At 37.5% G+C, this 55,638-nt stretch overlaps 1 protein-coding gene across 2 annotated transcripts; it reads left to right on the top strand.

The window, feature by feature from the left end:
• The first annotated feature begins 14,275 nt into the window (after positions 1-14,275).
• Positions 14,276-55,418, top strand: LOC121313610 (insulin-like growth factor 2 mRNA-binding protein 3). 2 transcript variants are annotated; one of them, XM_041246323.1, is made up of 15 exons: positions 14,276-14,912; positions 15,986-16,046; positions 22,751-22,799; positions 31,961-32,012; positions 32,114-32,177; positions 32,787-33,077; positions 33,682-33,816; positions 34,090-34,212; positions 34,305-34,440; positions 38,005-38,136; positions 48,325-48,444; positions 50,867-50,941; positions 51,451-51,582; positions 51,919-52,032; positions 54,721-55,418. In XM_041246323.1, the coding sequence occupies exons 1-15, from the start codon at positions 14,738-14,740 to the stop codon at positions 54,817-54,819; spliced, it is 1,758 nt and encodes a 585-aa protein (XP_041102257.1). In that variant the 5' UTR covers positions 14,276-14,737; the 3' UTR covers positions 54,820-55,418. The 2 variants fall into 2 exon arrangements, with proteins under 2 accessions (XP_041102257.1, XP_041102256.1); XM_041246322.1 differs by having other exon boundaries at positions 48,322-48,444.
• The last annotated feature ends 220 nt before the right edge of the window (positions 55,419-55,638 follow it).

The raw sequence follows: 55,638 nt of genomic DNA, 5'->3' as shown, positions 1-55,638 counted from the left end.
ACGACTAAGTGAGGGGAACTTGTTAATCAAAATGCATGTTAACAAGATCAAGAAAAATTAATGGAAGCATAATTTGCTGTTATGGAAACTGCTACAGTGAGAGAGCAGTATTTGCGAACAGCAGCTAAATGGAAATTAAATAAAAAATAATGGGAATATCTATTTTGTGTATAATTTGTAAACTTAATTTAAAATTGTGCATTTTGTCATGCTGAATGTACATTTATTTAGATAACTTCACATATACAATGCTGACTTATGATTATCTGGTGTGTGCATAAAAATCGGACGGCACAGATTTAAAAAAAAAACGTTATTTATTTTTTGGATGGGGCGGGGGGGGTAAGCTACCTGTCTATATTGGTTGGAATTTGTTTTCTGTTGACTTTTGTACATATTTTAGTATGTACGATTGTAGGCTATACATACATACATTTGAAGTGGTGTTTGTAGTTTTTTTTTTTTTTTTTTTTTTTGGACGACACAGTATAGGTTACCTTCATTGTAAATAAAAAAACATGATTTGGTATAATTTAATGCTAACATTATTAATAATAAATGAATCGCAATTATAGCAGCAGTTTTTATGTATTCTGGAAATATTTCGTCTAATACTTTAAAGTACAATATGGGGCTGTCAGGGCTTGTTTTCAAAAAAATCAGCACGGACATTACATACAAACCAATGGAATACCGTGTGTGTGTGTTTAATAGAGAATACATGCATGTCTCCAGTCGTGTGGTTTTCATGCTGCACACAGCATCGAGATCGAGATGGCCCTTAACCCTAACCCTAACCCTAACCCTCCCATCATAAGATGATGGGAGTGCATGGCGAGGGACAAGTAGAGATACGGGAGGAGATGTGGGAGTCAGAGGGGTGAAAGGAGAGGAAGATCTGGGCATCATCAGCATAGAAATGACACGAGAAGCCATGGGAGGAGATGAGGGGACCCAGGGAGCGAGTGTAGAGAAAAAACAGAAGGGGTCCCAGGACTGAGCCTTGGCGGACGCCTGTAGAAAGAGCAACAGGCAGAGGGTGAGCCACGCCAGAACACCCGGTATGTGCGATTAGAGAGATAGGAGAACCAGACAATAACAGTGCCAGAGAGTCCCAGGTCAGTGAGGGAGGACAGGAGAATAGATTGGTCAACTGTGTCAAAGGCAGCAGAGAGGTCAAGGAGAATTAGGACAGAGAAGAGGGAAGTGGCACGGGCAGAGAATAGAGAGTTGGTGATGGAGAGAAGAGCAGTTTCAGTGGCGGGCGAAAACTGGATTCCCATTATGGCCTCGGGAATACTGAGCTAGCCAGCTGGGCCACTGCTTAATCGAGGAGGCCCAAGCAGCCTACCAGACCATGACTAATGAATAGGCCTGCCATGCATTAGTGGACTCAGGGTGTGCGCAGACCTTAATTCGGATAGCTCTCTTGGGTGTTGTGTTGTGGCAGCCACAAGGCCATGTGGCGATCTGCTGTATCCATGGAGACGTGACGTGTGTGTATATATATATATATATATATATATATATATATATATATATATGATAGATATATAATATAGTAGCCATCCTAGTTACGTCGCATGGAGGAGACCGACACCCCCACCACCTGTCCGGTCTTATAATTTGTTAATTAAGCAGCGTCACCTCCTGGTGGGGGTGGTGGACAGGCCAGAATATAAACAATTAATTAAAAAGGCAGTCCTGACCATACACGTAAAAATGGCAGACAAACAAGGGGAAACAATTGGTGAGATTTTCCCCTTACAAGCTGACTTATTTTCGTCCTACAAAAACAAAGAGAGACGGATTGAAAAATGGGAAGGTGCATCAATGAGATGAGGCCGGGGTCTGGTGGGAAAAAGCTTGGCTGGTATAAAACGCCAATTAAAGGGAGTTGGAATGCAGTGTGACTGAGAGGGCGAGGGAAAGGGCCATCCAGGCTAGAAGTTACTCCGGCCCATCTCAATGTACCAGACATGTGGGACCAAAGCGCAGACCTAGTGTGGGACCAATACGACCCACACTGGGGCACACTTGGGGACAGGTCCAGTCTATTGAAGGTAAGGATGTTGAAGGGGCTTGGGTGCCAGTATATCCACACTTCATTATCAAGGGGCAATTATTATATAGGGTGAACCCTGCCACGGACACAGGACAGCCTGTAACACAATTGATGGTTCCTCAGTTTTATCAGCTCGAGGTCATGAAGCTAGCACATGACATCCCTTTTGCGGTACACCTGGGAGCTGATAAAACTAGGGAACACTTTTATGGGGTAGGACTTCATAAGGAAGTGTTAAAATATGTAGCCACATGCCCAGACTACCAGCGAGTAGCACCCCACCCCTTTGATCCCACTGCCAATAATTTCCACTTCCTTTGAATGCATTGCAATGGACTTGTAGGCCTTTTGCTAGTGGTAGATTATGCAACACGATACCCAGAGGCAGTTCCATTGTTGTCTACTAGTGCAGCTGCAATAGCCAAAGAACTAGTGCAGATTATGTCTAGAATAGGGATCCCCAAAGAGATACTGACTGATTACACTATGTAACACAATTTTTGTTCCTGGGTAGTAAGTGTTATTTCCTAATTGCTTATGCCTCAAAAGTATAGAAAATGGCTATTATTCCCCACAAACTTTGCTTTTGTGACCAGGACAGTGATATTTCAAAATATCACTATTTCCAATGGGAAAACGGGCAAATGTGTGTCTTTTCGTTCACATAAAGTCAGAAAAAAACAACATGAATCCAAATTAACATGTATTTCTACTAAAGTAATACAAAAATGACTACAAAAGATTTAGAAGTGAGTAGTTTTTCAAGATTTACGATTATACTGTAAATTTACAGTATAATCGTAAATCTCGAAAAACTACTCACTTCTAAATCTTTTGTAGTCATTTTTGTATTACTTTAGTACACATACATGTTAATTTGGATTCATGTTGTTTTTTTCTGACTTTATGTGAACGAAAAGACACACATTTGCCCGTTTTCCCATTGGAAATAGTGATATTTTGAAATATCACTGTCCTGGTCACAAAAGCAAAGTTTGTGGGGAATAATAGCCATTTTCTATACTTTTGAGGCATAAGCAATTAGGAAATAACACTTACTACCCAGGAACAAAAAAAAATAAAAATGTTTTGTCTCAAACATTACAGCAAATGTATAAAATATAAAAAATACTCCCCATCCAGACATCTGTTTATCTCAAGACAGAGTTTCTGCTAATGGGAGCTCAGTAAATGTTTCTAAAGATTGTGTTGCTCTAGTTGTTGTTTGGACTGTTAATTACAATACAATTGCTGCTTGTTTAGCATGTAAGGTTTTTTGGTTTTTTTTTTCAGTTTCATGTTCATTTCTGTTCAGATACATGCCCACCTCAGGTATTCACGGGAATAATGTATAATGCCAACATCTATGCTGATTCCTATGTTGGTCACCAAATCAAACTACATATCACACCCTCAACATCAGACTAGGGATTATATATTAATTTTGGTCAGAAAGCAGATGTGATAATTAGGTCTTTAACTAATCTCTCTCATACAATTGAGGGGTATTTCCATCTGGTACGCAAGCATTTGAATCTGCAACACATTTATGTATCACATACATTTATTTTGTTTCTACTGTGGATTATGAAGGATATGAATTATAACCACAACACACAAAAATGCATTGAAAACATTTCAAGTAATTCAACCAAATACTGCATAATCTATATTGTCAACATTTTAAGACCAACAAATCTCAAGGTTTTTTTTTTTTTTTTCAAAGTCAATACGTATAAAATAACTAAAAGAAATATTAAACGGTGTTTCTTGTCACATGAAGTGGCCTAAGAAATCTAAGCTCAATGTTTATTACATTGCATGGAAGGGCCAGCTGGTTAAATATAGGAAGAATAATATAGGAATATTATTCTTATTTAATTGAAACAAATAAAAATAATCCTAGATGTCTTTTTACTACCCTAGATAAATTAATTAATCCTTCCCATGATAGTCCTACCCTTGACATTGGCTCCTCTCACAGCTGCAATGACTTCTTACATTTCTTTAAAAATAAGATACTAGACATCAGAAATGAGATTCCACAGGCACCTTCTATTAAGAAAGAATTCAGCACAATTTTACGAACTAGGTGGCTTTTTCTTTGATTACCTTACAGGAATTGACAGAGCTAGTTCAGCATATGAGAGCTGCTACATGCTCTCTTGATCCTATTCCTACAAAGCTATTAAAAGATGTTCCTGGTGTTATTAGTACCCACATTTTAAAAATTATAAATGGTTCACTTTCCTCTGGTATAGTCCCCTCAGCTCTTAAGGTCGCTGTGGTAAAGCCTATGATTAAGAAACACAATTTGGACCCTAAAGCCCTCAATAACTATAGGCCAATCTCCAGCCTACCATTTTTAAATAAGTTTCTAGGAGAGTTGTTACAATTCAATTATAAAAATGTCTAACTCTTAATGGTATATTCGAGAAGTTTAAGTCTGGTTTTTGTGCCGCACACAGCATCGAGATGGCCCTTATCAGACTTGTGACCGATCTGCTGATAAACTGACTGTGGTTTTCCATCAGTATTAATTCTTCTTGATCTCATTCCTGCCTTTGATACCGTAGACCATTCCATCCCACTGAATTGTCTTGGAAGCACAGTAGGACTGTCTGGCCTTGTCCTATCCTGGTTCAAATCTTATCTTTCTGATAGCTTTCAGTATCAGTTTGTCTATTGGGGAGGTAGCATTGGCATTATCGGAAGTTGTCTGTGGTGTTCCACAGGGCTCCATTCTAGGTCCCTTGCTGTTGTCATTATATATGCTACCGTTAGGTGACATTATCCGCAGACACAGAGTGAACTTCCATTGCTATGCTGATGATACCCAGCTATATTTATCCCTAAATCCAGGAATTTCTTCTGCTCGAGTGTTATTAGCTACTTGCCTTACAGACATCAAGCATTGGATGCCCCAGAATTTTCGTTGAATTCAGATAAAACATATTATGCTAGTAAGCTCACAGAACCAACTTTGCAGTCTCTCAGCAAAACTTAAACTAGAAATTAAAAGTTTGGGGTCATCTTTGATCCTGATCTATCATTTTGAAGTTACTAAAGTATCTTTTTACCTTTTGAGAAATATAACCAAACTTAGAACAATTATTTCTGTATCTGATACCGAGAGACTAATGCATGCCTTTTTAAATCTAGAATTGATTATGTAATTAACTTTTTTCAGGTGTCCCAAAATGCATGGTATCCCACTTGCAGCTTGTTCAGAATACCGCCACTAGAATTCAGACTAAAACCAGAAAAAGTGAACATATTACTCATTTGGCCTCTTTACACTGCCTCCCTGTGCAGAATAAAATTGATTTTAAGATTTTGCTGTTGACTTACAGGCCCTGGATGGATTAGCACCTAGTTATTTGTAGAAGTTACTGACCTAGTATCTTCCAAACTGCACTCTGAGATCACAGGATGCGGGGATGCTTGTTATTCCTAGGGTCAACGAAAGCAACACGGGAGGTACGGCTTTTTCTTGTAGAGCTCCTAAATTATGGAATTATCTGCCTCCATTTGTCAGGGAAGCTGGGGCCGTTATAGTTTTCAAGTCAAAACAAAAAACGCGCTTTTAAAAAATGGATTTCCTATCTTAGTAGGTTTTAATGCACCTTTAAAATTGCTGCTTTTGTATTATGTGTACATTATTATTTAAATTATTTAAATGGTCTGACTGTGGCAGTTGTATGTGTGACAAGTTTGTTTGTTTTTAAATTATGTCTCAATCCTAAAATTCTAGGTGATGCAAAACTTTTGTCCAAGCATACCCCTTTCTCCATACATCCCCAGATTATGATGCTCTCATTAATTTGTGGTAAAGAATTTTGCAACTAGGTTTTATTTCAATTGGACAAGCAGTTCTCTACACAGAAGTAAAAGTGTAAGTGTGACACCCAGCCGCCATGTCTTTGCGTCAGGGTTATGTGATACACAGTAACACAGAGTAAGGTACAGAATTATGAGCCCATCGGCAGCAGTGCAAGATGTTTGCTAAATTAACATGGATCACAGAACAGGGACACACACAGAGGCAGAAATAGAAAAGCAGCAACCACTACATGGTTTCAATGGGAGCAGTCTTGGTGTGAGGACTGTTGCTGTTTGTTGTGTTCCCTTTAAACTTGGAAGGTATGAAAAACATTTTTGTAGTTTCTTTTTTTAGTTTGATCTTCAGTATGGCTGTATGAAAATTGGAATTTATCTAAATGGAGTAACTTTTCAAAACCACAGTTGCTCCAAAAAAACAATTATTATTTATGTATTTATTTTTATTGAGTGATTATCCAAATGTCCTCCTCTCATTAGTAATTGTTCTTATATTGGTGCGCTGAAGATTGTGTTTTGGAGATGATCATATTAAAAGGTGACTAACTAGTGTCCACCTTTCTTTTTTTATTATTTATTTGGCAGATGGGCTTATTTTGTATCCTGTTTAGTAATAATTCATTAATTTTCATTGGTTCAACTAAAAAAAAAACCTTTGCACTGCTCAATATAGATCTTTCTTTCATTTAAAAAAATCAATTTTTAGATGCACCCAACTTCACAGCTTTAAGTTAAAATATTTAAATTGTACTGCACTTTTTAAATGCAAAACAAATTAATGAGGTACGACTTATCGATTTGAGTCTGTACAAGCTATTTATTACTCAGAAAGGTAAAAAACTTGGTTGACTTTAACAAGATTATACCCGTCTTACATATCATTATAGTTCCTATATGCTGTGTAGATAAGACATCTTTTTGAGTAAAGAACCACAAACATAAACACACACCCATATATTATATTATATATATATATATATATATATATATATATATATATATATATATATATATATATATATATATATATATATATATATATATATATATATCTAACATAATGTTATACTGTATATATTAACCATTTTATTAATAAGTGAAATGTTGAAAAAAAGGTGGGTGTTTTTTTTTTTTTACTGCTGAACCACATCGTGACGCAAAAGTGGATAAATAAGATAAGCAGGGTCCTTGGTTGTCATAGTATTTGATAAAACATTCACCTTTTACATACATTATGATCATGAAATCACTGGTTAGGTGACTAGTGGCAAGAGGAATTCATGATTTTCGCTAGCTATCCTCAATCTAATGAGTTTATATGATTAAACAATGCAAAGTATTTATTTTTCATTTAGTTTGTTGGACTTATTTTCAAGAAACAAAATTAGACAACATCAATTTAAGCTATGAAGGACAAACAGCAGCTGTTGTATTGCACAGAATAAAGTACATTGTGCAATATGGATATTGCACAATAACAGGTAGAATAATGGCATGCAAATAAAGGGGTTCTTACAGTAATCATGAGCTCTCATGCAAGTCACATACCACACCATAGGAATCCATTTCAAGTTATTCCACTGGCGTACAGTGGCTTTCACCTTCCATGGACTAAACATGCGATACAAATGGACATTTTGTAAAATGTAGTTTTGCTGAAGACCTGACTGACACAAATTTAAAACTGCTGGGTGTCTGGCAAAACGTTATGGCAGAGGCTAATCTGCAAGAATCACACAAGCTTTGCAAATGTTATGTTTGTTCTGCCAAACTTAACCAAGTAGGGAGTCATAATGCAGTACTGCATTTTAGATTTATCCTAGTTAGGAAATATTTCTTCTAGAAAAGCAGTGCAGTGTCCAACTGAGTTGATAATCCAGAGGTACTTTTCAAGGCATAATTGAAGTCTTCAATTGCACAGCTGTTTAAGCTATTAGCTAAAATGTAGATAACCTGTACAAAATGTGAATGATGCATCATTGCACTGGGAATTTTAAACCACACTCTACTTAGAATAATATAAAAATAAATCTGTAACCATTTGAATACAAATACTTCTAATTATTGATCCAAATGCTTCCTTTCTTCAGAGAACAGATTACAATGCTTTTTATTGGGATAAAACTATTTTATAGGCTTAGAGTTAGCACTGTAAATACATACATTTCATAAAGTAACTTCTGATATACTCACTTTGTTGCTCGAAACCAATCATGCTTGTCAGTTACACAAAATGCTATTCAACTTTAAAGAACAATTTACACTTTAAACTTTTTTTTTTTTTTAATTAAATAACATGCTTTAAACTAGTAGCTCTGTCCAAAACACACACTTACATTTTAATATAAAAAGTTCAAAAGGCACCAAGAAATTTCAGCAGGAATTCTTGTATTTTGATCAATCAATAATCATTGAGGTACTGGGCAAGTAAAAATCAATGCAGGATTACAGTGCTATACCCCTTTTTAGATAAAAGAAACATATTTAGATACAGGTTTCAATGAAAATGCTATATATATAATTTGTAAAAGAGTTCATATTAAAAGTATAAAACAATAAAACAGTTTTGGCTCACCTGAATTCTTAAGTTATTATTTTTTAAAACTGGTGCAAATAGCCTTTTGAGGCAGACCCCTAAAAATGTGAAAATGTTTTCAGGGGTGGAATGAATCATTTTGATGCAATTGCAAATATAACAAAAGTTTCTTGCAAGCTATTTCTGGTTCTCTAGTGTAAGGCTGTCTACATCAACGTGTATTGCCCATTGCCAGCATTGCTCATACAGATTAGGTACAGTACAAATAATTAAAATACAAGACAGGTTTACAGAGATGTGCCACTCCGGTATTGTGTATTCTGTAAACTCTGGTAAACTGACCACCAATTAGCTTTATACAGAAGGGTAAAGGAAGGTACATTACATAACAGAACTCTCGTCACAATACTGTACAACAGAATTACAAAAAAGGTGTACATAAGTTTTGTAAATCGCTGTTCAAGAAACATAACAAATGGATTTGTTAATTTTGTTTTATAACATGGAAAGTTCAAATACCGCATGTTAATTCAACAGAAAATGTGCTCCCAAAGTGAGTCTGTAAAAGATATTTCTCTAAATGATATGTATGTTCTGTATAACTTACTACTTTGAATCAAACTTTTTAAAGTTCAGTACTCCCATTAACATTGTTGTTTGACAGAAATGTAGTTTTTTCATCAATATGATTATGAAATGCATATTAATGAAAATGCATACATTTTTCAACTTGTTTACTTTTAGAACCAGATTAATGAAGCATATTCTCCAGTGCAAAGCTTTCGCTTTCTTCTCTCAGTAAAAAATAAACCAGCCAGTATGTAATGTGAAGACCCCAAATTGCATCTAAACAGATCATTTTACTTCAGAATGGTGCAAACTTGGCACTGGAGGAAAACAAGTATAAATACATATGTACTTAAAAAAAAAAAAAACACACCAGGCTGTGTTGTTATATGTATTCAGTTTTGTTTTGGGTGAAACTACCAAATATGAATCTACATTCTGGCATTAAAAAAAGAAATAAATTAAGAAATTCTGAAATAGGGGTAGACATGAATGCAGGAAGTTTTTCCTTTGAGTTTTACTAACCCGTAAAGAATAATTTATTGAAAAAATAAGCATAAGTAAATTCCAACTGTTAATAGTTTTCTTTGCTATACCCCAAGGTTTGACCGTGTTGATTATACTTCAACTCGTCTGTGCTGAACCTGTGTGGCAAAAGTGTTAACTACATCTTGTTTCATAAGTTTGTTATATTAAAAATAATAATAAATTTCGAGAGATCTGTAAAGTTAAAAACAGGTTTGACAGGTTTAAATACAGGCAATTTTCAAGTTTGTGTTCAATCCTGTGATAAGGTAACCATGTGAACCATATGTCCCCAATGCTTGCTGTCAGCCTTCTTAAGTATTAACCATTGTTACATGTGGTTTTATAAAATGTGAAATGTAAACGTGCACACAGCTTACATTATATATATATATATATATATATATATATATATATATATATATATATATATATATATATATATATATATATATACACACACACACACACACACACACATACATACATACATACACACACACACACTTTAGACTATTGCAAATATTTTATTTTAATGGATTGCCTATAGACTACATTATTTTTGATACTCAATAACCAAAGTGTTATGATACTTACGACAGACAGGAAGTTGATTCGCCTTCATTCTAGAAAGTATATTGTTAGCTATATCCATGTGTATTTAGATTAATAGCCTACTATGACGTTTGAATGTTCGATAATGTACTTTGTCATTTTATCTAAGCAACCATTTTATAATGTAACGCGCACAACGCTATGCACATTGGTACTTCTGCCCCATGTTTCCTTTCAGTGTTTCTCCTATACAATATGGCTATGGTGCTTGACTCGGCAGCAGGGTATGGGGGAAGTTACTTTATCTAGAGAAACCGTCTCAGCAAGGCTATGATACCATCTCCTACGGTATTTATATTTCGTGCTTTTTAACATGCTATTGTACATTGTGATGCATACTAATTCGTTATTAGAATACTAATACAAACAACAACAATAAATACCTAAAACTTTTACATTTAACAGTTTAAGAACATACACAGAGACCACTTCATCTGCCTAGTACTTTGTGCAGCTGTTCGTCTTTGCATTGTTTTCGTTAAAAAATTAAAAAAATATATATTATACATAAATTCGTAAAACAGAAATGAACATTTGTTTCCCTATTTATTTATTTTTACATATGAAAATTTACTGGTTCGTTTTAAGAGAAATAACGTTGAGTATTTTTTCAGCTATCCAAGATACGATTCGTTTAGTGTAGAATAACAGAAAACATCTAAAACGATAACAAAGCATTTTACCATGATACTAACCAACATGGATAACTTCTTTGAGATTTTCCCGGGAGGCGTTTTATATAAAGCATTACTAAAAAAGAAGACTTGTGTTTATTACACCAAAAGCAGGTGTTCTTTCTAATTAAATCTGTAAAACAATTAAATGAAATACCTTTATTTTCCCAACTCCGTCTTCATCGGTTAAAGACACGTAAACTCATTTTTGTACAACGCGCTGTGCTTTTAAATACGGTATATTTTTAGTTTTTTCTAAAAACTTCGTTTGTAACCATATTAGTCGAAACAAACAAAAGAAATACCTTTTCGCGCCGTTAGACGTTAAAAACTGAATTTGTATGAAAGCCAGATGAATGGGTCGAGCACAAAAAGAATCAGTGAGGCTGTCGAGATCTGATAGGCGCAATCCTTTAACCAATCTGAGGGCTCCAAACAACAAGAACACTCACAAAAACCAAGACAAAAACCTACTATTACAACCATTTGCGCTGGTTCTGTTGTGTGGAAAAAGTAACTTGCTGTTTTAAACGTTCGCCTTTAAATTTGCTGGTTTGTGCACCAATACAGATTAATAATGATTTCAAATAAAGCTTTTATTTGTTTTTTATTTTATGGTGTGAACAGCGTTTACATAAGTAAATGTCAATACAGGAAACTGAACGCATTATCCCCTTTACTAATAAAATATACTTTTCAAATGTTTACATTCAGATCGAAAATATTAATTCCTATATTTCTACATTATAATGTAAAAAAAAAAAAGGCTGGGTGATCTGTCCACAATCAAAAAAGAATGTTAACATTGTTAACGTAAACGTATTAAAGGTTAAACTAGTTGAAATAGCTAATTTGCGAGAACAAACATTACGCAAAATGTGTATCTAACCTTCCCCTTCATTTTTTAAAACCCCAAAAGGCATACGAACACTTTAATGTCTTTACTTCATTGTTTCTGTCAAGTAATGCTTTGTATTAATAAAGCCAAATTAAAATTCAATGTTGCTTTATTTGTTACTTGTATTATAGTTGTACTATTTTAGCTGTATTGGTTATTGCAGTAACTGGAAGATTTCTTTTATCATGCAAAGAGCACAAAGTGTAAATAGCTTATCCTCTGATATAGAATGCAATGTACCTCAATTAACCTATTTTATTGCATTGATCATCAGTCATGTTTATAAACATATCGTGTTATCTGCCCCTTTACTGTATAAAAAAAATAGCATGTGCTGTTCATAACCATTTATAACACACACATACACACACACACACACACAAGTATATATATATTATAGATTATAGATCTATTATATATTATATCTTATATATATATATATATATATATATATATATATATACAGTATGTGTCGTTAGATGATCTTAACATTGTAAAAAAAATTTTTTTCATTAAATTGACTGTAAAATAAAAAATACGTACAATATTTTGATGTATTGCTAATAATATGAAGTTCAAAACTACAATCAGTCTTCTATGGCATTGCACATATTTTATAAAATGTACCTCATCAGGATACTTCCTAAGAATCCCCATCTCTTGCAGAGTTTGAACAGATTTTTGAATAAACCAGAATCCAGCTAGTCTTCACATACTATGTTGCATTATGCTAAACAGAGACCCAAAACAATAATAAATCATTTGATTTTGTTACTTATATTTGTCCACAAAAAAATGGATATAAGTATATATATATATATATATATATATATATATATATATATATATATATATATATATATATATATATATATATCTAGACCACCTTAATATATAAAGATAAATTAACACCGAGGAGGAATTTTACTTTACACTTTCCCTCACTTTAACCTATGGTGTGGCTCTATGAGTTTGCTCCTAGCCTTTCCCAAAGAACCTTCCAATAGTAAATGGCACACTCCCAGTTTAAACATACCATGTTTTCAAAATGGAGGAATGATCTGATTGGCTGTGCCTCAGAGTTTAAATGATCTGGTTAGCGAAAAAATGTGTGCATAGCTCTATAGTCTGGATTGTGTGGGGCTGACTGGAAGCCAAAGGGAAGTTCAGGTTTGTTCTACATAAATCACAAGTTAAATAAATGTATGCATTGTGTATTATGTTTATCATTTTGTTTAATGACTAAACAGACTTAAGATTGTCACCAAAAGCTTTACTCAAAATAAGTGGAAAAAAAAAAACAAACAAAAAATAAAATATGTTGCACATGAAACTTAATTTCTAAAGAGATTTCAAAACTGAAAATATAATTAAAAAAACGCACATGATCCTTCGCTGGTGGGGAATTTTTCAAAATGTTCTAAATTCTAATTAAAAAACACTGATGGAAGAATTCACACATATGTTCAATTATTGTCCATTCTTATATACATAATTACAACTCAAACTTTAAAAAAATGCAACTATGATTTGACTTTCTTATTAAAAAAAAAAAAAAAAAAAAGTTTTTACAACTAATGTGATTTCAGAAGCTGATTCTGGTTATAAAAAAAATCAAATGAATTATCATTACATCATCAACAACAAAATTTTTAATATGCATTTTTCCTATACCAACTGGTTTTACTGTTGTGTGTGTGTGTAAAATAACTGAATTGGCAAAAGTGCAGTTCAATTATCAACCAAATGTAGGGTTACTTGTTGGATTTATTTGAAGGATCCTACTGGGTAGTTTAGTATTATAATTAAAAGAGTTAACTTAATTAAGGTCTGAAACAAACTTATGGTTTACACCGTTAATGGGGTCTTCATAAATGACTAATCAATAATGTTGCTGTGTACTGTTGACCCCTTTAGCTGGTGTGGTTGTGTGTGATCGGGGATTGCACGTTTAAACACACACTTGAGCTTGTTTGTAAAGCCAGAGCGCGGCCCTCCCCCCTCCCCCAACAGCACAAGGCAGCCTTTACATTGTGGGCATTTCTAGTGTAAAGGGATCCCGCCCACGACTGAGAGAAAAAAACATCTCCCTTAATGTACAGATTCCATTAACAATGTAACACACCGAAATGCAGCAGTAACTGCAGTCTTTTGAGATTTAGACTACCAATCAAACGCAAGGAGATGGATACCAGAGGAAGTTAAGAAACATGAACTGTACATCTCATTCTTTCCCACTTGCCTGAACATATGCAGTACGGCTATTCCCCTTCCCATCTCTTGAGATGTATGTGTGTATCTATATATATTCCCCAACTCATGTGTGTGCGCGCGCGCCTACATGTGAGCATATTATGCATTCATTTACTTTCATATATTTATGAATGATCCCTCTTCCACTACCGAGTTATGTAGCCTGCTACCCGGAAACCCGCAGTCACATTTGCATAAACCCCTTACCCGCAATATCTTGCCACTGCTTACCTGCTATAACGTTTTACTATTCCAGCATGCAGCCAATGAGAAGCGAGGCACAATAAGACGGGCACACTCAAATCAGACCAAAGAGATAGCACGTAGGTTTCCAGCACAAGATAACCCTCTCTTGTCCCAATGCAGTTCGCGTACCATTTTACCAATATAGTATCTAATTGAGGAACTGGGATTCCTCACGTGAGAAGTTGATTTGTAGTTTGAACACGTGGCTCATTCAAGAAGCCGGACTAGTCAAGTAAAAAAAAAAAATTATCGAATTTATTTAGAGGCGGCGCCTAGCTGAACGTAGTGTGACATTTTCACAGTCTAGAAGTCATTCTTCTCCAACATTTTTTTTTTTTTTTTTTTTTTTTTTTTTTTTTTTTTTTTTGGCGAAGCCCGCCATTCTTGGTAAAGACTATTGTAGGCTAACTTATTTTCCTGGGTTGAAAAACAACACTATCATCGCAATCTGAGAGTATACTGCTTTTTTTTTTTTTTTTTTTTTTTTTTAAAGGGTTGCATTTGCAGGGCTAAACATAATGAATAAGCTTTATATCGGCAACTTGAGTGAAGACGCGAGCCCGGTGGAGTTGGAAAGTCTCTTTAAGGAGTGGAATATACCTTTTAGTGGCCCGTTTCTTGTTAAAACTGGTTACGCCTTTGTAGATTGCCCAGATGACAACTGGGCTATGAAGGCCATCGACACACTCTCAGGTAAGAGAAAATAACAGAACACAATAACTTGTGGCTATAAAGCATTGATTTTTGTTGTACGTAAAAAACAAACAAAAAAACAATAAAATACAAAGCAAAATTGCTATTGCAAACACGTTTTAAAAAAACCTAACAACGGGTTCATTTCAAGGGAGGGAGGAGGGGATAGCTTGTTGTCTTTTACGTATATTACAAAACAGATCACGAGTGAGGCCGAGCACGCTGTCCGATATACAGTGACGAGATTTAAATAATAATAAAATAAGCATTTGATGTATATGGCTCCTGCACAGAAAGCTATTTAACCGTTTTATTCACACTCCTACATTTTCACCCCTAACCTAACTCTGGTACGAAGACCGGTTAACGGTGTTGGTGTAATTTTCTGCTATAATAAAACTTTAAACTCTGACGGGCATTCAGTCAATAGCTTGACAACTATACAAGGCGTTTAAAAGAATTATGTATATACATGCTGATCAAACTTTATTTTATTTTGATTGTCCTTTAAAAAGCAGAGAGGAAACCGCAGATGTTTCGACACTACACATGGCAGAATGCTGCTGCTCTCTTGCCGTTGAGATGTGTATCTTATTGTATTGATCCATACTTTGTACTCTTGGGTAATTGTAATAAAGGAACTATTTGTTACACGGCACGATACATTTTATTTAAAACTGGGAAATGCTGTTCTAAAAAGTCACAATTTAAATACTTTAAGTGCATTTTTTCAGTAAATTGTATCTCTTTATAAAATTAACTAATGGTCACTAGTAGGTTTTTGCATGGGGCAATTCTTTCGCCCATATGTACTGCGCTTTTACAAAAAATGGCTGCAAGCGGACCACACACACAGCTACATTTAATTTAATATTGTGGGATGTTTTTACATTGGGTTGTTGCAATACACATTTTACCATATAAAAAATATTACGGTTTTTGCAATGCTGATTCAATTTTTACTACAAAATAAACTGGATATAGTTCTTCAACAGGGATCAGAATTGTATTTATTTTTTTATTTTTTTTGGTAACCATAGAGAGTCACTGGAAAGGTATATTTCTATTTACAGGTAAAGTAGAACTCCATGGAAAACTTATAGAGGTGGAGCACTCGGTCCCCAAAAGACAAAGGTAAATATTTGCTTTCCAAACTCAAAACATGCTGTGAACAAGAATGTGCGTGCAGCAATGTATTGGTTAAGTACAAGTAGTAGCATAGCCTTGCGTGTAAATTCACTGCTTAAGAAAAATGCTTTCACCGTAATTTGGCTCTTAATCTCTTTATACCCGTGCATGTATTTGTTCAATGCCTGGTTTTATTAATTGATTTTAAGGTATATTAAATATTGTAGGTTCTAAAAAGCAGATTGTGCTCACACAACAGTTGTGGGGCGTTAGCAAAAAAGATAATGGGGTGTTTATCATTAAGCTAAAAAGCACGTGTGCAAGCAGTTATAAATACTTGTGATCCTCTTTCTGGAGGTAACAGTTTCACTCTTCGCTCACTAACTGTCGCATGATTTAAATTTAAAAAAATAAATTTTTAAAAAATGGGTTTATTTTTAACGTAGGCCTATAGTTTAAAAAAAAAAAAAAAAAAAGTAACCGTGGTCTTGCTAATTACACAACCTACCACGACGATTGAGCGCTTTAGCGTATTTCAGGTTTTGTGTATTGATTGATTTTATTTGTTTATTTAAGTTAAATTCCTTTTAAAGTGTGCTATGACAGTGGATTTGGAGAGGGCCTACTTTGGTCAATTAGTTGGGCCTATAATCTAAATTGTGAAAGCCTGATGCATGGATGGTACTGTACTCTTAAAAAAAAAAAAAAGACACGTGTGAACAACTCATATCAATTAAGTATTAAATTTAATTCTAATTCCAAGTCATATTTCAATGATGCATGAGTAAGTTAGCTGGAATGTTTATTTCAACATATACGAAACATTTAGATACCGACTCCTAAAGGGTTAATTTCATTTAAATGAAATTATATATAACGTATGAAGTAATAACATTAAAGCCCCCTTTAATGACATTAAATATGTAATTTTTTAGTTTAACGTTCAAGACAATGTAATGCGTTTTTTTTTGTTGTTGTTGTTTTTTTACCCCGATGCGTGAAATCAGATTGAAATACCTCCATCACCCAGTGGTTGTATTTTTACTATATAAATAACAGTTTTTTCCTTCAGTATTTTAAACAGTTTTTCATATAGAGGACTTCCATCACTTTTGGCACAGTAGAAATGTGTATGTTTTCAGATTGCAGAGTTATGCAATTGAATCACTTCTGTTTTTTTGTTTTTTTTGCCCTAAACTGTATAAACGTTCGCAGTTCTTTGTGCATGTTAAGTAAACTCGCACATGCGCACACTGAACGGCTGAAATGTGGCCCCATACATTTGTGTAGTTTGTGGAGAATCCTGTGCTTTGGCTGAGAGGCCCACCCAGATTGCTGATATGTTACCACCCTTTTACATGCCCAGCTTGTATGAGATCGATTATATATTTAATTACTTTGGGGGGGGGGGGGGGGGTAGACTATGAAGGTATTATGTTGACTGCTCATATATACATAAATGTAAAGTGTGGGTGGACGAGACTATAGTAAATTCCCCCTTTCCTGTCTGCCTTGCTTAAATGCCACTGCTCCACTGGGGGGTGGGGGGTTGAAATCCATATCCTCCTCGCGTAAGAAGTCAGGAGGTGGTGTTGGGAGGGTATGCCAGTGAAGTTGAGTTTAGACTGTTGCCAGTCGTGGCAGTGTGTTCTAGATTTTTCTATTCAAAGTGAATTCTTGGGTCCAGCAGTCACTGCATTCCAACCCTGGTTTGGATCTGATGTGTGCACGCACACCATTGCGAGAATAACCTTTGTACCTGCTGTGAAACACAGGTTGGGAATATGGTGCTGTAGAGCAGTGAGTGAAGCGTTAATAGGCTGATCAGGGGGCTACATTGTGGGGGGGGGGGGGGGTCCAGGTCCAGTCAACCCTTATGTGAAGTTTAAGGCTGATTGGGCGATGCCCCTTCTGAAGCCTGTTTTGTGTTTTTTTTTTTTTAAGGGTGGCTACTACTCCTGAAATGGTTTATTATGAGTTGCTGGTCATGATCCTCATGCCTTTTGGAAGTCATTCCTAATGTATAATATAAATAAGACCTTTACTTCATGAGCAAGTTTTTTGGCTGATCTGTCTTCACTGTGTGTAAACCAAACGAACATGTGAGAGACAACAACAAAAAACAATGGCCTCGCATTTTTAAAAGTGATTACGCTTCTGAGAGTGCTACAGGTTACCCATACTGCACTATTGCTAATGTGAAAGAGCAGCTGGTTTAGTAGAGTGGTTCATGTAAATGGGACAATTTTTAATTATGCAAGTACTCTGCTTGTCATTTTGGTGGTTGTTTGCATGGGGGATGGGTGAGTAACCGACATGGGCCACCTGGGGAGAGCGTAGGGGGAAGTTTGTGCACACACTAAAACGTATGAATTGAATGCATTCTTGAGCCACTGTGTAAGTGATCAGAGCCTCCTTTCCTCTCCTTCGGCTGTGTCTTTCTTTTTGTTTTGTTTACTCGTGCAGCAGCTCTACCCCCAAGTCTGCTTTTGTTGCAGTATTGTGGGATAATAGTGTTGCTGGGAGTTTTACCTATACATTATTGAAATACACATTTTATATGTCAGTTAAATTTAGCATGCAAAATTCCTTTATTGGCATAATTTTTATTTTTTTTTGCACAATACACAGCTAGATTTAAAATAGGGAAATCACTGTGATGCCTGTTCTAGTGTAACTATCCCCCCTCCCCGAGGTACACTGAAGATTTTTTTTGGGGTAGAGAATCTGGAATCGTAACTCTGTGCTCTTATATTGTTTTTTAAAATGTTGACACAATATTGCCTTCTCACTAACTTGTCAGGAGACCACCTCAGAGAAGGAATGCATGTTAATGGCTTCTCCTGATGTGTACATTTTCTTAATGTGTGATCTGCGTTTAACTTTCTGTATACTGTCGCTTTTGAATAGTGCATGACCCCTGACCTTAATAACCAACACTGGCAGCTGTTGTGTTTGGTGAGCCTGTCTTTGTAGCAACTGTGGGCCTCCTGGTAGTAACTTGCTTAATGCTTTCAGCAGGGTTGGGTTTTGGCTATTTGATGGAAATCCCTACATTGTTTTTTGAGCGCCTTAACCTTAAAGAAATCTTCTATACAGGATATAATTGCATTGCTGCTTTTGGCATGGTTAGGTGATCACTGAATGAAGTTATCTGAAGTTTAGGGTAATTATCATAATCTGTATTAAGATTTGCTACTCCAGTTGGGCACATTAAAATGGATTTATGGTTAAGTAGATTTAACTGTGCTGATATTTTTTGGTAAAGAAAGATGTTTTGCAGGAAACAGAAGTGGGTGCAATTTGCAGTTCTAGTGAAAGAGGGAAACCTTTGATTCAGGCTGTTGAATTATTGCCCACTTTCTGCTAAATTTAAGTGCTTATTGTTGTGTAGGTAGACCTTTTAAAACATTTTTATAAATGGAGAATTAAAATAAACAGCACAATTCAATTGGTGGTGAAGTTAGATAACATATAAACAGCAAGTCCTAGTTGAAACTTGCTTCTCTAAAAATGTAAACTAGGTGTTTTCACTAAATGACAGTAATGTCCCCAATAAAACCATGCAGTGTGTTCAAATTAGACGCTGGAAACATTTAGTCAGTGGTGACGTAAGTATACAAGAACAGCCAATGGAATTCCTGTGCTTGCATTTTATCTGCAATATTGCATGTTATCATGCATTTGTTTGCCTTCTGTGTTCCTTTGAAATATTTTACTGTACATGTGCACATAGTTGTTGCAGGACGTATTTATTTGGTGCATCGACTTTTAGCATTGGTGCAGGGAGGCCATAAAATCGGCTAAAATGAATTTGTTTTAGTCCAGATTGGTATTTTATTTGTGCTGTATTTGCATGTATTGACACACTGTATTCAAATAGACCAACCAACTCTGTATACCATTGACCACTTTGTGAAATTCACTTGAATTTTAAATTGGAAGTGAGTCTGCTGGGGAGGGGGTTCATCCTCTCAAATCTTACAGGAAGACTTTAGAAGCAATCATTTGTTTTAACTGTGTTCAACCATGTTTCCCTTGCTAGAATAGGGAGGCACCCTTCCCCCACCCCCAAAGGGCACTTGAAGGCCGAATTCCTACAGATTTTTCCTCAATGAGGCACAGTCCCATGGATTCGCGAAATTCAGACTTTTAGAAACCAAATAGTAACTAAGCAGAACACACTTGCAAATTTGCATGTAAGGTTTTTAGTTTTTTGTGTACCAAGAAGCAAAAGGAAATGTGTCTTGCTTAAATAGTCCTGTAGTACTTGTGTGTGTATATATAATATTTGTATATGCATGTTTTAATATTTTATTGTGAAACTTGAGCTCTTAACAGTAGTCAGTGTTTTGAGTTAGAGGTGGCTTAATTGTTCATGAATTCAAATGCTTAAGATTGCCTTGCTCAAGTGTTGGATGCACTTTTAATGGTTAAAATTTGTCAGACTAAGTACCCAACAAGTTAGGCCTACCATCTAAATTAACCGTATATTTAAATGAAGAGGACAGCAAAACTACACCATTCTGCATTCGATTAAAGCTGCATATCCTACATTGAGTAGTTTATACATTAATAACAATTGAGACACAAGGATTAACCTTTCATAACGAAGGACAAAGTACACTATTTGAAATCTCCAATAACAATGTTGGTACGGTATAAAATGTAAAGCTATTGAAAACAATAATGCTTTTTAGGATTCATATTTTATTGGTATTTACATGTTTTACAAAACCGATGTATTCTTTGTCTAGTGCAGACCTCTAAATGGCTGTCTTACTTGTGAATTTATAGTTAAGACTTGATTGTTTTTATAGTCAAGACTTATCCCATTGTCTTATTCAATGTGCTCTAGTTGACTGCTATAATACTAATTGTGAATGACCAGATCTACGCTATGCTGGGCACTAAAACAAATGATTGGCAAAACAAGTTGAATGAATTTAAGTGGAGTCTCTGCAAATCCTTTGAAACAGAACAAAAATGTCATTACTTTATTGATTTTAACTGATTAATGCGCTTTTCAAATCTTCCACCCACTCTTCTCCTTTCACCATCTTTGTTGCATGCAAATGTAAAGCTTTTTCTAGACCTGTGGTGTGGAATAAATTGCAAAAGCTATTTGTCAAGCGTTTAAGGTCTTCAAAAACATTTGTACTGGGAGAGTCTCCCTGTGTTCACCCAATAATTCAAATATAATTTGTATACTGGCACGTTTGTACCAAAAATAAACCAAAACCTCGTGAGAAACCCTGCCACAAGATTTCAATTTGAAGGGAACTGAAACAAACACACTGTAAAAGGGTAAAGGCATTGTCTTTTTATGTAATTTATACAGCATGCCAATTAAAGCATTAAAAATACTGTGAATTTCAAATATGAAAAGCAAACAATCCCTTACTCCTTAATTTGTCAGACAGACAACAGTATTCCTCCTCACAGAATGTAAAACACACATTGCATAAAGTCTGAGAGAAAACCCTAAGAGCTATGAAACATTTTCTGTAGACAAACGTTTTGGCTCCTGTTCTAAGAAGTTGTGGGGGTGGGGTGTGTTGTGTAAGGGAGCAGAGCAACTGGTTTTAAAATTTGTCATCTTACAAGAATTTTTTGTGTGATCTGTATCTGAATGTAGTTTTTGAATAGAATTTGTTTTTTGTGAAATGTGGACAGTGTTTTGAAATTAAGAGGTTAAGTTTGCACATACAATTTCTAGGTTTAGAAATGTCCCACGTTTGGAGTAGTTTTTAAGCATATAATTCAACTAATGGATTTAATGTTCTACATACTTGAATGAAATGACTTCAAGGTATATTATACTCTTGTTAGCTGTCTGGTTGTGGAATTTGGTACATTGTGAAATTTGCATGATCAGTAGAAGTAGTTCAATGTTGAATAACACTTGTGCCTATTGTGATTTGCTACCTTTGTGTGTGAAACATATTGTACCAATCTTTGCACCTATGGTGTTGAAACTTGATTTAGATGTAGCCTTTGATATCCACACATACATACATTTTGAAGAACATGGATTTGCAACAAGTTTCATTGTATTTATGTTAATTTCCATACTTCGTTGCAGAACACAGAGCTCCTTTTTACATGAATCCTACTGCCCACTACCTATGTAATTTTAGTGTACCATCCTGCAGATTCCTAACAATCTGTGGGGCTATGAGGAATGTGTGGTATCCATTTCTATTGAGCTATTGTTGCACGTGGGGGGATGGAAGGGGTATGTGGTGTATTGAATTTAGGCTGATTTTTACTGGAGACCAGCACTTGAGTTAGGTAGGAACTAATGTCTGTTGCTGTTTTGATTGGGAAGCACATATGCAGCAAACCACTTTGACCTGACTGGTTTGAGATTGGACCTTCATGGAATATTTCCTTTGTGTCTTGTAATGAGTGATATTTGTTTAATGGCTGTAATACAACTTAAAACATGGGTCTTGCCAACTTACAAGTCTAAGCATGGCTTGTGTCCCACAGGGCAGTTATTGTGTTGTTGCTGAAGTAATTACTGTTTTATACAACATTATTTATTAACTTTGAGAGCAGCAACAAAATTTTACAGATTTGTCACATTGTTAAATAGATTTCACGAGTCATTTGCAAAATAAATGTTTACATGTCCCTGTTATTGCATTGAAAGTGTAGATGAGACTTGCAAATAAACTCTTGTTAATGTGTGTCCTCTTTCACAGGAGTCGCAAACTTCAGATCAGGAACATCCCGCCACACCTGCAGTGGGAGGTAAGTTTGTCTTCATTTTGGGAATTTAGGGCAGTGTGTGAAGTAATAAGTCTGCATAATTGTTAAACAAAAATAACCCTGTTTTTTCTAATTGAAATAGAAATGAGTTTCAGAACTAAAATAAATGTTACTGTTGAATTTAAGTTTAAACATTAGTAGTGGGTTTTTGTGATTTGTCTGGTCCAAATATAGATTATAGCCTTTAGATTTAAACCTTTAAACCTAAAACCTGTGTTGCATTTCCTGAAGGAACCAATTCTCTAAACTTGGGTGGTGAGTATCTTACATTAAATCTTCAAACATGTAGGCAAACACACAATTCTCTTCTCTAAACTTGTCTAAGATTTATTAGTTGATTTTAAATGAATTTCTCCTGGAGGGATTTCCTTCCAAACAGTTCCTTGGTTTCAACACAACACTATGTAACACAATTTTTGTTCCTGGGTAGTAAGTGTTATTTCCTAATTGCTTATGCCTATTTAGTATAGTAAATATATGCTAAATATAGTATAATCGTAAATCTCGAAAAACTACTCGCTTCTAAATCTTTTGTAGTCATTTTTGTATTACTTTAGTATAAATACATGTTAATTTGGATTCATATTTTTTTTTCCCTGACTTTATGTGAATGAAAAGACACACATTTGCCCATTTTCCCATTGGAAATAGTGATATTTTGAAATATCACTGTCCTGGTCACAAAAGCAAAGTTTGTGGGGAATAATAGCCATTTTCTATACTTTTGAGGCATAAGCAATTAGGAAATAACACTTACTACCCAGGAACAAAAAAAAAAAAAAAAAATTGTTACACGGTGTAACCAGTTCCTGTCCATGACATGGTTAGGTAGCATATTGCAACCTAGGACTGTAGTACATGTGAATTGGCAGGAGACTATGGGTGTACCCTTCTAAAGGGCTGGCGCTACTCCAGTGTAAAGTACAATGCTCAGCTGGCACCACGCCTGTAAAATATTGAAATTGGTGTAATTTCAATATTTTACAATAAAATGACTGAGGAGGAAATGCCTGTTTGTTCTGCTTTTGTATTGCATAGTCTCTTCTGACCATTCCTATTTAGTTTAGCTACTGCATCACATTTGCATGGTAAAACATATAACGAAAAGTTACAACGTAGTCCTCAAATGTTGGTGAAATGATTGCTGTCTTGTATTTTTTTTTTTTAAATTGAGAATACGTTTTGGGGATTGATCTGATCAAAGATGGCACACAGTCACGGTTACCCCAAAATGAATGGTCTAGATCTTGCAGATAGTTTTGTTTTTTTTTTTCATGTTTGTAACATGAAGCTTAAAGACACTGGTTTATAATGGAGGGTGTGCTGAAACTGAGCAGTTACCTTTTTAAACTTGTTAATTACTCAACACCAAAGCAATGTGGTCCTTTTGGTTTCACTCGCACAACTGAGAATCTATGACGATCTGACGATCTGACATTGATCATGAAAGGTTCACTATTAAGTAACAAACTCATCCTTTTAATATGAAATCATTTTTCCCCCCACTTGGTTTCTTTAAATGTCACCTCCTGCAGTGAATTGTGGGATTGTAGTCTTGGGCAAGGTGTTGCCTTTAAACTTGGCAAAAATACATTTTCTGATTGCTAACGGTAGCATCTTTTTACCAGTGTCACTGTGGATTCTGTGTATTTGAGTAAGAGGCTGTTTTCAAGAGCGCTAGCCAGCAAAAAAAAGGTGTCCCAGAAGAGGAACTGCTCTTTTGAGCAGTGCTTTCAGTTTTGTAGGAAACTCTGGGACCTGTATTGCTACAAATGAAGTGGAGGTGGTTATAGTGGTCATCCACATGAACTGCCCCTTTTATTTTTGCCCCTCCCCCTCCTCTGCTCTAAACTCGCTGCTGTTTCATGCTTGTTTGCAGATTCGCAATGGACTGCTCTGCTATCCAGTGATCAAACCTGCCCCTTATTATTCAGCGTGCTGCTGCAGCGCTTAAATAGCCAATGAAAAGGGGTGGAGAGTGGTATGAGGCGGTTGTCTCTATAGGAATGGAAGATTGCAGTTTGCCCTGCTGCTGTTGTGAAACTAATCTTCAAATGGAGATAGGCGGGAACTGACAATGTTGTGTCTGTGTTGGGTCACTATTCCTCCCAGGTCCTCTATGAAGAATTCTCAATGAGTGGTTTTAATTTCTACAGCCCCCTCACACACTAATTATTTAAGCCTCTAAATCTGTGTGATTTATTTGGCTTGCGATTAAGGTTTGGTGATTGGACATTCTGATTCACAAATAGTACTGTGTTTTTTATTTTTAATAGCCATTTAAAAACATTCTTGTGTTTTATTGGAAATATATTTGTGCATTTTGTGGGTCTTTTTTTATATTGTGCTGGTCCATGCATAATAACTAAGCTTGATTTGCACAGTTGTGCATGAAGGAGGACTTCATTGGAGTTATTTCATGCTTTACATGCTTGGTTCAGTTTTACATTGGTCTCTTCTGATGGGCTTTTGAAGATGTACCCCTTTTATGAGCCGTGCTTGGTACACTGATTCAGTTCTTGTGTGCTGGGGTAATCTCACATGGGGTATTGAAGTCTGCTGTGTAGCATTTCTGTGCTGCAGCGGTCGGGAACAAACAAGTTGACAGCAACCCAGGGACTGTGAGCGCAGTTTATTTTAAATCTTTAATTATGAAATGCACCTGTGATTTTCTGTATTAAGATGTATCTGACTAATCCTTTTTTTAGTATGGAGCCTTGTAAAGGAGGTCAATTTTTGGCAGCCTGATTGCTAGTTTATCCCCATTTTGAAAATGACAGTCCAGCTATTGGTAGGTCATAACTGGCTGTTAAATGTTGGGTTTATTTCAACATGGTATCCCTCCTGACTGGGATGCAATGGAGGTTTCCATAGAGAACACTTTTAAATATATCTGGTGGAACTTCTTATCCACTTAATCATAACTCCATTAGGAAATCTAAGGAAAGCAATACATTTTTGTATGTTCTGTATTATTGCAGAATTAAGTTTCTCAGTTATATGGAGGAGGCTTCTAAGATTACCTTGGTGTGTACAGCACCTATTCAAGCTTGCTGGCACATCAGATAGCAGTGTTTTATTAGATTACAGTAAAACCTGCGATGGGGCACGTGTAATGAATGTTCTTTTTAAATGTGTGTTATTTTAAATATGTGATGCATTTTCCTTGCTTTTAAAATATTTTAAATCTGAAATGTGGTGAAGCCACAGTGAGGCTTGTGTGTCTGACCGGTTCAATTGATATTGTGGTCTGTGTTTTGAGTGGCTCTTAATAGTTGCCAGTGTCTTTTTTTTTTTTTTTTTTTCTTTGGATTGATGATAGTGGCAAGATATGAAAGTTATTTTAGTAGTGTGTGGTTTATGGAATGCAAATTATTGCCATTTATACTTCAATGGAAAGATTCCCTGCCCTGATTTGCTGAGCTAGTGGGATATCATTCCTAGTAATAGTGTTTGCAACCGCATCACAAAAAAAAAAAAAAAATCAAACAATAGCACGGTGCCAGTTTTTTATTTTAAACGGGTCACTTTTAATATACAGCCCCTGTAAAAGTAGATAAGAGAAACTGAAAGATCTGTTAATGCTTGCAATATTTTTACATTTAAACAGAAACAAATCTAAATGGGTTTTTAGTCCATTTTAAACCTAGCAAACAATTAAAATTAATGGGCAAATAGTGGCTCATTTAACCAAAAGTCCATCTTGGCTTTTAGCGTGCATGTTAAACTGACTGAGTTTCAATAGATTTAAAAAAAAAAAAAAATCTAAATGATTTACATTACAATAACATGATTCAAAGCAAAAGTGTGCTGCATTGTTTTGTTTAAAATAGCAAGTCGCTGACTTGGCTGTACAGTATGTGCCTCTAAAAAGTCTCACTGTAAAATGCCTTTTGAAAGTGGAAGGCAACTGAGCCCATACTGTAATAAAATTCATAGGAGTCCTTTTAAAAAGTGTTTCATTTACAACATATTTAAAATAGGACTGTTTTTGTAGAGCAGTAATTTGAGTGCTTGTGTAAGGATACTTTTGAATACTATATAAAGTTAAAATGATTGTGCTGTAAAACTGAAGTATAAAAGCAGTAAGACCCTCTGCATCTGGCATTACCAGACATTATAGACTGCTTGACTTTGTCTTGGGCCCCATTACCCAAACGGTCCATAATTTGAAACTTCTTTAAAACCTATATTTACCTTGGACTTGTAATGATCCATCGGGTACCCTTCCTCCTGAGAAGTTTTAGAAAAATAGTCCTGTAAATGGTCAAAGGATCACATACATAATTACTGGGGGGAGGGGATGATGACGGATGGATGACTAATAACTTCTTTACTTGTCAGAGTTGCTTTTATAGTTTCCAGACCGTGCCAGATATCTGAATGGAGCGATATTATTCATTTGTCTATTTTGTTGAAAGAGGCTCTGATTTGGGCAGTTGCAGGTACAGGGCTGGTTGCAAAGTATTGATTGGCAGTTTTTGGTGGATAATAAAATACATTTGGACCAATTTTTGTCTTTGTTCAGCATTTGCTGTGCTTCACAGGTGATGCTGGAAGCTGGTTGGCTGATTTATTTTCCAGTGCCTTTTGTGTCGGGTCTTATTTCTTACTTGTAATCCATGCTTTAACAGTTGGATATCAAGAAAATTGTATTCTGAAAAGGCAGACCTCCTTGGTTTGCCAAACCTATATTGTTGAAGATGGACTTTTTTTTGTATAAAGTCTATCCCTTGTGGTGGTTTGATTTATCTCAGTTGATTTAGAGTTGTAGCGAAGGGTACATTTTGATCTGAAATGGTTCGGGGGGAAAAAAATACATGTAAATGTAATTGATGCTGCCTTCAATACTCATACAGAAGTGCTGGACTGTTCTTTTTATCAGCTGAATAAATGAAGTGTAGAACATTTATTCTAATGTGTCTTGTTGCTAACTTGTTTACAAAATAAACATTTAAAACTATGTGTTGAAATGCTTTGCAGTTCTCAGCTGTTGAACAGTTTCATATCCAAACACAGATCGGATGTTACTGTAACCCCCAGCTGGGATCTTCATTTACAGCTCTTCCTAATTTTATTTTTGTACCCATAAAGTAGGGTTGCAACCTTTTTATAAAATAATACTTGCACTTTTTTTACTTGCAACTTTTTTTGCACAATGCAGAGTACCCAGGTCTATCTTTTATAACATGTATTCCCCTGGTCCCACCCTAGTTTGAAATTTAATGCTAAATTTCTCCAAAATGAGTCGCACCTCAACAAATACTTGACTGAGTAACCACTTTTTTTAAATCTGTAGATGAACAAGGTTTGTCGGCCTCTATCTGTCCAGATAAGCTGCGTTCCTGCTGTGGTGTGTTTTTTTTTTTTTTAAACTCGGTAAAAAAATTCGAAGTACACTTTTAAACTGAATGTGTAAAAATGCGCATAGCAATTTTGCTGCACAGCTTGTCTGCCTTCCCTAAAACTTCAGCTAATCTGGTGGTGGGGGAGGGGAGGGGGTGTAGGGAGAAGTGATAGTCTGGAGATAGGAGGGAGCAGAAAGGTCAAGACCGCAATAGGCAAGGCACAATTTTTGAATTAGATGCGAGCAGCGATAGGGAGCCAGTGCAGAGTGGAGCAGCAGTGTAGCATGGGAGAAACAATATATATAAAAGACAATATGAGCAGAGTTTTGGATGAGCTGGAGTGGATGGGTAGCAGAGGCAGGGAGGCTGGCCAGGAGGGAGTTGCAGTAGTCAAGGCAGGACGGTACCAGGACCTGAACTAGGAGCTTTGTGGAGTAGTTGGTGAGAGGGACAAATTCTGCGTGTTGCTGAGGAAGAAACGACGAGAGCATCTTAGAGTAGAGAGAGAGAGAGGGCAGAAAAGGAGGTCTGATTTGGAGAGGTTGAGGTTTTGAGATGAGTGCATCCAGGAGGAGGAAATGTTGGAGTCAGTGGGAAAGGAGAAGAAGATCTGGACGACATCTGCACAGAAGTGATAAGAGAATCCATGGGAGGAGATGAGGGAGCGGGTGTAGAGAGAACTGGAGGGGTCCCAGGGCTGAGCCTTTGGGGACACCTGTCGAAAGAGTGAGGCAGTGGGTGAGCCACGCCAAGACACAATGCCTTCAGTTACTAGGAAACTACACAAGAAAAACCAACCCAAACATTTTACAATCTCTAGCTAGCCTTGTTGTTTTTGCAGTCAATCACAGTAAGAATAATAAATTCAAAGCTCCACAGGCAGTATTGCCAATTTAGCAAATTTGTCGCTAAATCTAGCAACTTCAATGGCTAACTTGGCGACCATTTTTTTTTTTTTTACAAAAGCATCTAGCTACAAATCCTGGAGAACTTCAGAGATCTAAAATTGCCAAAACGTTTACATTATCCTGAATTAGCAATGTCCTTTTTGAATCATTGTCTGGGTAATTGAAATAAAATCCAATATTTCCCCGCCCCCTTTGAATATGCAAGGAAAGTCAATGCTTAAACTGGTTAGCAACGGGCTTAACCACAAACCTGGTTCCAAACAAACCATCAGCATGGCGTAGTCAATGGTAAAGTTGGTTTGATGTTCGCAACCATATCGCCTAGGTGTTTCGGACTTTTAACTTTTCCTTTAACTGTTGGCAATACATTTGAAATCTTTCAATGTAATATTTTACATGGTGCTTCTGTTTATTTTCTGTGAATTTATCAGGCTACTGTTTGTTTTTTTGTTTTTTGTACACATGGTATGACTTCTTTCTAGAAGGCACAAAATATTGTTGGTGGTTGTTGTCCATGTTAACCCTATAAATGTGCTTCAGTCTTTGTAGCTGTGATTATGTGAAGTTATCCATGTTTATGCTGTCCTGAATTTTAATTGTGACTCAGACATTTTTATATGGAAATATTGAGTGTGGTTTTATTTTGAAGTCTTGTTTTTGCAGTTACAGGTGTGACAAACTTTCCCATGTTCTGGGGTTTGGAGGTCAACCATTTGATAATTCTGTATTTCAAAATGCATCATGCAGCCTATTACATTTGCTGTTAACCATTGTACTGTGTTTTTTTTTTTTTTTTTTTTTTTTTTTGGTACAGATCCAACAGCTTTTCAGTGTAGTAGTTTAACATCTCCAGAGGCGAATTTAGACACTCCAGTTGGCAAAGCTTTTACAGCTGAGCATATAGTGTTTGATGTAATCAGCATCAATATTAGCGGTTTTGTTTGATTTAAACCTACCAATAATTAAGTGTTGTGTAGTAGGTTTTTTAATGTGAAATCCTAGACTCCCCACAGTCAGTGGTCACCTAATTTTACTCCCTTATCTCTCTCCAATTCAACCAATCGATCGTGTGCGAGTCGCCCTTTCAAAATGCAGACTTAACAAATCGAACAAACATGGAGCTGCAATTCAGTAAGCAAATTAATTTACAAAAAAAATGCCATATGAATGTGGTTGGCAATAGTTTTTGTTTTAGACTTTGCGATTAAAATACTGTACTTGCATGTACCGTGACACTGTAGATAATGTAACTTCTTTGACACCCCGGGGGGGTTACGACTCCATGAGCCCCTCCCATTACAATATCGGGTACTCCACCTGACCTAGTCTTCAAAACAGATGTTAGAAAAAATAATGCAACACATTTTACAAAAAAAATAATCTGCCACACAAGTTGTAGAATGGTGTACGAGTACTTTTTAAATAATCCAATCTGTCCTGTACTACATTTAAATGCCTGGGAATAAATTGGTCCTGTAGCTTTACTGGCAGTGTGTCTGAACCAACCAAATTCAAACAGTCCTTCGTCCACGCTGGATATGACTCGGCGCTAAAAACCTGAGGAACTCCTGTGTCTACGCAAACATCTCCACTGTCCCCTTTCAGTAACATACAGCAATAACTCTCACACACAGAGCACTGCTCACCTGAAGTCCTTTTGTAAAGTGTATATGCCTACTTGGTATTTGAGTAAAGATGATCAATGCCGTTTTATAATCCAGTTGCGGAACTCCAAGATGTGGTGAAATATCACAATTTTGTGGGGTTAGACACTGTCCCCTCAGCCATTCTATTATATTACAACACCTTGGTGTACTAGAATTGTTTTGAACTTAACTAATAAAAAATGAATATAACGGTGATATTGGGTGTCTAGTCCCTTCTCCTTGTCGACAGGTTTGATCAGCTTTGGCACTCAACTTAATCTTGCATGTTCCCATTGGCACCGACTTCTAGATTCTGGTGTCTCACAAGTGTAATTTCCATTGCAACAGTTTGTGCATGTAGCTTTCTGCACTGCAGTGTTTCCTACTGCAATCAAGCAGTGGCCACATGCTCACCATCACAACTGGGGTTGTGGAATTCTGCTGGTGGTCTCGGCACCATTTTGGATTTCTAGCTATTTGTTCAGTCGGATCATTACCGTCCTTCGTTTTAAAACGGGATGTGCAGGCTTCTTCTTTAGACAGTCCTAGCACAGTCATAAATATTGTAAGGTTGTGGTTTTAATTGATTCTGTTATCAAAAGTGTAATCAAGACTCAATTGACTCCTGATTTAAAAACATCAACAGAATTGTATTGATTCTAAGTTACAAAGGTTACATGTATAAAGAACCCATTAACATTAGGCATGCAGTGGAGCCACTAGCATAACAGTAGAATAACCAGCCTTGTTGCCACCTGTTCACGTTGGAGCGCTCTGATATATGCAGCGAGATGCTTGAAGGTCTTCTAGGAGCATGTCTCACTGAGCAGCTGACGCCCTGCATTTATAAACAGACTGGTTTAGCATCTCAAATCATCACAAGATTGAGACAGTCATACAGCTAGACTTTGAATTCATAAGCCATAGTGAGATCACATGTGCACGTTCCATTCTCACCACAGTGGAGTTCCAGTTGCTTCAGGCTAATATACTTTGACCACACCTAAGTGTCTCTAGTCCTCACTTCTCTGTTTTTACAGCACTTGCCTTTGTCACCCCTGCAAATAACTTGCAATATGAACACATGTTTTTAAAGGTAGAGGCAGCATTTTTCTGTTTACAGGTGGCAGTGGAGCCCAACAGTACAATGGCAAATAAAATGTAGTCTCATTGATGACTGTTAGCCTGGAGCCGTTTGCAATTGGATAAAAAGTTTATCGAATTGTTTGTTTTCCCTGTAGGTGTTGGATAGCTTATTAGCTCAGTATGGCACAGTAGAAAATTGTGAACAAGGTATGTATATGCTTTTGTATGTGAATTTATCCAAGTTGCATCCAATAGAATACAGCATGTGCCATTATCTAACTTTGTTAATGTGGTTTTAATCTTCATAGTTAACACTGAGACAGAGACTGCAATAGTGAATGTTACATACGGTGCCAAGGACCAGGCCAGGCAGTGAGTATACCAATTCCTTGTTTTTTGTTTTCTTCATCTGGTATGTGTTTTTTTTTTTTTTTTTTTTTTTTTTATTCTTCAATAATTCTTTTCATGCATTACATTACATCCATTCTGTCTTCAAGCTTAACAGGAAAAGGAATTTCCTCATCCTGTTGCATTTGCTGTTCTGGTTTCTAGGCATCTTTCTAAAATGCATATGCAGTGGCATTATCGGCTGAATGTACAGCTTGATCTTCATTAAGCCTCAAGTCTGGCTAAAAATCATGTCCTGTTACACGAAACAGAGGTACTTGGATTGGGTACTTGAGTTGAAGGTGCTCTACAAAAGGACCTGACACACAGTTTTACATCTTCTGGAGTGCATTAGTGCACATGGAATATGTAGGCATAGCTAACAATGGGTTGGTGCTTCCCTTACAGAATTGATTTTTAACTGCATGTAGGATACTTGGTCAAAGTTTTTTTTTTTTTTTTTTTTTTTTAAAAACTGCCCTCGAACCTATGTGAATAACTGCCTCCTAGTGGCTATCAAAGTATTCAGACGCAAGTGTCTTTGTCATTCATCTTTCAGGGTGTTGGTGGTTTTAATTTTTTTTTTTCTTGTAGAGCAATAGAGAAGCTTAATGGCTACCAGCTAGAGAACTATGATCTGAAGGTGACCTACATCCCAGACGAGATGACTACGGCACAGTCCCCCCAGCAGCAGCCCCCTCACGGAGGCAGACGTGGGTTTGGTCAGAGGGGTCCTCCACGGCAAGGCTCCCCTGGTGCGGGCGCCCGGCCCAAACAGCAGTCGGACGTGCCACTGCGTGTGCTGGTGCCCACCCAGTTTGTAGGAGCCATCATTGGCAAGGAAGGAGCGACCATTAGAAACATCACAAAACAAACGCAATCCAAGTATGCTGACTTTCTCAGATTGTGTCTTTTTACATTGTCAGCTATCCCCCTTTTGTAAATGTGAAACTCTTACCTTCCTGCATGGACATGCATTGTAGTGGAGCATAATGATAGTCTTTGCATAGAGAACAGTGAAACATTGCACTCTTGGGTGCTAGAAGGAAACAGTCATTTATTTTTTTGTTTTAGTTGGTTTTATTACCTTTGCATTGTAGAAGACTCAGTACTGTCAGACCAGGCAGTATGGGGAGGCAATTCAAAAAAGGCTAGTGGAAGGCTTGGATTTATATTTAAAAGGGTAGTTTACACATCAAGGGAGGATGTGCTAAGGTTTTTAATGTATTGGGTTAAAAGAACTTAACCTATTAGACAAGAATGAAGTCAGAAGACTTCATCTTTGTGTTAAAGTGCACACATCTTTGGAAGCTCTTGCTGCAATGTGTCTGCCATACCCTGCAGAGAACAGCTTTATACAGAATGAAGTGTGTTCTGGTGGCTGCAGCACCTCCCAGAAGTCTGCTCGTGCAAGCTTGTCCATACTCCACTGAGACACTTGACTAAAGCAATCCTGTTTTTGGTAAGGCATGGTTATTTGTTTTCCCAGGATTGACATCCATCGGAAAGAGAATGCTGGTGCTGCGGAGAAGCCAATCACAATCCACTCGACTCCTGAAGGATGTTCCTCAGCTTGTAAAACGCTCATGGAAATCATGCAGAAAGAAGCTCAGGATACTAAATTGTGAGTACTGTGTGACCGGGCTTCCCATGACCTGCTGTATGACTTTCAAGTGCTTACAACTTTTGCCAATACCTTAGTTTACAGTGCAAAACCCCATTTTAAACTGCTGTTCTGATGGGTTTGGGTTTGTTTTTTCCTTTTTTCTAGAAAGAGTTTTCACAATTGTCAAACATTTCCCCAAATGTGGAAGCGTTTCTCAATTTGAAGCTTGTATATATGCCCATTAGTCTGTCTCTAATTCTTTTATTATTTATTTATTTATTTATTTTTCAGCACTGAAGAAATTCCTTTGAAGATTTTAGCACACAACAACTTTGTTGGACGACTAATAGGAAAAGAAGGCAAGAATTTAAAGAAGATTGAGCAAGACACGGACACCAAAATCACCATTTCACCGTAAGAATATTAATGTTTTTTACATACTGGTAGTTGCTAGGGTTTGCTGTCCCAATTTATCCATAAATTGAACAACATCTCTGTTCCATTAGCTTGCAGGATCTAACCCTTTATAATCCAGAGAGGACCATCACAGTCAAGGGCAGTATTGAAGCCTGTGCCAAGGCTGAAGAAGAAGTAATGAAGAAAATCCGAGAATCCTATGAAAATGACATGGCTGCGATGAATGTGAGTTTTCAGTGACTTTGAGTAATAGTTTGAACCCAGCCCATTTCTGTTTTTGTCCAATCACATAGCCAATTTAAAATTTTTTACAAAATTGGCTTCCATTATATCCATGATAGCAAGGGCACACATTAGGTGTGCTGCAAAACGTGAATAGTTCTGGAAACCTCTCCCCCAAAGTCTGACCCATATGAACCCAAATCATGCTTTTTATGGCATAGTGAGACAGCAAGGCTTAGCAGGGATTTCAGACATGACTAGTATAGATGTTGCACAAATTATGTACTGGGTGATGTTGGATATATCTATCTCTATAGCTATCCAAAATCATTAACTCACACAGTTGTAGTCAAAAGTTTACATAATTATAGGACAAATCCTTTTGTAGCAGAAGATTTTGCTTTTGTGGATGAGGGAAAATTTACAAGAAATAGTCTGCATTTTTTTCAGCAAGTTATTTGCAAAAAAATGCTAATTGAAAAGTGTTCCTACCCCGACAAGGAAAATTAAATTAATAGCTAATTGAGGCACCTTTTCAGTAATAACCTCTTTTAAACGATTAGGATATTTATCAATTAACTTTTGGCATGTTGCTTTAGTGATATTTTTTTTTTTTTTTTTTTTTTTTTTTTTTTTTTTTTTACTATTCTTCAATGCAAAATTGTTCCAGTTCATTCAAGTTCCGAGGACAACTTGTGCACAGCGTTCAAGTCTTTCTCATTCAGCTTTAGATCAGGACTTTGACTGGGCCATTCCAGAACCTTGATTTTTATTTTTTAACCATTCTGAAGTAGATTTATGTGTGCTTTGGATCGTTGTCGTGTTGGAACGTCCTATTACGCTTTAAACCAAGTTTTATAGCAGAGTGTTTCAGATGATTGGCCAATATCTTTTGGTATGCACTGGAATCCATTTTACAATGTATTGGAACTACATTTCCTGTGCCATTAGAGGAAAAACAGCCCCATAGTAGGATATTACCACATCTGTGTTTGAAAGTAGATGTGGTGTTTTCTTTGTATGCCTCGCCAGACTTTCTCCAAATGCAACGACTATTAGCGTGACCAAATACAGTAGCTCCAATTTATCTTTTTTTGTTTCCATTACTTCAAAGCCTTCAACCAGAACTCATCCTTCATTCAACTTGTTTTGCAAACTTTAAGCACTTTTTTTTTTTTTGTCTGACGTTTTACTAAGAATGGCTTTTCACTTGGCCTGCGACCATCGAGACCTTCACTATGCAATACTTGACCTGCGGTTGAAATGGGAATCCCATTGCCACTTGCAGCCAGTTCACTTGAATGTCTTTGGCAGTCAATCTGCAATTGTTAACCTTCCTCACAGTTCTTCTACTTGTTCTTGGTGAAAGAACCTTCTTTCTTCCAGACTGAGGGAGCGTTGTTACAGCACAATTAGTCTTGTACTACTTGATAATAGAAACGATAGTTGAAAGTGGGATACTCAAATGCTTGGAAATCTTTTTGTATCCTCCTTGAGCTTTGACAAATACTTTTCTGCCTAAGGTCTTTTAGATGGCTCTTTACTATTTCCCATATTGACGTATTGGTAATGACCAGCAATCATCGTATGCCTAACTCCTTTTATACTCTAGAAAATGCTGGATTTTAGGTGAACATTTTTTTAGAATTAGGTTCTGCATTATCATTTTGAAATTTCTAACACCTTGTAGACAATACTATCATTGCAATAAAAATGTTTACTTGCCTGTAATCTGAAGTTAGACAAGTCTATCACACAAAACTGTGCCATGAATTACTGTAAATTAGCAGCAGCACTAAAGCCAATACCATAGATGGTTTCTGTTTTTTTTTGTATGAACTTAAAATTAACAGGTAATTTTTATGTGCTTTTATTTCAGTTGACTTAGTTTAATTTAGTTTAGATTTAGACTTAGGCCAGAGGTGTAAATGTGCTGCTATGGTACAGATATATTCTAATTGAATATTGTTAAAGAAAAATCAATTTGCTTACGAGTCTAACTCATCTCGTATTGCAATGAAAGTCTTGCAAGTTGTTTTCCTTCCTTTTTGAGCCAGTGATTCCCAAACCTTTTTTTGCCAGGCCCCTGTCCTAAGTTTTTTTTTGCTCCCTATACCCCCCCCCCCCCCCCCCCCCCCCTTCTAATAAATAAACGGTAAAATAAGTGTAATATGTATTTAAGATGGAAACACCTTATTACAATCACAATGTGTAATTTTGTTTTGGTTCCAATACAAAAAACTAGTTACTTAAATGTTGCGCTCTCATTTTGAGTAAGGACATTGGAGGATTTAAAAGCCCATTTAATTGTTTCACAGCAAAACCATGTAAAAGAAACAGATTTTACTGTTCCAGTATTGTTGCAGTGTACCTGTGACTAGCCTTTTAAATGTTTATGTAATCACAAATAGTAATTGTCATGTTTGTCTAGCTTATAACTTATTAAAGATTTTATTAGATTTGCTTAATATAATGTTACACCCTTGTTTGCTCAGTGATAGAGGCGCTGAGCTATAATAGGTCTGAAATGACACAAGCTCTGTGGACAGGGGTTGGTCAGATTTTAAACGTGATCCCTGCCTGGATAGTTGATAGTGATTTCATCCTGGAGACGCACTGAGTGCCATTTACTGTGGCGCTTTTACAGTTGCCAGGAAGTCAAATGTCTGGTTTTGGTACCCCCCCTAATAACATCTAAAACACTGTTCTTAGCTATGACCATGTTGGGTATATCTCCCGGTAACGTGTGTAATATATGGTGTCTTTGTTATAGACTCCAATATTAAAGAAGTAAAGAAACCTGTTATCCCATCATAACTCAATCATCAGTACCATATGAGTTTTGCTTATATTTCCACATAAATAGGAAGAGCCATTTGTGCCAAACTGACACTTTATCTACTTGGATTATCTGCTTACTAAATATCACTATATCCATTTGAATAGTTAATCCTTTCCCTATTTTAAAGTGTAGGCAAGAGATTAACAGGCAAGCAGTATCAAGAGCATTGGTACACCCAAAATGTTGAATTTTCTAAGAATGACATAAAACCTACTAATTGGTAACAATATTTTAATAAAACACATCCTGCAACACTAGTGGTGCCTATTTACCAATGCAGAATGACTGGGTGAGAGATTTAACTGCCAAAAATGGTACAGCATGCACTAAGATTCTTCTCTTGCCAGTCATTTCACAAACCCGGTTTCTGGGGAAAACCAAACATTTTCTTGGTAAATGTTTTCAGGTGAGCTGGATAATCAAAGTGTTCTGATTCTGGTGGAAAGGTTTGCAGGACCTCGGAGGTCTGTTTCTTTTGGAGTTGCAACAGCTGACACGATTGTGTGGGCTCTATCACGCGGCCCTTTGTGAAAGCTGTGCTTTTGGCCAGGAAATTAAAGTCTTGTATTCTGAGCCAGTGTTGTTCAAGTAATGCAGTGAGATGGTCTTTAGTAGGAAAGCCTTTTTTAAATCTCCCAGAAGTTTCTGTACCTCCCCCCCCCCCCCCCCCCAATAAGTTTAAATACAACTGTTCTAAGGTCTTTTTTTTTTTTAACCCTCTACAGCTTCAATCGCATTTAATCCCTGGGTTAAACCTGAATGCCTTGGGTCTGTTTCCTCCCTCGTCTCCTGGGATGCCACCCTCTCCAATGAGTGCTGCTCCCCCCTCTGGCGGAGCCTCGTATCCTTCATTTGGGGTAAGATTGAAAACCGGTACTCCTCCTTTCCATGAAGTGCATTTTGCTGCTCTGTTTCACGAAAGACAATGACCAAGTCTTTGTCACATGTTCATGTTTGTATAATGGCGTTACTACTTTAATACTGCTGTTGGCTTGCTTGTTTAGGTATGGAAGAGCAGGTTGTTTTGATTACTGTTCACTCAAAACAGGATGCAGAGGAATGGTATATCTTTTTACATTAACTTGGTACTTCTCTCCTGTGGTGTAGAGCAGCCCATATTTTAGCAAACTCTGGTTTCTGCTGGAGGCCAGCAACTTGCTGTCCGTGACCTGTTTCTTGAGATCAAAACTAGTAAAAAATACTTTTAAAATTAAAAATGGCAAATCTAGGTTAGCAACATAGTGCCGAGAAAGTTTGTGAACCAATAATTATGGAAATTCCATAGCTTTACCACGATAGCCGCCTTGAATCAACCAGTCCTTTTTTTTTTTAAAATATCCATTAGGGTTTATATTAACCAATTCCATGTGTTTTGAGACAAAATGTTATATGAATTGGACCAACAATGAGTAAGATTCAGGGTATGTGAAGAAGTGAGCTCCTGGTTTAATCGGCTCAATTAGGTAGATCTCCAGGGGCGAGTTTGGGAGGCCCCACCCTATATAAAGATCAGGAACTGAGTTTGGTCTTCACCATACAGGTGTGTGGAAACACCTCATGCCATGATCAAAAGAAAACTGAGGACCTCAGAAAAAGTTATTGATGCTCATCAGTCTAGAAAGGGTTACAAAACAATTAAGGATTTGGGGCTCCACCAATCCACTATGCAGACAGATAATCTACAAATGGAGAAAGTTCAAGACCACAATCTCTACCCAGGAGTGGTCTTCCTACCAAAATCTCTCCAAGAACAAACCGGAAAATAATCAAGGAAGTCACAAAGAACCACAGAGAACATCCAAGGATCTGCAGGCCACTCTCGGCTTGGCTACTGTGAGGATTCATGACTCAACTATCAGAAAACAAGAATGATGTTCATGGAAGGATAGCCAGGAGGAAACCACTGCTCTCTAACAAGAACATTGCTGCCCATCTGAAGTTTGCCAAAGAGCACATAGATGATCCACAAGACTTCTGGAACAATGTTCTCTGGACAGACTAGTTAAAGGTAGAACTTTCTGGCCTCAATGAGAAACATTGTTTGAAAATGAAACACTGCATTAAAACAGATGAATCTCATCCCAACCATCAAGCGTGGTGGTGGGTGTGTGATGGTTTGGGGCTGCTTTGCTGCCTCAGGACCTGGACGACTTTCCATCATTCAGTACGTTTACATGATGGCGTTTTCCGAAAACTGATTTTCTTAGTCACTTTTCTGTGTTTACGTGATTTAACAATAGAAAATCTAATTATGGATTGAAGTTTTTGGAAAACTCAGGATATTTTTGCATACAAAGTACTGTTGTAGCCCAAGTATGATTTGAACAGACCGGACATTTCTGCAACCAAACAGAGACCAAATCCAACAACTCAAGTGCTTTTATCGAAGTGTCAGGTCTTTAAATTCAAAGATTATTATCCTATACCTCTATTTAGATTCCTCACAATGTGCAATCAGCCTTTTCAGCAGCTCATCCTGTTCTATTTTACCAGTTTCTTTTGCAAACATTATTTTAAATTATCACATCCTTTTAAAACTGGAAAGCATTTGCTGCTTCACTAGGGGCTTGACTTTTGATATCGGAATTAGTTTTCCGAAAAATATCGGAATTCTTATACTTGTGTAAACGCACTGATTGACACAACCATGAATTCTGCATTGTATCAGATTCTAGAGGAAAATGTCAGGTCATCTGTCCGTGAGCTGAACAAAGTGGGTCATGCAACAAGACGATCTTTAACATACAAGCAGATCTACAAAAGAGTGGCTGCAGAAGAGATTCTGCATTTTAGAATGGCCTAGTCAAAGTCCAGACCTAAACCCTATCGAAATGTTGTGGCAGGACCTGAAGCGAGTTGTCCATGCAAGGAAGCACTCGGATGTCAGTTGAAGCAGTTCTGTAAGGAGGAATGGGCTAAAACTCCAACTGATGTGAGAGACTGACCAACAGTTACAGGAAGCGCTTAGTTGAAGTCATTGCTGCTCAAGGGAGTGCCACCAGTTACTGAATCATAAAGGTTCACATACTTCATTTTTTTACACGTGGATATTGAATGTTGAATCATTTGTGGAAAAATAAATGTTGAAAAAGTATCATGGTTTTTATGTCATTTGTTTAATCATCTTTATTATTAGGACTTGGATTATGATCTAATAACATTTTAGGTTTGAAATGTGAAAATCCTAACGGGTTCACAAACATTCTTGCCACTGTAAAACACTTGTGGTTTTTTTGTAACTTTGCTGCATTTAAGTGTCAGGTTCATGTATTAAGCAAGCAGTGTCACTTATTTGGTAATTTACAAAAAACTAATACCTTTTTAAGTCTTAAAAGATTAGTCTGGAACGTAAACACTTAATGTGTAGGTGTTAGACTTCTACATTTTTTTTAGTTTTCAGAAACTTGTGTGGATCTCTAGAAATACACTAGCAACATAATGAACGTAGAAAAAATAAACTTTCCCAACAGTGCAAAGTATAATGCCAAAACTTGTCAGACCATATAAATTGCACACCCATGTAGTGTTAGGTTGTGTCTTAACCTCTTCACTGCTGTTATTACATAATTGAAGTCTGTGACGTCACCTTTGTTCAGCATGCTGTTAATATTCAGTACCACTTTTAAAGTTACGGAAATTTTGGAAGTGTGACCACCCCCCCCCCTCCCAAGTTATTTTTTAGTTCTCTCTCCTTTTTGGCAGAATCGAGTGTAAATATTTGGCAACATGTAATAGTTTTAAAGCCAGCTTACCTATTTTTTTTTTTGTGGGGAAAGTAAGAATGTGTCCTTGCATCCACTGCACTGAGGCTTCCTGTATCTGGTTATTTGGGAGTAGCGCCAAGAATCTGGTCTTTACATAATCTTACACAATTTAGCTCGTTGGCAGACTAAAGCTGGCTGTTTACCATTTCCAATCACACACACACACACACACACACAAGTACTGTAGTCAAGTAAGGTTAAGATTTGTTATGTAATCCTAAGGGGGGGGGGGGGGGGGGGGGGGGGGGGGGTTGGGATTTTGTATTTATTTTTCCACTTCACTACTGCTTGGTTAATTTTCACACAAATTGAAAAATAAACAGGGCTAATTGCTATGGTAATGAACACAGTTCAGGGAAGTATTAAAGGCATGCTTTAGGGAAGTTTTATTCTGCTTGACAAGGGGAGGAAGTCTGCTTGCTGTCTCAGTTTCTGTAGTAAAAGGAAGCTGTTTGTAGCTTAAGTGCAGGTCATCTTCCTTGTCCTACCATATTGCACGCGGTAGGAAACTCGTGTAGATGACCATTTGAGCAGTCTACAGTGTAACCGTATTTTTTAAATACATTTTATTCAACACTATAAACTATTTGTAATGTTTTGCAATACTGTTTTTGTATGCATTTCTTTAAGTGCTAATGGTGGGGGGTGGCACATGTTCAATTATTGAGAACAGCGTTTATTTGCGGGCTGCGTCCATTAGAACTCTTATCTAAGGGCGGTGCTGCTTCAAGGGCTCCGGTAATGCAAAATAATACGCTATTTCCTGTGCCACATTGGCAGCAGATCATATGCTTGGCCGAGGGCTGGCCTTCCCCAACAGTGGTTTAGTGGCAGAGAAGCTACCCGAGTAATGGAGCAGTCCATAAATCAATAGCAGTAGTTTTATTACAAGCAGTCGCCCTTAAGTTGAAGTTAAATGCCAATGCATAAGTCAAACGTTCATACTAAGTGATGTAATTCCACTAATTTACCAGCAGTGTAAATTGTACAAATTCAGACATTCATGTATTTACTGTTCTCGTAGCCACTAAGAGCAAGCACTGAGAACCAGTCTTACCAATTCAATGCGATACTCTCAACAGAGAAGACCTACAGGGGATGGTTTGGTGAATGAAGGCTATATCTTCACCTAAATGGTGCTAACTTTCACAAGTTGTTGTTCCTTGTATTAAACTGTTGAAGGCTGTACCTTGGGAACTGCTTGCCAGATGTTTTAACCTCTGCATGAGCATTTGCTATATGATTATATTCCAAATGCTGTGTGTGTAACTTGTGTAATGTTTTGGCGGATTGTAGTTGAGTACTGGGAGTAAGATTTATCCTGCGTGATGGCCATTGCTCTTCCTCCACTGCATTCTTCAGACTGTGCTTTGACGCTACCCAGGTGGGAAATGTGACACTAGGAATAGGATTTAAAATTGAGCTGGGGGATTCTTTGCTGTTGGCATTTAAGGTAAAACATGACCCCCTATTTATTTAAACGGGCTGCTTGTTGGCTATTCCTACTCGGTCACTACCCCCAGAACAAATCGGTTCTGTGCTGGTGTAGCAGAGGGAAACTTTTTTTTTTTTTTTTTTTTTTTTACTTTTGCTTAACCCAGACTGCTCAATCTCCTTGAACCTGTAAGTATGCACATTGAAATGGTGAACAACTTCAGGCTCACAATGTTCTCATTTTATTTTATTAGGTGCGTGTGTATTGGTGCCTGTAGAAAGTCTACACTCCCTTTTCAAAATGTTCACCTTTTTGTTGCCTTATAGCCTGGAATTTATTTTTATTTTTTTTATTTATTTATATACACATCCTACCCCACAGCTTCAAAGTGAAAACTGTTCTGTAAATTCATAGAAAATTAATTCAAAAATAAAAACTGAAATAGCTTGGTTGGATAAGTGTCCATCCCCCTTGTAATAGCAATCCTAAGTTAGCTTGGGTATAACTAATCTCCTTCAAAATCACACACCAAGTTAAGTGGTCTCCACCTGTGTTTAAATTGTAGTAATGATTTCAGGATAAATTCAGCAGTTCCTGTAGGTTCCCTCTGCTGGGTAGTGCATTTCAAAGCAAAGACTCAACCATGAGTACCAAGATGCTTTCAAAAGAACTCCGGGATAAAGTTGCTGAAAACCACAGATCAGAGGATGGGTAAAAAAAAATTAAAGGCCTTGAATATCCCTTGGAGCACGGTCAAGACAATTTAAGAAGTGAAAGGTGTATGGCACCACCAAGACCTTGCCTAGATCAGGCCGTCCCTCCAAACTGGTTGGCCGAGCAAGGAAACTGATCAGAGAAGCTACCAATGGCCAAGAGCTACAGGCTTTTATGGCCAAGACTGGTCAAAGTGTGCATGTGACAACAATATCCCAAGCACTCCACAAATCTGGCCTGTATGGTAGGGATCCATTACTCAAAGCTCACCTTGAACCCTGTTTTGAAGTATGCAAAAAACTCAGATTCTGTAGCCAAAGTTTTGTGGTCTGACGAAACTAAAATGGAACTTTTTTGGCCTAAATGCAAAGCATTATGTTTGGCGTAAACATAACACAGCACATCACCCAAAGAACACCATCCCTACTGTGAAGCATGGTGGTGGTAGAATCATGTTATGGGGATGTTTATCATCAGCACAGCCTGTGGCATTTGTCATAATAGAAGGGAAAATGTATGGAGCAAAGTACAGAGAAGTCCTTGAGGAAAACGTGCTGCCTTCAGCAAGAAAGCTGAAACTGGGACAGAAGTTCACCTTTCAGCATGACAACCCAAAGCTACACTGGAGTGGCTAAGGAACAAAAAGGTAAATGTCCTTGAGTGGCCCAGTCAGAGCCCTGACCTAATCCAATGGAAAATTTGTGGCATGACTTGAAGATTGCTGTCCATCAACGCTCCCCAAGGAACTTGACAGAGCTTGAACAGTTTTGTAAAGAATGGCCAAATATTGCCAAATCTAGGTGTGCAAAGTTGGTAGAGACCTATCCCAACAGACTCACAGCTGTAATTACTGCCGAGTATGCTTCCAAGTATTAACTCGGTGGGGTGGAAACTTGCCCAGATATGATCTTTCAGTTTTGTATTTAATATATATTTTTTTTCTCAACGTATTTCCCCTTTAACAGTGTGGAGTATGCTGTGGGGGGGGGGAAATCTTCATTTAATAAACTGAGTAACTGACACAACAAAATTTGAAAGTTCAAGGGGGTGTAGACTTTCTATAGGCACTGTGTGTGTGTGTGTGTGTATATATATACACTGATGATAATTTGCATATATATATATATATATATATATATATATATACACACACACACACACACAGCTCTGGAAAAAATTGAGACCGCTCTACATAATAAAAAATTATGTAGAGCATTTATTTGCAGAAAATGACAACTGGTCAAAATGACAAAAAAAGATGCAGTGTTGTCAGACCTCGAATAATGCAAAGAAAATAAGTTCAGATTCATTTTTAAACAACACAATACTAATGTTTTAACTTAGGAAGAGTTCAGAAATCAATATTTGGTGGAATAACCCTGATTTTCAAGCGCAGCTTTCATGTGTCTTGGTATGCTCTCCACCAGTCTTTCACATTGATGTTGGGTGACTTTATGCCACTCCTGGCGCAAAAATTCAAGCAGCTCGGCTTTGTTTGATGGCTTGTGACCATCCATCTTCCTCTTGATCACATTCCAGAGGTTTTCAATGGGGTTCAGGTCTGGAGATTGGGCTGGCCATGACAGGGTCTTGATCTGGTGGTCCTCCATCCACACCTTGATTGACCTGGCTGTGTGGCATGGAGCATTGTCCTGCTGGAAAAACTAATCCTCAGAGTTGGGGAACATTGTCGGAGCAGAAGGAAGCAAGTTTTCTTCCAGGACATCCTTGTACTTGGCTTGATTCATGCACCCTTCACAAAGACAAATCTGCCCGATTCCAGCCTTGCTGAAGCACCCCCAGATGAGTCCAATTTTCAGCTTTGCCCAACACCTGGTTGTCTAATGGCTAGACGTAGGCCTCTCCAGGTCTCCAAGCCACAGTCTCTCACACCCACTGTGAAATGTGGTGGAGGATCGGTGATGATCTGGGGGTGCTTCAGCAAGGCTGGAATCGGGCAGCTTTGGCATGAATCAAGCAAAGTACAATGACAATATTTTTATTTGGAATTTGGGAGAAATGTTGTCAGTAGTTTATAGAATAAAACAAAAATGTTCATTTTACCCAAACACATACCTATAACTAGTAAAACCAGAGAAAATGATAATTTTGCAGTGGTCTCAATTTTTTCCAGAGTGCTGTGTGTGTGTGTGTATATATATATATATATATATATATATATATATATATATATATATATATATATACACACACACACACAGTGCCTTGCAAAAGTATTCAGACCCCTGACCAATTCTCTCATATTACCAAATTACAAATGGTACATTGAAATTTTGTTCTGTTCGATATTTTATTTTAAAACACTTAAACTCAAACTCATTGTAAGGTGACATTGGTTTTATGTTGGGAAATATTTAAGAAAAATAAAAAACTGAAATATCTTGCTTGCATAAGTATTCAACCCCCACACATGAATATTTGGTAGAGCCACCTTTCGCTGCAATAACAGCTTTAAGTCTTTTGGGGTAAGTATGTACCAGCTTTGCACACAGTGTCGGAGTGATTTTGGCCCATTCTTCTTGGCAGATTTGCTCCAGGTTGTTCAGGTTGGTTGGATGACGCTTGTGGACCGCAATTTTCAAATAGTGCCACAGATTCTCAATGGGATTGAGATCAGGACTTTGACTGGGCCACTGTAGGACATTCACCTTTTTGTTCTTGAGCCACTCCAATGTTGCTTTGGCCTTGTGCTTGGGATCATTGTCCTGCTGAAAGGTGAATTTCCTCCCAAGCTTCAGTTTTTTAGTGGACTGAAGCAGATTCTCTTGCAGTATTTTCCTGTATTTTGCTCCATCCATTCTTCCTTCAATTGTAACAAGATGCCCAGTCCCTGCTGATGAGAAGCATCCCCACAGCACGATGCTGCCACCACCATATTTCACTGTAGGGATGGTGTGTCTTGAGGCATGGGCAGTGTTAGGTTTGCGCCACACATAGCGCTTTGAGTTTTGGCCAAAAAGCTCTATCTTGGTCTCATCTGACCACAAAACCTTTTTCCCACATCGCAGCTGGGTCACTCTCATGCTTTCTGGCAAACTCCAGATATGCTTTCAGATGGTACTTTTTGAGTAACGGCTTCTTTCTTGCCACCCTCCCATACAGGCCAGTGTTATGCAGAGCTCTTGATATGGTTGACTGGTGCACCATTACTCCACTCCCAGCCACTGAACTCTGTAGCTCCTTCAAAGTGATTGTTGGCCTCTCTGTGGCTTCTCTCACAAGTCTCCTTCTTGTTTGAGCGCTGAGTTTTGAGGGACGGCCTTTTCTTGGCAGTGCCTGGGTGGTGTGATGCAGCTTCCACTTCCTGATTATTGATCCAGCTGTGCTCACTGGGATATCCAAACACTTGGATATTATTTTGTACCCTTTCCCTAATCTATGCATTTGTATTACTTTATCTCTAACTTCTGTAGAATGCTCTTTGGTCTTCATTTTCCTTCAGATTCACAGCCTTACCAATGATCCTTCAACAGTGGGGTTTTTATCCAGAAAATGTGACAGCAACTTTAATGGTTCACAGGTGGAGGCCAATGGTAAGGTAATTGTGTCCTCGTTAGGGCAATTTCTTTCATCGGTGCAAACTGGGAGCTTCCACAGCACAGGGGTTGAATACTTATGCAAGCAAGATATTTCAGTTTTTTATTTTTCTTAAAAATATTTCCCAACATAAAACCAATGTCACCTTACAATAATTGATTCTGAGTTTCAGTGTTTAAAAATAAAATATCAAACAGAACGAAATTTCAATGTACCATTTGTAATTCAGTAATATGAGAGAATTGGTCAGGGGTCTGAATACTTTTGCAAGGCACTGTGTGTGTGTGTGTGTGTGTGTGTGTGTATATATATATATATATATATATATATATATATATATATATATATATATATATATATATATATATATATATATATATATATTAGTACCAGTCAAAACTAGGTTTTTTTTTTATATAATTGACTGCTTTCCGTCAAGTTTCTGTGAATACTTGAAAATGAAAACAATGTTACAATATACAAAACATAAGGAGTATCAAAGCAATGTTCAAGAAAATTGTGTCTCAATCTTGGATTCCTCAAAATAGCCACCCTTTACCTTGATAACAGCCTCACGAACACTAGGCATTCTGTTAACAAGTTCAAGCAGGAAATCACCCGACATGTCTTCCCAGCTCTTCTGCAGCAATTCCCAGAGATGTAGGGAACTTGTGGGTAGCTTTGCTTTTGACTTCTGTCCAGTTCGTCCCATACAAGTTCTGTGGGATTGAGGTCTGGAGACTGGGCAGACCAGGTCATTAGAATGAGTTGTCCTTCACTTTCCTTCTTCGGCAGATAGTTCTTGCACAACACTGAGGTGTGTTTCAGGTCATTATCTTGCTGAAGAATGAGGGACTGCCCAACTAGCCGTAATCCTGATGGAATGGCATGCCTCTGAAGTATGCTATGATAGCCATGCTGGTTGAGCTTGCCATGGACTTGGTAAAGATCACCAGCAAAGCAACCCCAGACCATGACACTGCCTCCTCCATGCTTGACAGTGGGAACCACACATGCAGAACTCATGCGCTCACCCTCTTTGCGTCTTACAAATACTCGGCGGCTGGACCCAAATATTTCAAATTTTGACTCATCGGTCCATAAGACCAACTTCCACTCCTCAAACATCCAGTTTCTGTGTTTTTTGGCCCAGGCAAGTCTCTTCCTCTTATTCTGCCCTCTTAACAATGGTTTCTTTGCAGCAATTCTTCCAGTTAGGCCAGCTTCACGCAATCTCCTCTGAACAGTTGATGTTGAAACATCTGTACTTCTAGTAGCATTTAGCTGAGCTTGTATTTCAGGGGCAGTTAATTGCCGGTTTCGCAGACTTGTGACTCGAATGAACTTGTTCTCTGATTCTGAGGTCACCCTTGTCCTGTATGACCTTGTTCGGTCCTAGAGTGCCAGTTATATATATAAAATGTGTGTGCCATTTCCATTCTTTGTTTTAAAGAGACATTGCTAGATTTGTATACAGTTCATTCCATGGTGCTGGAAGCTAAAATTGTTATTGGCAGATATTGTTGTGTATGTGTATTGATGTATGCAGATTTGGATTTCGTCTCTCTCAGCAGCAGCAGCCAGAATCGGAGACTGTACATTTGTTCATCCCAGCCTTGGCTGTGGGAGCCCTCATTGGCAAACAAGGACAGCACATCAAACAGCTCTCCCGCTTTGCAGGAGCATCTATTAAGGTATTGCATTTAATGAGCACATCTCCTGTTGGTTGTCTGCCTGTAAAGGTACTGGATTTTGTTCATGTGAAGCATTCATGTCTACCTAAGAATGTGTACCACCTTTTAAATTCTTTATGCCACAACATATATTTTTAAACTGATTTTAGGTGACACTAACTTATGAATTCAGCTCTATTTAAATAAATGTGTATGTAGAAACATGGCATGGTACATATCTGAATCTACCATGGTATCATTTTTTTGCTGGCTTGGAAATATGGTGGTACTCCTTTTTTAACAGCGTTTGAATTTAATGTTTGAAATTGCAGCATAAGTAGTCCATCTTTCCAATGATTTGGCAACGTGTGCTATTGAATCTCACAAGTGTTCAGTGTGTAATAACCACAGTAATACATGCATAATTCCTGACAGCTTGTGTAAGGTAGACGGCAGGGTTTTAAATGATGGGGAGTCTCCAGATTGGAAGACCAGAACTTGATTTTACATGACCCCTGCCTCATTATGTATGCACCTTTAGACCAGGGGTTCTCAAACTTTTTTTGCTGGGCCCCCCCTTTTGGAAATGTTTCAGACTGATGACCACCCCACTCCACAGTGCGATCATCATATGAAATTACTGGACATCACCTGGTCCTAAAATGCCAGACAAACTGAGATTAAATTTAAAAAAAAAAATCTGATATGGCATAATCTGAAGCAAAACTCAATTTAAATGAAGTGGGGGGGGAAAAAACACACACACAACTGTGTACCTCCCTGCAACTTAGCGAATTCTTAGTGCCTTGAACCGCCATCGCTTTAGTATTAACCTGGACCAGTGGTGTAGCCAGGATTTTGCTTGGTGGATAGAGATTTTTTTTATTGGTTAACACTGGTATAGAGTAAAAAAATATATATAAATAATAATAAATGCTGGGTGAGATTGGAGAAGCTGACTGACTACAGAAGCATAAGAAATATGAACGCTGTCAACACAATTTAAAATGATCGTCAACCATATTTTTCTCTTAAACAACAAATGAAATATACTGTGAGCAAGAACAGAACGGACCCCAAATGCATCTCTGTGCGTCATACCATATGCTAACTTACTTGAATAAAACTAGCAGTAAATAAAGTTTTTACATACATACGCACGCATGTACGCATGCTACTTAGACACAGGAGAGGGTATTACAAAAAGCCTTCCTCGTTTCACAAGGGACTCCCAGTCCCTTGCCCAACTAAATTAGTGTAATTTCAGAAGTGTTTTGATTTACGGACTCGTCTCGGACACATTTACGCAATGAAAAAAAATGCAAATAATCCACCAGCTTAATGGATCAAAATAGCCACACTTTTACATGTTTGAAAAAACAACGTAAAGAAATGATTGCGTTTCAATCTACCAAACCAAAATCGAGTGCTATTGCCAAGTGTATCAGTCTTACAAAAAAAAAAAAGCCCAACCCATTTCAGAGGGAAGGTGTGGGGGTGTTTATACAAAATCAATTTTTTTTTTAATGTTTTAGATGTAGTTTTTTTTTTTTTTTTGTAGTTCTAGTTTTTCTTAGTTGAACTGGTTTGAATAGGATGATTCTAATTACATACATATATACAGTACATTGACAGCAGTCAATCACGTGACCTGCTCTCAAAAGATTAAAGCGACATTTAAAAATAAATTGCAGGCTTGGCAACTGTGTGTGCAAAAAAAAAAAAGCCTAAAGCCTTCTATTATTATTTTAAGCCTTTTCTGCTTAAATATGACAATATATTTGTGGTTTTAAACAAACATGGTAAGTTACTGACAGGGTTTGTAGAAAACAAATTGCTTTTATAACAAATGATTTTTATACAGACTGTTCACTTCCACTCACCTTCCCACCAAACACATTGTTTCAAAACTTGTCACTCAAACTGCTTGCAGTGTGAGGTGGGCCGGAAGAGGTGACGCTGTGAGGACTGTGCGCTTATGGTTTATCTCTGGTCGAGTAAAACAAAAGTTAATTCTGACTGCTAAAACACGGCGGGAGAGCTGGCTTCATAATTCATCTTTTACTGTTAGATTAACAGGTGTATATGCGCTGTAATGAAAGCCTAGGATTTTAAGGTTAGGACAGTATTTTGTGATCACGCGACACCCCCCCCCCCCCCCTTCCCGCAATAGCCATGCGACCCCCAGTTTGAGAATAGCTGCTTTTAGACCAGCTATCGTGGAGAGGAAACAATCTGGAAAATATGTCTGATTGGGGAATGTATATTCATGGTACATGTTCTGCATCACAATGGCACAGGTCGGTTTAGAAGTACTGTGTTACATCATATTGCTTCATGACCTGTTGCCAGACTTTTCTAATACTTTTGCATTTTAGCTTTACTGCAGATGTCTGCTTTTTCAAAAAGCGGATCTCAGACCAGCATAACTTGTAATTTTTAGATTGCTCCAGCCGAAGGACCAGAGGCCAAGCAGAGAGTGGTGATAATCGCAGGACCACCAGAGGCTCAGTTTAAGGTATGGAGTGTGTAATGTACCTTCTGCATGAAGTACCACTGTGCACTGAAGTTCTTGCATTCAAACTGATCTAACACCATGGTGTAGCAATACTGCAGTAAATGTGCATGATTTCATTCTTCCCCCACATCTACGGATTTACTTAATTTTGCTTTAATATTACCATCCAACTGTTTCCTGGAAAATGAATACTTGACAATTCACATACCATTGTATTTGGTTGGCAATGGGACACAAGATTACCTAAGTTTCATAATTGTCATTATCCAATATGAACCAGTTTCCAGTCATTTATGACTTCAATGTGTCACTTCAGTCAAATGTAGCAGTAACCTGAACCTTTGACATGGCTGCCATATCGTCTGTGTCTCTGTCCTTTTTGCAGATGCGAGAATCCCACTCCAGCTGCACTACCACTACATTTATTCACAATAAGAGCAATGTTTAGTTTCTTTCTGCTCCATGTTGAAATATTGTTTGTAAATCAATTGCCCGAAATATCCTTTCAGGCTCAAGGAAGAATCTTTGGGAAACTAAAAGAAGAAAACTTCTTTGGACCCAAGGAGGAAGTAAAGCTGGAGGCTCATATAAAAGTGCCGTCTTATGCTGCTGGCAGAGTTATAGGCAAAGGAGGCAAAACGGTAAGCGCTGCGAGGACTGGAATGCTCACGCAGTGAGTTTCAATGGGAAATTCTGAATGCTGCTGTTCCTGAACTCTGTCTTTGTTCAACATCCAATGATTCATTTAAACCTGCCACTTGTTAGTTTAAAAAATAAATAAATAAATAAAGCTGGTTGGGTCTACAATATTAATGTTGATATGCTAAAAGCTTTGACTGTTCATGGAAATGTAGCCCAAAATGATTTGTTGTAAAATAACTAACTGAAATATGTGCTTATTACAGGAGCGCTTCTAGAAGTCAAGCAACTATTTAAAAACTACATATGGTATTCAGTTATCTGATCTCATTTCACAGGTGAATGAGTTGCAAAACCTTACCAGTGCAGAAGTAGTTGTTCCAAGAGACCAGACCCCTGATGAAAATGATGAAGTAATCGTGAAAATAACAGGTCATTTCTATGCAAGCCAGGTATGTGTAGTTTTTTATAACCTTTGAGTACCATTTAATTTTGCTAACACAACGGTCTAATTTTACAAATAGAAAATGTGTTTTACTGACCAGTCATAGACTTATGTAATCCAGCGTTGATGAAATTGAAGCATTGGCCTCCACAGGCTACTTTTTTGTATCTTCACTAAGTTAGTAAATTCCCTAACATTTTGTTTTAACCCTTTGCAGTCCTATGTCGGACCAGGTCCAACATTACAATTTTCCCTTTCCCGTCCGACCCTGTCCGACATCAAAGGCATAAAGCACAGGTCTCTAGTCGTTTGTTTGTTTGTTTTTTTTTTCTCTGGAAAAAGCAGAGAAAACCTTTCATAGGCAGAGGTGAGACCAATAGGAGCCAAAAAAAGGCATCTCATAGCCAAACATTTGCAGAGCTTTGGTCATGTTGTAATCAAATGACTTGGATTGCATTATTGAGGAGTTTGGTTAAACAAGTGATCAGGAGAGGATTTATCAATATGCATGTCTAAGAGGTACGTGAAATATAGCGAACAAGGGGTGGGGCTTGGCTGTAGTTACAATAGAATGTACTTTTGCAATTCAATGCCTTTTTAAACCTGTTTTACTCATATTTTAAACAGCCAGTGTGAATATAAATTGGGCCTGACAAGTGCTGAATAAATGGACTGCAAAGGGTTTATGGATTTGTGTTGCTTTTTCCAATTACATTTTTATTGGAATGAAATGCAGTCTTTTAATATGGTATTATTGTGCTCTATGTATTGATCTGCAGTGTTTCACTTGTAAAAATATTTGATTTGATTCTGATGCACTCCACATCTGAATCTCTGGTCTTGTTACTAGCCCAGGAGAAATAACCTGAGTTAACAGAAGTTGATGCTTTGGTGCAATGTTGCATCCAGGTATGCCCAACTTGGAAGCAGCACTACAACACTACAATTCCAGGCAGCCGTTGACAGTCTAGATTGCAGTGCAAGAGCAGAAGCATCTTAAAGCCCCAACAAAAGTCCACATTGCCAATAGAACTGCCCTTTTCAAGGTGATCTGTTTAGCACCAACCTGAAGTCAGAGCTCGCACAACACAAGGAGACCAAACAAGCACTAAAACCTTTACTATCTGTGCTGAAACAAAGGAAGTTTACAATGGTTGGTTACCAACACAGGGGCTCGCTCTCCTGGGCAACCGGAAGTGTCTCGTTGCCTCAAGCCCGCTGCTCCCTAGACAAACCGTTGAAGCGGACCAGCAAATAGACTGCCTGTCCACTTAATGGTCAACTGGACGGATGTATGCATAGCTGCCCCTGCCACGTATCGTCTCTATACTCAAAGTGAAGAGGGACAGAGCCAGCCTTATTTTAATTGCCCTTTGTTGACCCAGGAGTTTCTGGAAGTGGCTAAAGCCGGGTGCCTGCACGTACCAGTGAGTTGATCTGCTGTTATAACAGCTGCTTGAAGATTGAATGGTAAATACTGAGGCACCAGGGGCTATCTGAACAAATAACAAGCATCCTACTTGCTTAAAAGAAAGACCAGCAAATGGAGGGATTTTGTCCTCCTGGTGTGATTTCAGTTTCTGCACCCCATGGATATTGCTTGGTCCAACTTCCTACCATACCTCACCCACCTGTTTCACAAGGGCTTTTCTCCTGTCAAGGTTCACATCACTGCAATCTCCAACATGCCACCTGACTAGGACTGTCACCCCATATTTCCCACTCTGGTGTCTAGTTTCATTAGAGGGGTCCCCAAGAAAATGTACTATCCCTCAATGGAGCCTCAGTCTGTTACTCAACAAACTTGTGGGACCACCATTGAAACCCATGGCTACATGTGAAAAGAAATTCCTCACTTGGACAACAGCATTTCTAGAAGCAGTGACCTCAGTAAGAAGGGTTCTGTAAGTGAGCTCCAAGCCTTGGTGATCAATGCACCGTTTCAGGATTGTCTGCACGTGAACCCCCAGTACCTAGCAAACTAAGTTCTATTTGGTACTTTTTTTTTCTTCCACACAAAACCTCTCACCACCTAATTTGATATCTGAAGATCCCTGAATTTCCACATACAAAAGACTATCAGATCATCAAGCCAACAGTTTATCTCCTTCAGCTTGCAAATCTGTCTCCCAAGTAGACCATTTCAAACTGGATTGCATCCAAAAATAAACCCTCTCCAGGATCTAGCAAAGCTTGGATATTACATGGGCACAACCTTAAATAATCTGTCCAAATACCGCACATGTAACCATGCTATCCGGGCTGCTTTCGACACTTAAGCACTATAATGGCTTGCTTCTGTGTGGTGGTGGTGGTCGTGTGTGTGTCCAGCTGTCTCCCTTTCCTATACTTTTTAATTTGGTCAGTGATCCTGGAAAGAACATCCTGGTTTTGTGTAAGGACACTGACTTTTGGTGCCAAATGTTTGATATCAATCTCCAAGAGATCTGTTTGTTCTCTTGACTCAAGCAAGATGAGGACTGGGAGTTCCTGTGTGGAGTTCATTCTACGAAGAAACTGTACCACAGGTAATCTCTCTCCTGAGCTAGCAACAAGACAGGCGGTTAATGACAGGAGAAAATGGGACAATATGGTAAGTGTTTGGCATCAATGTGTTTTTTGCTGTGCTGAAAAGCCAAATTGGCATACAGTTTCTTTTAAAATATTTTTTTTTTTTTTTTTTATTTTGTTTCAGCTTGCCCAGCGAAAAATTCAAGAAATTTTGGCCCAGGTAAAAAGACAAGAACAGCAGAAAACGCTGCAGAGTGGACAGCCCCAACCAAGAAGAAAATAAAGGAAAGGTTCAGGACCCGGGCCCATCAGATGGGTGCCAGACCAAGAGAATGCTTGACTTGTCAGCAGGGAGCGCCACAAACTCCTGGTGGCTGTTCTTGACAAATCCCATCTACTCTGCCACCTTTTATTTCGGACCAGGCAACCTTGGAACAGTCTCCTGAGAATTTGCATTTTGGCTTTGAAAACTATTTTTTGGAACACAGCTTTAAAAGAGAACAAAAATCAGACCCCTTCACTTTTTTTTTGTTCATTCTCACCACCACAAATCCTGGCTTTGTGTAGTGTGGTTTCTTTCTTCCCACAAACGGTTTTATTAGACCCTGGTTTAATGAAGCTTTCTCTTTTGATTTCACTGGTTATTAAAGGCATGGCTCTTCTGTTTAATTTGATGTCTGGAGGAGGAGGATTAGGGTGTGGTTTTGATTAGGGGAGGGGAACAGGAAAGACATCAATACTCACGTGGCATTTTATGAATTCGGATGCTTTCTATAGAAAATGCTTCCCTATTAACCTAAAGGGAAGTGTTGAATGGTGTTGGCCAGGATATGAAATTTAATATGCATTTTACCGAACTACCTCAGGCATATAGTACCTCAGTGCAAACCATTTTTTTTTTGGTATTTTGTATACTTTCTAAAGCTAATAGTTCTTGAACATTTTTATTTTTTTTAATAAAAAGATAAATTAATTTTAATCAGCTACCAACCACCTCCCGGGATGCCTGAGATACTCTGACTCTATATCTCACTATATATATATATATATATATATATATATATATATATATATATATATATATATATATATATATATTATA

Source organism: Polyodon spathula, chromosome 3 (assembly GCF_017654505.1).
Source record: "Polyodon spathula isolate WHYD16114869_AA chromosome 3, ASM1765450v1, whole genome shotgun sequence".
Taxonomy (NCBI): domain Eukaryota; kingdom Metazoa; phylum Chordata; class Actinopteri; order Acipenseriformes; family Polyodontidae; genus Polyodon; species Polyodon spathula.
Note: the sequence above shows the minus strand (reverse complement) of the source record. Positions and strands in the feature narration are given on the sequence as shown.

Excerpts from the sequence above, each read along its gene's own strand:
- LOC121313610 (XM_041246322.1), top strand. The coding sequence starts at position 14,738 with ATGAATAAGCTTTATATCGGCAACTTGAGTGAAGACGCGAGCCCGGTG. Across the intron at positions 32,013-32,113 it reads AGTAGAAAATTGTGAACAAG|TTAACACTGAGACAGAGACT; the intron begins GTATGTATATGC and ends TAATCTTCATAG. Across the intron at positions 38,137-48,321 it reads CCTCGTATCCTTCATTTGGG|CAGCAGCAGCCAGAATCGGA; the intron begins GTAAGATTGAAA and ends CGTCTCTCTCAG.